We start from the raw sequence: 72089 nt of genomic DNA on the forward strand, positions 1-72089 counted from the left end.
CGTTTCAGGGGATGCCTGTAATACTTTCGGGCGCTATCTTAACGAAACGTGTAGGCACATTTGATTAGCCAGATTAAATAAACGTAACGTTAATTTTCTGTTTGGTATTGCGGTGTTGCATTAGTCCCAATCGATTGCGTATTCCTTGAACCTCGTGTATTCGTCCCGTAGCGTAGCTCCGATTGTTTATGATTTGTTCTTTTACGGTCGACTGTATCCGTTGTGTCGTCGAACGAAGTTTTCGCACGAAAATCATTCGGTACATTTAGTCTTAGTTTTTCCATTGCGTCGTTCATTTTTCACCCAGACGTTTTTCGGAGTAGATTACATTTGATTCGAACGACATCAGTTAAAACACGGGTCACTTACTCTCGGACTAAAATCGCCGTGCCCTGTTTACAGCGTTTCGGGAGGTACTCGGGCGCACCCGGCAACCCCTCGCGCGCACGCCTATGGCGTGGCTACACACACATGCGCGCGCGCGCGATCGGGTAGAAATGGCGGTTACCCCGGTTAAGCGCGACGACAACAATATTAATAATAGTAATACCAGTATTTGTGGCCGCGTATATACATCTAATATGACATTCACCAGTCGTGTTTGTCGTAAATACGCGCGTACGAACGCTACCGGTCTCCCCGCGACGTGCGTGCAGCTCCCTCGAGGGTATCGTTAAGTACTCTAATTCGGTTACCGCTCGCGCGCGGGGACGAACAATACGCGGTACGCGCACGTTACCGGGGGTCGCCCGCGGTACGCGGTACCCGCTGTGTGAAATGTGCGAAAAGGCCGTGTGTTACGTGGGTACACCGCGCGCGGGATTTATCCGCGAGGGGTACGTGTCGGAGGGATCATTACACATGAATAAGTCAACACACTGCGCGGTTTCTCCGTAAGCGGATCATCGCGCGAATGAATATACCGGCTGCAAAAAAAAAAAAAAGAAAAAGAAAAATAAAACCGGGGACATTCTCCCCCTCCGCCCGGTCCGTGCGTATATTTTATAATGACGATTAATGTAAATAAAATGGCGGCTAAGTTCAGCAAAAAAAAAAAAAAAAAAATAATAATAATAATAATAATAATGATAAATAATAATACACGCGCACACGTATATCGTATATTGTTAGCAGTCGCGATTACATATATTGTTCCCGGGCCCCCGGACGCACACCCCATCAACGGATCCACCCGATTCTCCGCGTATTGTGCGGTGCGCTCGGTTTTTTCCTTCCCCCCCCCCCCCATCAGCCCTTTCTCTCGGCCCCGTCCATTGACTAGTCGTATTAGCCGAACGGATTTAATAGTCCGTTGCAAATGTTTCGAGATTTATACGTTTCGCTATTGTGCGTCCGCCGACGTATAAGACACTTTACGTTTCGCGGTGTTGCGGTTATCGGATTGACGCGTTCCAATAAATAACTTATCGCCGCCGCGGCGTTAAACGCATTACGGTACACGTCCGCGCGCGCTTTTACGAGTGACACGACCGACCCGGGCAGAGTTGCTGGTCGGCCGCGCGGACCGTGACTGGGGTACACGTCCGCAGGACGTGTAAACACTCGGGGTTAGGGCTCGACGAAGCGAACGCGTGTCGAGAGACGATATAAAAATTAGAAACGGCAAGTGTTAACAGCACAATATATTATACGCGTACGCGGCGTATTCCCGCAGACGGATGTTAATAGCCGTTGCGTACGCTCGTGTACGCGTCCTGATTTCGGACGGGCTTATTACGTCGTAAGAAATCTTTCCTTTTTTTTTTTTTTCGTTCCGCGTACGTTTATATTTATAGGTACCTCTGCGCTGTAAATCACTGTGGGAAGTTACGTATAAATACGTCTTGTCCGTCGTGTTCCACGTCAATTATTTCGGTTGGCTATCGTTAATGCTTGCTCGTATACGTTCTTTGTAGGCGTAAATTGTTACTTGCTCGCCCGTAATGTTATGACGTTATACGATATAGCTATTAACACACGCATATATATACGAGTATGTGTGCGTTTTTTTGTTTGCTCAACTTGTGATTATTTCGTCTTCCGTCGTTGAACATTTGAAAATGTTCACCACGCAATTATATTACATAGCATATTGCTATTATTATCGTGTACCAAGTGGTTGTGGCCGGATTTATAATAATATCTTCATTCCACATTGAGTTTTGATTTAATTTGTAATCGAGAAACACGTTAGTTCGAATCATATTTTCTGAAAACCGTTCGAAACAATAATCAATTAACGTATTTGTTTTTCACGTCTCGCAAATTAAATGGTGCGATGTAAATCCTAAATTTATATCTGCATTTATAATATGTTGCGTGGAAAAAAAATCATCCGTGATATTGTATAGTTGAATTGGTCGGGGTGTCAAATAAGGAGATTATTGGTGGATTAGGTTTCAAAAATTAGTTTTAAAGAATGAATTAGGATTTTTATTGCCGCGATAGATAAACATTCGATTTAATGGTATACCTATTAAAACTGTATAATTTCTCATAGTAAACGCATTCGAATACGTATAGAACTGTCTCGGGAAATGTTATGTAAATTATTCTTGTAATTTTACCTGTACATATATATATTTTATCCATGATAAATCTTAAAAAATATGCTCAATTAGATGCCATTCAAAACGATGACATAAATAAATATATATACGTATAAATTTTGTGTATGTGTACGATTATAACACAAGATCTAAGCGCTTGATTGGTTCCTGTGAAAAAATTCATTATGTAAAACATTTTACTAATTATTTCATCTCATAAAGTAGTTTATAGCGTCATCGGCGAGACAGACAGGTTTAACGAATTAACGAATAAAAAAAAATAAAAAAATATGTATACACTATACTGCATTACCTTTAATAGCCTAAAACACAATCTTCCGAATAACATCAATTAAATAATATATTACGTACAATTTCAATAGTGTATTTTATATATTGTATAAATTAATATTATGTCCACAATCAACACGTTGCTCGCAGAGTTTCGTTAAACCAGTCAGCACGATTACACCGATTTGGTTAGACAATTTTCGGGGATTTTACCGCAGTTGACGTTAATGCTAATTGATAGCCTCAACTCCGTAATGAAATATGATACGCCGCTACTTAACATAAGTCTGGGACTCTTCTCCAGTCCGCATGGGGGTAATAAAATATGTCGTCCGACCGAAAACTTCTTTTGAATTCAATTAACCGTATAACTCGGTGAAGTCTATCGGACGAATTTCGAGTTTTTTTTTTTTTCTCAACAAAACGCACGTAAACAAGTGTGAACTGTGTATATTTAATTTTTAAAATCATGTTGGAATTTACGATTTAAGGTGTGCTACAATGTTTATGTAAACCGCATTGACTGCAGACGAACGGTGATAAATTGTTTATTTTATAATTTTATAAAGAAGAATATTAAAAAAAAAAAATTTACTGTAATTAGATTGAATCCAAGGTTTATATTTTATGTTTAGCTACATTTTTTCAAAGAACTAGAATTGATTTTCGGATCGTTATTATTAAACCGTATTATACATTTTTAATACTTTAAATATATAATATGTTAATTAATCGTAAAGTTATTTTATACTTTTAATTTTAAACAAAACCTCGTAGTTAATGATTATTTCTTATTTTATTTTAGAACCTAAGTGAACCGAGGAATTTATTTTAATATATTACCAAATCTATACGGAACATATTTGTATATGTATATAAAAAATAAAACCAGTTGGAAGTAAATCGCACGTATAATGTAGATTTTATAGTTTTATTCCATTATAAAATGTACTTATAAGACGTTAAACAGTTGTTATTTTATTGCTGACACATATTTTTTTACTTTTTTTTATGTGTGTTTTTTATGCTATAGTGTATTAATTTGTAAAATAACGTCACTATATAGACTTTCTAGATTTTCATTAAATATAAAAAAAATTCTAGACTGAAATGCACTGCGGGAGTAAAATAGAAAATTCGATAATGTTAGACAAATTGTATGTGTATACTTATACATGTGTAATTTATTGAAAAAAAAATACATTATAATTTGATTACAATTTGTGGTAGTCATCAAAAGAGACGCTAAGAATATAACGGGCTGGCCGTTCGGACTGGTTGATGATTCAATGAGGCTGAACAAACAAACCCATAAAATCCTTTTTCTACTGATTTGCATAACACGTTTGTTTTTGTTGTTTTAGAATAACGTCAATTTGTAGTGGAAACCGATTATTTTGATTATTACCGAAGTTTATAGATTAAATTTACGTCGAATTTTCGGGGTCGGCATACTGGACGGACGAGGTTTAGAATGCGACTGGCCGATCGCTTATTAAAGTTTCCGGAGTGAAAAAAGTATCCGTGTAACCCGTACGGCGCAATTACTCGGTAAACGAACATTTTTCCTCCTGAAATTCGCTAACGATTAATAATAGTTTCTAATCGTATAACAACTTTGTACGCAGATTTATAATTATTATAACCGTGTAGCTGCGTATCGCGTACATTATGTTGAATAATTAATTTGTACACGTGCTGTTAGTGTATACGCACAATGTGTGAACGGTTGAACGATTTCCTATAAACATCGGAACGGGACGCAATTACAACAATTATAATAATAATAATAATAAAAAACGCGCTGTAAAACAATAGGGAAAAACTGCCGCGATAACCACAGGATTGGCCTCCGCGATAGGGTTGAACGGCAGTTGAAATAATAAGAAAACGGCCATTGATTTACGTTACGATTCAGAACGCACATATTTATTATGTACAGATATGTGTACGTGTTGATATATGTATAATACATTAATACCTCAACGAGCTGCCAAACAAAAATGAAAATAGTAATGATCAATTGAGCTGTCAATAATCCATCCTCACAATAGTAATATAATAATTTACGACAACGGCAATACAATATAAATGTATACGCGCCGAGATAAAGCCGGCGTGTACCTATTAATTTCTGCGAGTGCGTGCTTGCGCTGTTTTAATAATAATAATAATAATAATAATGCGCGCGGTACAGTATAATAATATTATATACATCCCTCGTGGAAACAAAAAAAAAAAAAAAATAAAAAAATAAAAATCCATTGAACCGTACGGTCTGCGGTATCTCAGCGTGATTTCATTATGTTGTTATTTATATTATTATTATTATTATATAATATTAGCGTGCGATCGACAGACTGCTAAACCTCGGCGGGGGCCTAAGTATTGTTTTGCCAGCGATTTCTTCGACAATTATATTCGATTGTCCCTTTTGTTTTTGCGTTCAACAAGTCGTCGGTACACATTCGATTAAAATTATTAAATATCTCACGCTCCGTTTGCTCCGCGCCAATAATCAATACACAAAATAATAGGTGCACACACGTACGGAGTGCAGGTTGGGTCGGGCGCGCGCGAGCGCGCAACGGAACGAAAAGGGTTACGGATTTCGCAACCCGTACGAACATAACGGTCATTAACACGCATCGCGCGCGCGTTGCAGCGGTCCGAACGCCGTCTCGTTTGCATATAAAAGATATCTCCTTTTAAAGGTCCTTTCAGCGAACGAACATCGTACTGCAGTCGTTTGTTTTTTTTTTTTCAGCCGCGCGGGCAGGAATGAATCGCCCTATACGGGCGACGAGTACGACGCGACACTGTAGTCCTACCGATATGGTTCTGTCTGGTGACTTTAGTCATTTTCTTAACATTTGACGTTCGTAATATAAATCGTTTTTAACGAAGTCGACTGGTATACATTTGCCACGTTGGTGTCACGTCGCAAAAAACAATTACTAGGATAACTTTGTTTACGAGATATTGACGAAGAACAAGCACTTATACACGATTTTTTTTTTTCAATACGATTATCAGCGATTGTCGACGCGAATTGTAAATTTATTTGTACAATTTGTACAATTCATGTTTTTTTTCTTTTTTTTATTAAATTAAAAATGTACAACCTGCACATTATATACAATGAGCAAGTATGATAAGGTATAAGAAAATAATAATAGTATAAAAACGGCTTTGAGTAACGTGTAGGAAGTCTCGCAGTCGAGTCACCTTTTACAATGGATTCAATTTTTTATATGTGATTTATAGATGTTACATTATATGTGAATTTTATAGGTTAAGAAGACCTATGCACCAGTTGCGTTCGAGACGTCTTGTGACAATTCATGTTGTGCATTAAATAAAGATGGACGTTTGCTCATAAGTTCAGCAAGCTTTACACCGTTCTCTGGCGAAAAACAAATTTGCGAATCTCGGCTGTAGACGCACGCTACGGTCGCGCGGCTCAGTTGCGGTGTTAGGAATTACCTTTATTCTTCTTTTTCTTCTCTCTTCCCGGGCTATTGCCGCCCCACAAGGACCATCCCGCCGAACAACCAATCCTCCAGGTCTCTCTGTCTGCCGCTTTTATTTTCCAATCCGGGCCGCCGTTCAACGATTCCGCGTATATCTTTACTACACGTTCCCATTAATAATTTAGAAACTGCTTGCATTCAAAAATAGGAAAAGGAGTACTCGCGCGAGTCGCACCGCATGCGGGACTACGGACGCGCGCACAGGACGCACACGCCTCTCGACCGGTCTCGCCGCGCCGCTAAAATCCAACGTGCGCGTCCGCGTCGGCCGGCGACCGAACGTTACCCGCGCGACTGGGCTGTGCCGCGTCGTTGTCCGCGCGATAATCGGTTCGTCGCGACTACGTGCACTACCCAAAACACGCGTGCCCGTATCCGTCCCTTCGTACGAGGCTCACGAGCGTTCGGTTGCCGCTCTGTGTACACGGTCGTTTTGAACACCGACGCTAAAGGGTTTATGTTGGTCGCCGGCGGGACGAACCGACGGTGCAACATAATACGCGAACTCATCACAGCACACATGCGAGCGTGCGTGCGTGCGTGCGTGCGCGCGCGTCTCTAACAAGATTTGGTAAATGTGCGGTTGAAAATTTTACTGGCCCCGTTTCACGTGTCATTTTATTTACACTCGACCGATGCCGCTCGCATGTTGTCGTTCCCCACGGTAATAATGGCAATAATATAGTCGTACGAGGGGAGGGGGCGGGCAGGGGTAAAGGAGCGTAGAGAAAGAAGAAGAAGAAAAAAAAAAAAAGTACCTACACTCGTGTGCATACACCCGACCCTGACCAGTGTAGTATACTTTATAACAATGCGACGGCGTGTATGTGCACGAAGAGGTATTCGGCGATCGATAATCTCCGAGATGACATGTGTTAAAAATGGAATTTCTTACGGCCTTTGTTGCTCGGACCGTATAAATATGTATGCTCATGAACCTGTAGCATGCATGTACGGTATTATGAGTATTCATGTGTGTGTGTGTGTGTGTGCCGAACCGATCGAAATCCCGACACAGACGAATGCCGCGCGTGGACAATGAGCGCGTAAACGGATAAACCACTGAAATCATTCGATTCAATACATATACATATATATATATATATGTACCTGTGTACATAAATATAATAGACAAATAATAATAATACCCGAGAACCGGGAGCGATAGTTATTTCAGCAACCACGTATGTATGGCCCCGCGTGTAATGCTGCGTTTGAAACGCCCGACGTAAATCGTTGTACACTACGATTGTGATACGATATGAAATCATAAATACTCTGACATCTGACTTATAAACGGAAAAAATTATGCAGAATTACAAAACAACTAAACCTAAGAAGAACAGTATACATTTACAACTCACTTTTATCCAGTAGTATAACTTGAAACCGAACGAGTTACATTTTCATCGGATTATTTTACAATGTTTACCAACAATTTCACTATTGATCGCCCACTTCATAATTCTTAACGTTTTCTCGGTTGGTAATTTTTAATCCGTGCACTGCACCGTTTCACAATCAAACATAATGGGCAATAAAACCTAACTATAAATGATGTGCATAGTACGAAGAGTAATCGATCCGTTAAGTCGTTCGATTGGAATATGAGAGATACTTAAATATAATGGTTATTAGTTCTTACATTTCTGATACCCATTAGTCGCTCGTGTAGTCGTATCGTAAAAATCATAATGATTGTAATCATATCCACATGCAATATATCCACACTCAGTGAAAAAACCGGGATCTTGGGACCCCAGGTAAGTTTGGGGCCCTACAACTATTCACAGTACATTTTTCTTGTTAATCATGTCCACTTCCGCGACTTCCGCGACGGAACGCAACTTGGTTCGCGAACGTTTAGTTGCAGTTTACGCGTATTCGGCCGTCTGCACGCTAACTACTATTTACATTGCAGGAATACGTACACACCAGCAATCGCATTAAGTGAAAATAATAAATTAAAGTCGAACGGCGTTTTTCGTCCCGCAGGTTTCGTGTACTATATTATAATATATGACTTAAGTGTATGTGATACGTACCTACCGTATTGAAACGTCAGAAAACCCAATCGCGTGCGGCGGCGATACTCGTTTACAAACACCCCCTGCGTGGCGGTACACATAACCCATTACAAACAACAATTACACACACACAGTGGCAATACTTACGACGTATATTGAGTAGGTATATAATATGTAGTGTAACGTGTGTGTTATTATTATTATCGTATGTACGTGTACACTGCGTATGAAATATGTCAATCCGAGCGGAAATTTCGGCCGAACGGATAAATAATGGGGATGACGTGATTAGTGTTTTGATACTAATCGCCGTGTGTCTAGCGATCTGTAGGCAGTGAAAACATCGTATCCACACACACACACACATACACACACACACAACACTCGCACACATACCGTATAACCAAATGTGTATACACCGAACGTGTATAGCGGAGAAGATTTGTCTGGATTGAGTTATTTAACGTGTACGAGCGGTTCTGGGGAGAGAACACTGCCTATGGGACGGGTAACCGGTGATTAGAGACCGGTACCCGAGAGCCCTGTAATTATACCCGCAACCTAAACCCGCTGTCCGACCTACATATGTACATATTATAACGCTCGTACAATGTAATTATTTTTATACCTTGTAAATTGGAGTGTCAGCCGCTTACGAGAAGCGCGCAAACCTCGCCGCGTCCGTGTATCGTATATACACATGGATACCTGTGTGTAATATATATATTATAATATAATTGTATGCACAAATCATCTGTTTAAGCACACACACACTCAATCAATAACGTGTGCTGCCGCCGCCACCTAACCCTCTCGATATCTCGTTCTCTCGATCCTTACTTCTCTCTCTCTCTCTCTCTCTCTCTCTCTCTCTCTCTCACTCTCAATCTTCGTTAAAAATACTTCTGAATGTTTTCAACGAATTCCACCACGAAATAAAATATTATCGTTTAGTAGTTAATTTCACCGTGTCGAGAAAAAACCAGTTATTCTCCGGTGTCGGTGGTGGTTGAAACTGTTCCTCGCGCTAAAGCCGGAACGGTTTATGTTGAATATGGTGAATGCAAATACTGTTATTTTCTCAATCAACATATGATTATTTATGATTATTAAATTTAGTTATACACACGTGGGATTTATATAGGGATTATAACAACAATCTATTATGTTATACGGTGCGCCCTAAGTAAGTAAACATTTTTGCGACATTTTCTGAGGGATGACGTTCAACCATTTTTTCTGACAGTATTCCATTGGATAGCATGTGTACGGAGTAAAATTTATAAAAATATAAACCTCAAAATTATTATTATACAGAAACTTACTTAGTAAAACAAACTTAATTTTTCTTTAAACGTCTTCCTACTCGTAAATAGGTACATCATTGCTTAGTTATTTATTTGCGACTCTCTTCATAAATATTAAATGCGTATAAACGCACATTTTCGTCTGTCGACCTTACGACGTAGTCATTTTATACGATGTTAGTATGATTAGTCTCGGACACATATTGTATCCTCACCTTACACACTTTTATAGCCGGTATAATTACGGATTGTCTAATTGCACGTGAAGACAAGATATTGGGCGTCTACACGTGCGCAGTTTATTATCCATTCGAGTACTTAAAATTTTATGCGTATTAAGTGTATATTAACACTTGTAACTTATAGCAAAGAATTATAATGAATTATAGAGGAAAAAATACGCCATCAAACGTTTGTTTTGCTTTAAATTAAATTCAACCGAAGTTTCCAAAACCTTATTACACTTTTATCTGTTATAGAATTTGTACTGGACATAAAATAGTAGAATGGCATCGTCTTTTCACTATAATACATTTATTTTTTATATTATATAAATATATAGAATGGTATGTTTGTGTAAAATGTATTTAATCCATTACATATGGAAGTTTATCATTTTTGTGGAAACGTATTACTGCCTTGACACTCTGCAATTTCATATCGAAAGTAATGGGATCTTTGAAATTAAGATGTATAATACTTGTATAGTAGACCGGAAGTATTTGTGGAGAATAGTTTGTTAAAAAACTGATGATTTTAAATTTTCCAATACTAATTGTTCGAATATTTAGCTGCTAAATATTCGAATTATGCTAACTTTTAGCACGTCTATAATGATTATGACCATTTAACTCGTATATTTTTAAAAAAAACAAGTTCGTTTCAAACGCACTACAGGAAATAATATATCTAAAATAAAGTACATAGTAAACCTTTTTTAGATTTTATTTATTTTGAAAACTCTCAGGTAAAGCGATAAAATGATGGTACGATAAATATTGCTGGAAGGAATTGTGATTATTATAGTGTTTTTTTTTTTTGTATGAGTTATTTTTACTTTACCTGTATACTGTTCATTTATAAACATTTGATCCGAGTACAATAGGTACTCCAGTGTGTAACATCAGGTAGCTGGAAAAAGTGTCAATATGGTTACGGTTAAATAACTCAATTAGTTTCAGTCATGCCTATACTGTACCAGTATTGAAGATGAGATACTTTTGCCGTCATTCAAGAACAGTGAATATCAAATAATTCACTTTTAATGATATTATCGGTGAAGAATACATTTATCATTTCGCTCGAAACCCTCTCTCGTGTATATCAAAATATAAATTTTATTCATCGTATTGTTTTTCAACCCCCGGCCAACACAACTAAACACACGTGTAAGTGTGTTATGTTATTAATTATAAGTTATAACAGATTAATTTAAAGTAATCTGTGTTAATATTACACACCGTCAGTATGGACGTATGGGGCAGAGCACAGTTTAAGGATAATATGTGTGTATATTATGTCGTAGCCACTTAGTGAGATCCAGGTATTAAAGATTATGTAACACGAGTACAGATATATAATATTATATTATAATGCGATTATCCAAATAAAATCGGTTTCGTTAAATTGTGTGTAAAATAAACGTTTATATATAAGCGTATATAGTATACTAAGCAATCAATTTGTATGACGTGAAGTGAGCGAATATTTTATTAGAATCATTGATTTGCGTCCCATTAAGTTTAGTATTATACCGTAGTTTCGATGCAAATATGAAATGGCCATGGAGTTTTTATACAAAAAAAAAATAATAATAAATAGGGTATAGAAGATAAGATTACTACAGATCTTGTTTTATTTTTTATTAAATAATAAATTATACATTTATACGTAGGTACTATACGTCACGAAATCAAGCATTAACAACTTATACATTTCTTAAATCAAGGAAAAATATTCTACGGTCACTATCAAATTGGATACATTATAAACGTGGAGATTTCAACGTACATATTTTTAGTAAATACTAAGGTGATTATCGGGAGGACTCATTAATTAACTAAAAACATTATGAATTACATAAAATAATAATAGATTGGAGTCCATGTCTTTACAAGGGTCTACCCATTTAGTTAAAATTATGATGCTGAGCAGAGTTTTTTTTTTAGATTTTTGTTAAAATAATTTAATCAAGTTGTATACTCAAAATATTGTTCTATTCAACTTTATTCTAACGTGAAAACACACATTTCAGATACAATTTGTATTTAATACAGAACAACTGATACTTAACAATGCATGGATATGAGGCGATGATATCAGCATTTCGTAGTTGTATAGTAATCGTATAGTAAGTATTTATAATTAAAGTTAGTAAGTTGACAAAGGAGTTATAGGGGTCAATCAAGATATATTTTGTCCACCTTTTATGCACGCGTTTCTTAAAACCAACGACTTCATCCGGAAATCATATATTAAATAGTTAGTTATACTTGTATAATTTTAAACGTATGACGAAAAATGTTTTACTTCCACAATAACATTTAAATGTACGTAGATTTTCAGCAATAAATATTTATAACGCACACGATTCGCCTCTCTAATAGAATAATATATAAATTATGGACTTTAAAAGACTTCCTAACACAAATAAATTAATCAAATAAGCAGTGCACACACAGAAACAAGACACGATAAATATTTAAGATTTATGAAATATATTATAAACAATCTATCGATTGCTTTGGACCAGAACATAACGCATTTGTCATTTTATTTGAACTACAGGTCCAAACGGTAAGAGTTCTTATACTAATGAGCTACTGTCAAACTTATATTACACTGCACATAGCATTACGGATCATGCGTAAATATATTTGTAAAACCATCTTTGAAAATAAGTAATAATCTGCATTGAGCAATAATCAATTTGCAGACTTCACTATTATCGTGTTGATATTTTAATTATCAATCTACATGTTTTTATGTTTAGTTTCTGAGCAGGTACTATTGCATCGTTAACCAATTCACATATTTTGTACGCCGTACGTTATTCGTTGTACTAGATAAAATCCGAACTCCCAAATTAATATAGATTATTTGATTATGATTTGACAGAACACGGAATAGTGCGTTTCATATAAACATCATACTGCTGTTTAATATAAATATCGATTTAAAATAAAGAACTTTTTTGACTGGTCGAAGTAACACAATATCTCTTCATACAACAGCACAAACGTAATACGATAAATCAAAAATAATAAAACACTATAATCAGTATGGCTGTTTGTAATACGTTGAATGCTACTTTGGTACATATATGAATAATGTACATCATTGATAAATACATAACAATATAATAATGTGGTTATTTATTATTATGGTTTCTGATGCGGGTATGTTAATGATAAGAGTATAGCTTTTGAAGCACTAAAATCTTATGGAAAAAAAAATAATTTAAAATAATGCAATAAAGCTCAACAATGCGCTTAAGAAACCTTAATAAAGCAACAAAGATGGGTTTTTTATGAATTTTTATTTAATCTCCATCTCATTTATATATAATCGAACATCCCAGGACAGAATATGAACTAACTTCTCTCAACCTCACAATACATAAACCGAAGTCCTCCAAGGCTCAGTCCTAGGCTCAAACTTTTTCAACATCTACTAATGCGACATTTCAATTCCTTAAAACTCTCAATTGGCGATGTCTGTGGACGATACAACAAACTGAATCCCTGGAATTTTCAATTTTCAACCATTTTCAAAATACCTCTCCTTCAAGACTGGTTAAAAACAAAAACAACCTACGTTTAAAACCACGAACACCTCTAGGCATATCAGATATCAGATTTTAGCGTAAACGAAGATCAAATTTAAAATTCTTACAATCAATAAAAATGATTATAAATCGAAAAAAATATACATAAAAAAAATTGATTTATTTACATTCATTTACCGTAGATCACACTTTGGTATATTTTAAAATATAATCAGAGTTACGTTTACAAGTCGTATTTGTATTATACACCCTCTGCCGTAGTGCCATATCTGTATTTCTTCCCCTAACCTATCCATAACTATTACAACATTATTATTAAAAATACCTATTGATTAATAATCATTAATCAGATTAAGTATGTATAGTGTTTACAGCTCCGTCGCGTCGTATCGGTAATACGATTTAATAATTCTATAAAAACCGATTATAATAACGTTATTATTATACGCGTTATGTTTAATGATGAAAAAATAAAACTCATAAATCACGAGGCTGATGAGTTCAGTCGTATCATATGTTTGTATTTATACGCGTTATATATTTTTTTCGCTTGTTGAACGTTGATGGTATTTTTTTTAATTATATTCTCAACTCGCGATCTTAACACCGATAGCAACACGTTTACGGTCCACTCGAGTCGCCGGTATTCCTGTGACTAACTAGTTTGATATCTGTGCGTCTTACACATTTACGTACACGTAAATCGAACGTAAAAAAATAATAGCAAAAAGTCGGTGCACCTCTTCTCATTTATTATTATTATTATTATTATTTTTTAACGTTTTATAGTTAACAAACGCTCCCCCGGTGTATTCGTTATTTTTACTTCTCTTTTCGTGTACATAAATATACGATATACACGCTCCTTAACCAATTAATATTATGTACGTCGATATACTGGTTTTCTCGTCAAGAATTTGTTATGTGTGTAATATTATTTTTGTATACTCACATTTATACATATATATATATATATATTTATTTTTTTCTTAAAAACAGTGATAGGTCGTAAAAAGTGATAAATTATTACAAGTTATTTACGCCCAACGCCGCCGCCGCCGCGGAGTGTATATTTGTGTTCGGTCATAATAGGTAAACGGCCGGCTCTTCTCTTGTCACGTACATATAACTATATAAGACCTATGCGCGTACGCATATTGTTGTATGTGTATTATACTACGTGCCCGTACACGTCCGTTCGGCGCGCAGGAATCTCGGATTCCATTTCACGTCCACAGAAGTCGAGATAACGACGTGTATGGTTTTTTTTTTTTACGGAAGACTCTCCGGGGACTAATTTAATACATAATATAATATATTCTTTTATTTTTCTCTCTCTATCTCTCTCTCGATGACGGTAAAAAGATAATAATAATATTATAATCGTATATATAATCCCGGGCCCGCAGCAGTCCGGTCGCCACCGCGTGTAAATGTGTGAAACCGTCCGACGAAATAGCGCAACAAACACGGTCATAAAGTCGTGTGTTTAACGATCCCTGATCAAATTCTATATTTCTCCTCTTTAATTTAATCCGCCCAAAACCAGTCCTCTTAACGTTACTTCTTCTTTGTACATTATGAAGATGTCACGGCTCGACGACGAGAACTACCTTAGTAAAAAAAAAAAAAAAAAGAGCGTAATAACTTGTGCGTTGATTACACTCGATAAACCGGATTCTTAGAAGCTGACGGTGAATAATATAATATATATGCGCACGTTACGTTCATATATACATACGTGTTTATAATACGTAAAATAGTGTATACACATAATTAAAAAGGATTTAAAATTGACCGTAAAATTAATTATTTGTCACCCCGTTTAATTGGTTAACCAAACACGAAATTTAATACATAGCATATATTATAATATACACTTCGGTCTCCGTAATATACGCTCACTTATTGTGTGTGTATGTGTGTGTGTGTGTGTGTGTGTGTGTGTGTGTGTAGGTGTACCCAGAATAACAGTACAATGGTCAACGTTCAATATTTTCTTTAAATTAACTCGTGAGAGAGTGTTGGACGTCGACGCATGAACGCGCATCGTAAACGTTGGTAACAATTTACAACAGCGTTCGCGCGGTCGTCTTCTGATCCTTCGGCTTCCGGGAGCGCGTAAGGATACCGAACACCGTGTTCGGGAAACGCGGTATACGGGTTAGACGCGGGTGGGTCGAGAATAACGAAAACAGAATATGGTTCGCCGCAGGGACGACACTGTTCTCGTTGTCTTAGCACACGTATCGCACCGGTATCATAACGGGCCTAAACGAACCGAACGCACCGTACGTTTTCGTAAATCGAATATTATACTGTCCCGGTGCTACATAACGATATCGTACGGTCGTGTGCACGTATCGGTGGTACTCGTGCGCGTCAGCACGCACGCACATCATCTACACCCCGAGGTCCTGTCCGAGAACTCTTTCCCGGTACCGTAACGATTGGGAGTGACTGTGACGCGCGACTATTATGTTATTATTGTACGTGTACGGCGAGTGAGATATTAAAACGTAAGGAAAAAAATAAAATACATCGTGTGGGGGTGGGGGTCGGATGGCGTGGGCGTGAAAAAAACACGAAAAACTGAAGGATGAAGCTGTGGCAGCCATAGAGCATATAATGTACCACCGACGTTTTTGTTCCTCACACACACACTTATATAGTATACGCGTAATATCTATATCGTTTATGAATAAATATATACATATATATATATATATATATGTAGTCCGAACGGATAGAAGGGAATAAAACCGTGAGAACGCTATTGACCCTCGAGGGACTTATATATATATATAAATGTACACATTACTCCGTGTGTCTTATGGTGTATTAAAATGGAAAAGAAAAAATTACGTTTTTATTATATCACGGTATAATCACGTCACGCTCATTACACCGCGCGAGTTTTGAACGCACGCGGTCGTTGAAAAATTATATATTTTTGTCGTTATTATTATTATTATTATTATTATTACTACTATGCAAACGCGAGACTTCCTCTGGAGTCCGTCACTAGTAGGTAACACGCGACCCGTTGTGGACAGAGAAAAAAAATAACCGAAACGATATAATACTACTTGTACACAGCGGCAACTGTGTAATACAGACATCACTATAATGCTGTAATTTCGTCAGATAATTCGTCGGTTACGTATTTCGATGCGGAGCGCTGATGTTGCTCACCGCTACTGAACAGTTTTCCAACGCGTTTTGACCGTCAGCATTAAAACGAACACACGTTGAAATCATGCTGTGCAAGTTTCTAGAAGATACAATCAAGTCAAAGTTTCTACACCATTGTTTAAATCGAATCGTAAAGAAAATCTGATGAAATAATGAATGTACGACGATTATATTTTCTCGATATTTGTAAAAAATAAACATGTGTTGCTATTTAAGAAAAATGTTAAACTTATAAAATCAACAAGATTTTTTCTAAAATACTATCTTAAAAGATTATACAAATTTAAAAAAAAAAATGACTCCGCAGAAATTGAAAGTATCCAATGGATCGATCTGTGAACATATTTTAACAACGTAAGTTGTTTTTTTTAAATTATGATTATTAACTACACGTGTAGATGAGTTTGTTAATAAAAAAAAAAAAAATCATAAAAAACAGTTATATCTAAAGAATTTACATGTACGGTAAGCATAAATATTATGAAATTTCTTAAACGTTAATTCACATAAGGTGTAATAGATATATCTGATAATTTGTATCGTTAAATTATTACAATTAATAATATCTAGATTTCAATCATTATTTTTTTTTCTAATGAAACACATTGATTGCAATAGTGGAATTGTTATATTTTAAAAAAGTATTGTACTTCAATGGTATCATAGTACTAATAATTAATCCCGTCCAAATGTTATATTAGACTATAATTGGGTAAAATAAAAATAAATATAAAAGATAACTGTTCGATATAAAATTATTGTACTGTAAAATGGAAACGGGTGACGACAAGCTATATGTATTTGTAATAAAAAGAGCATGTATGAGTATGTGGAATTTTCCATAATAACGAATATTCTTACGATGTCTATTCGAGCGGAGAAAATCTGAATAAAATTCAAAGGCACTTGACGTGTTTCGCACCACTTTTCCCCGACGAGAATTCAAGCTGTGTACGACGAAAAGGGTTTTTTAGGTGGTCGTTTCTGGGTTCTTAAAATCATCGATCATTACATTCTATGGAACCTAGTTGTGTTAATGCGATACATCGACGTGAAAAATCAACGTGTAAACTTTAAAATCCGCGAATAATGGCTGCGAAGGGAGGTCAAGTAGACCGAGGTAAGTGCATTGAACGAAGTGTACGCTGTTGCATTGCGTAGGTTATCAACATTACACAAGAATATTATGCTAATGGTCAGGTTCGTGGGCAGATTTTAATGTTTGGGAAGGATCTTAAAAAATGTCACTCTCCCGATCTAAAACCAGAACATCGCGCAGCGTGATAAATAATTTTTAATACGATTTCCTTACGCTCGAGAATAAAATAATAAAAAATAAACTAAAACTTTTCGTTTTCAGTCACCTTTCGAACGAGGAACCGTAGGAAATCCACAGACCGGAGCGAAAAAACGTAGGGGGCGGTCAGGACCCCATCTCCGAGCGCCCTGGATGCACGCCCGCGAGCGGTTCGCACCGAGCAGCCGAAACGTACATTACGGTTATCGCGAGACCGTTCGCAGCGCTGTCGAACGGGGCGCAGAAACGCGCGGCCCTTGCAGACGGGGGTGTCGCGCGTTTCACCCCAGAACTCGCCCCCCCCCCCCCGCCCGGCGGCACGAACAACACGTGACGCGTGCTTAATTAACCGCAGCGTTTTTTACGCGCGGGTACGAGCGGGGCGGATGGCGGGAGGTGGGGCGGGACCATGTCATCCGTGTAACGCGGCGATGTAAGACTATACCGAAATCACTTATTTTACGCGCCATAAAAACCGTTGGCAATCGTCGACGTCGTGCGGTTCGGGTCATTTGGTCTTCTGCTGGTTTCGGTTTCAAAGTCTCGCGTGCGCCCCCGAACACCCCGCGCGCACCTTCATTTCGTTTTTTATTTTTTTATTTTTTTCTAATCCTCGTCGTTACTGCTTTTCGATTTTTTTCCCGTTCCCACCCCCGTTCACCGCCATTTCGAAGTCCTCTTCTACCGCCACCCTTTCTCCTCCGTCTTCCCTGCCGACTCGTTTTGCGCCCCTTTACGGCCATTAACGCGCAGTGATTACCGCGGACTGATAAAAGAGAACCGCGCCGACAGTCGAAGCCGCCGCAGCGATATTATTTTTATTATGATTATTGTTATTATGATTATTGTATTATAACCGCGCCGCGCACAGTACGGGCGAGCGTTAATTCGATTGCTTCATAACAACGGTCATATTATACTCATGACTGTAGTATGTAACTCATAAGTAACAGTGTTAGACGTTTCGAAATTCAAATCGCCGTATCGGACGGTAAAGTATAACAACTCCGTGTTGACTGCTGAATTTTTATCGTCTTTACAAGTATATATATATATATATATATATATATGTATACAAACATACGATATGAATTTGTTTACGGCGAATATGGAACAATAAAAAATTACGTGCCAACCGTGTGAGTAATTGATTGACAAACGCATGTGTCCGTTGTGCGCCGAAGAATCGTTGAATATATTTTGTGTTCTTAATTTTAAACCGAAAACTGTAAGGCCGTCGAAACGAAAATATAATCCCTTCTTGTCCGCTGTCCAAAAGTCGTGACAATTAGTGTGATAATTGATGACGTTTTTGTTCGTGTCCCATCATAAAACACTCACGTCGTCCACACAATTATTTCACAGACAGGGACAACAAGGCGTTTAATATGTTTTACAATAAACATTGTTAAGTATGTATGATGTCATTATCTTCCGGCCGACGTTAAATTTTTGTTCGCACGAGCGTTTTTACAACATAAAACTTATTATACGGCCGGAGACCCGAGAGAGAAAAACGCTTAGCCGAAGAAACGCAATTACTCAGGGTCGTAAACCGAACACATTTAAATATGTATAGGTTCTTTTGGTACCAACTGTAATATTTCTCGGGGAACGAACAGTTTTGAAGCAAAATCAAGTTCTTGAAATGCGTATACGAAGCAATCGTAGTGAATTCAATTGAGAGAACATATACTTCTTTGCTTTTAATAATATATTCTCCAATATTATCACATACCAATTATATTAAAATCCCATCATATCACCTTGTAATTTTGATTTTTTAAATTCCAAAAAATTTCTGTTAAAAGTCTTCTTAAGTGGTTTATTAGAGGACAAAAAGTTTCCTTGCTAGCTTTGAATTTTCTGAACAATAGTTACTCCTTTATAGAAATTCTATAATCCCATCATGACACCATTTAAGCTTCAGTCAGTATCTGAAATGGTGGAAAGACGTTGCGCGAGAGAGTTGAGTATGATCTATAAGATTATCGTGAAAACTCTTGTCAAAACTATACCACTGCGTCCCGTATAGTTTTCATTGGTAGCGCACGATTTGAAACGTACGGCGAACAGCTCGAATAATTTTTCTGGTCGTAAAATGTATTGTTTTTAAATTTAATTAAGTTACATTACTGTTGTTATTATTATTATTATTATTTTTTTTTTATCGCCAAAGCCGTAGTCCGTACGTCCGAAAATATTTGAAAAAAATAAATGGACGTATTATTTGTTTTGCTTTGAGGTCAACGTGTCGGCGAGTTTATTGAGATGGAACACGTTATTACCTATTAATTTTTTTTTTTTTTTAAGGGTCGTCGAGGGCAGCTGACACCGATGACGTGCCCTTTTCGCGCACGCAGCTCCGCCTATTTGTATACATAATCGTATTCGTACGTAATAAACGCCAATAACGCTTCTCGCGACGTCATCATCATCCCCCACACGCATGCGGTTCTTACGGTCCCTTTCAACGCACGTTATACGGACATCAGTGCGTGCGTGTCCGCAGTGCACGTTGCGCAGTACACGTTGCGCGTCCGTGATTTACGTGCTCGCGAAAAACCTGGCGATGACGGACCGCTTGTAACATTTGAAACACGCGGTCTCAAGCCACGCACTCGTATCGCGGTGTACGTGTACACGTATCTGCAACGTAACGCATACGAGAGCTCTTTGTGATTGGGTTTTTTTTTTTTTTATTCTCATCCTCTTCTCTCCGAGCCACCGTCGCTACCGCCGGTTCTTCGCTAATGAACCCGTTAAAAAAAAAAAAAAAAATCACATTTCTCCGCCGACGGAAACGGTCTCGTTGCGCGCGCGCGGGTTTTTCTTTCCGACCGCGGCGGCGGCGGCTCAGACCCGTAGCAGGCACACTGTTATCATTACCGTCGTCGTTATTGTGCACACACCGCGCGCGCGCGCGCGCCGAGAGAAACGTGTCAGCGCGAAACGTGATTAATTGACTCTCGCCGTGCGTGTGCGCGACCGTATACGTACACGTACCGTAAGTGCAACGTATAATATTGTGCGCGTGCGTGCGTTGTACGATTATTTCTTTTCTTAGATTAACGAGCTTCACAGCCGCCGCCGCACGCCACTGTTCCCGTGTATCGTTGTACGTGTAATCTTACTCGCCGCGGTTTGCGCACATATCAATTATATCCCCGAGCGTTTGACGCGCACATCCGTAACAAACATTGTGTTACACGTGTATCGCTTTGTATCGTACGCGTTCGCAGCGGCGCGCGTACGTCGCGAGGGGTACACGACCGGGGTGAAAAGTCTGCGAGGGCTGCGCTGTACTCGGTGCGCCATGTACAACATGGAATATTTAAGGGGGGGGGGGCTGAGTTGCGCCTATGGGTGTGCGCGTCGCCGGCCGGTCGACAATGAAAACGTGCGTTTGTTGCGCGCTGAAATATTGAAGTATTGATCGGTGGCCACAGATCGAAATGTACGTCTCCGTGTGTGTTTGCACGCAACACGTTTGCGCGTGGTGCACGTTACGTCGTAGGTTGTGGTTACGCGTTTTCGGGGGGGGGGGGGGGGGCTCGGGGGCTCAGCCCCCCCCCCCCAGAAGAAAAAAATAATGTTTCAAAAGTCATAAACGATCTGTTTGCAAAGGTACAGAGAAACAGAACGTATTAATTCATATCACGTGATTGTAATGTTTGTATAAAAACATAATCATTGATTCGTTCCTTACATGTATTTCCTATAACATTATAAAGTCACTTATTTTTTAGAAAAATTTTGAACCTCCCCGAAAAAAAAATTTGATAATACACCAATGTATAGGTGTATGTGCGTGCGGGCGAACGCGAATCGGCGTTTGTCTTTTAAGAGGATGTCTACGCATTGCAAACATGTGACATGGAAGATTTGCGCGTTCACAGGAACCAATTTTGTGTCGTTACCTTTGACATTAGAGCAAGCGAGCATCATGTAACTCAACCGGACAATCATTATCTGTTTCTTTTTGCAGGTTTTTTTTCGGTATTTTAATTTTGATGCGCGTTATGATTTTAGTCGAAATATTACAAAAATAGTCTCAAGCTAAGTTTAGTTCTATTGACGGCGGATTCGCTGCATTCTATGTCTGTAAGAGGGCGACAATTCATGCGGGTGTGGCTTCCTCTAAAGAGATGCATCCGGACTTCTAATTCATTTGAACGACCCGTATTCTCCTACCCATTATTTTGTATTATTCTATGCGAATTTACGGACGATACGGAGCCTTGTAATATCGCCAATCATCATATTGCTGTATCAACGGTCGAAGGCCATAGAAATACTTAATAAACTAGTTTTGACATTATTAGTGTTTTTGAATACAGTTTTTGTTCCACTTTTTATTGTTTTACTGTTTACACGTGAAAAAATAAGATTTCAGTCTGATGATAGGATGATAGTCTAAAGATCACGGTGTAATGAATTTATCGAATTTAAAAACAAAACGAAGGAGAAAATTCGACCATCTTGATTCATAACATTGATAAACGAGAGAAAACCTCAGATAAATTCAAGTTATGGATATAAAATGTGTAATTCATACCTTATCATAATTATATTTATAAATCGATCGGTCATATGTTTATGAAACTACTCATAATTATAAATTCGATGAACCCCAGCCTCTGAGCTCATCTTTGAGTTATCATCTTAACCTAATCCATGATGACGTATTAAAATTTACGGAAACCAGTGTTGCATTGAATTAATTTTTGATGAAGAGCAAAAATGTACAAAAAAAGGCACCCTAACCTGGCTGCTTTATATGACCCGTCAAAACTTAAAATGTCCGATAAATGTCCAAAATATGACATTCGTATGTACTTAATTAGTTAATTTATTACATTCCGATGATGTAGTCTTACAAGTTACAGTAATGAATAATATTGTTATCAAGTCTGGTATGACAGTACCAATCGATCCACGATCAAATTTCGAAGGAGCAATTGATCCAAAATATTATCTTCGTCGTGCCATTGACTGAAACCCATCCAAAATTTGTGATGATGTGATCAGTGCCCTTATTTTATGTTATTATATGGCTATAACGTTTCAGAACACAATTCTGCAAATAGTATTATCTACACGCGTACACCCGCATCCACGTATAATATAAATATATAAATACCACGTTTTAAATTTTAAACCAATGCTGCATTATGAAAATAATCTCCTATCTGCCGAGAACGAAAAAACGTTCATTGATGTAATACAATATTTCCTGGACGTGACGATACAGCGATAATGTTCTTGCGATATAACAATTTATGTATATTATGTAAATGTATTCATAATGATTTTTCTCCACTAATACATATTCAGTACACCGCGTGCTTTTGTGTTGTGCATGTGTCATAATAATTAATGATAAAAATAAGAACATTTAATTGTTAGGAGCTTAGACCCGGGATGGTCAGCTCAAAGTTACTAGAGAGCAGAGAGTCCATTTTTTTTAATTATAATATCTAGCGGACCCGAGCGCTTATATATTGAAAAAAACGTTCAACAAATAATTACCTAACAGTTTATATTTGTTTTTTATAATTTTGAACAGTAATTTTTTGAAATGTTGTTGTTCGCGCTGAGACATAATATTTATCATCATTTATCATCACCTCCACGTCGGCTGCCTAAATTTCCCGTCAACGACCGATAAGCACACACACACAATCATTGCATGTTAATCAGTTTATATTTATTTTATTTAATTAATACTATCTGTTTATCGTTGTCCGTAATTGTGAATTATGTAACCGAAAAGTCCGTGTCGGGTGTGTATTATTGTTATTTTCGTATGCGATTTATTCATTATTCTCTCCAAAACCACCGTCCGAGAGAGACCTATTTTTTTTTATGTAATCATTGTGCGCGCGAATCGCCGAAATTTGTGATTTTTATTTTTTTGTTATTATTGATACGAATCGCAAGTAATTTTTACCTTTATACCATTTTTTAGTGTGTGCGCTAATCGCCACTATTTCTTTTATATTATTATTGTGTGTGCGTTAAATTACAGTTTTTAGGTAGTTGCAGCTGGCCAGTCTGCGCTCCACCAAATTGTGAGTTTTATATATTTATTCATAAATTATTTATTTTTGTGCCAAAAAGGCCACGTATTTATGTTTATTTTGTTATTTAGTTTGTTGTTGGGCCAAAAGGGCCATAATTATTTAATTATTATTGTCCCATAAGAGCCATTTATTATTATTATTTAATCGAATCGTCTGTGTTGCTGTGAATTATTTGTGTGTTATTTCCTAATTATTTTGTATCTTATTATTTATTGTTGGGCCAGAAGGGCCGATTCTTATAATTATTTCTATTTTATAATATACAGCGACATATTTACCATTTTCTTAAATTTATACATTATTTTTAGTTATCTTTTTTGTTCCTTTCATATTTATAAGTACTCACAAACAAAAATAGACCTTACACACTATTCACCACATAGTTCAACAGTTTTGCTAGGCGTTCTCGAACACTTCTGATTGAGCTATTGCCTATTATTACACACCGATAATCGGTCGTTGGAAAAGTGGGCACGGAAACCGGTAACCGGGGTGAACATAATAAATTTTTATGTCCCCGGCCCAAACAGTTGAGGTATTAAATTAGAAAACGCAGCACGGACCAGATAAAAATAGTACGCCGGCCGGATACGAGTTGACCATCCCTGCGGGTTAGAACGTTTAACTTGAAAAATAATGTAATGGCGTGGAATATGACCTTGTGACGTTACAGAATATTTTATAATACGATTCGAATTTCCACGCACGATTGATCGATAACGGTTAGAAATCGTCAAAAAAAAAAAAAAAAGGTGTTTTTCTTTTTTTTTAATTACCAACGGAATCGGCGTTTGAACATTTACACGATTATCTTCGTTCGATACCGCATTCCGAAAAATCGTAATGCTGTGCGATAACTTCAGGTTCGTATTCAGTACACATATTATACGAATATTGTATAGCTGTCTACATTATCGTCTGACACCGTCCACGCATAGTGTACTATGTACACAGTTGACTTGTACACAATGGCTTTTATGTGACATTTTTTTTTTTTTTTCTTTTTCAGTTACACCCGTCAGTTTCATCGTGATGTTAGACACAAAGAGCAACAAAAACGGAGAGGGAGAAAGGGTTGGTCGTTGACAAGAGCGCGATGAGTCGCTGCTTGACGCGCGAGCTCTAGTGCGGACAATAGAACCGTATTAGAACATACGTGTATACCTACACACGGGTATGCACGATTGTTTAATGTACAACCCGGTTTGGTCGTTCTCGAGATGCGACTGTTTCGGTTTTACAAAAACTTCGTGTCAACGGAATTGTACGCGAGGGGAAACGAAAACGCGCTCGGATCGGTGCGAGTCGGTTGCCGTCCGGCGGACGATCACTACCGTACGCGTTCTGGTCGTAGTCGGTAAAGGTGACGAAACGACAGGCCGATCACTCGACGGCTGGTAACACCTATATCGCACGCAGTGCCCCACGCCCCATTAGATTCCGCTCGACGGTTTTGCGCAGCGACCTGTACGATATAATTCAATGCACGCGCAGCACTGCCGCAACAATTATATACGTTTCCGCCGAGCCGAAAGTCATAAATTTCTCGCGCCGTACAACATATAACACTATCCATACGTCTCGTACTTGATCGCGACCAGGTATGTTGTGCACCGTTCCTGTTTCCAATTCACGTGATTCCCCGACCTTTTGCCCGGTTTTATTATTTCGTATACCCGTGCATTGTGCGCGCGGCTTTTTTGCCCGGGGCAGGACGCATGTACGTTTCGCCGCGGCGGTCATTGTTGCGGCCATCGTATTATACGTCCCTATTGGACGCCGAGTCGTTGTATGCCTACGGTTTTTCGTTTCATTGCTTTCGATTCACGCGCAATCCCTCTTCTCCTTCGCCAACGCACCTGCTTTGTACCGCGCGATATCGCCGCGGCACTACAGAATCTCAGCTCTGCACAATAATACGCAGTTGAATCATATATATATATATATATATATATATATATGATATATGATATATATATATGTGTGTGTTATACATCTACACACGTCTATAGCGCACCTGTAAATAATGTTGTGTATATGCGTGCGTGCGTGCGCAGTACAGGTATGGACGCGGCGGTCATCTCGCAGGATCACACGACCGCACGATGGGAGACTTGGGTGCCACGCAACTATGCTTCGCTACATAATGGCATAACGCAACAGACGTGCGCACACGCTGCACAATACATATATACTACATATTATTTATGTGCATACGCGTTCTACGGTATTTCAAACGAAATTTTGTTTTTTAAACGTTCTAAATCCCGTCTCGAATGGATTTACCGCGTTTTCGTCGCGCAAATATCGTACGCGCGCGTGTATAATTACATTGTTGTACATCTGTGACGTGCGTGCGTGCGTGTTTACAGACTTATTGTTGTGTCAATAATATGACGGTACGGCGTACACGTACGTGTGCTGCGACAACTCGTTCGAAGTTTAATGCGGAATTTCTCGATTTTGGCCGTCTAAGGGTTTGTTTACCATGTGTACCCTGTACGGCCGAAAAATACAGCGCAAGATTTTAGAAAACGCTCATTAGAATATAGATACTGCAAAAATCATTTGACATGCAGACGAGTGGCCGAGACCAAGAACATAGTGGTACAATAATTAAGTAGTCACGTGCGATGAATCGAAGAATAATTAAAATTAAATTAAGTTCGAAGTGAAAATGAATCTAAAACTTATTTTGAAAATTGATGAAAAAAAAAATTTCTCTTGCCACTGATTTAAGCTAAGTCCCAGCTTTCAAAAATTATCAAATCAGTGCCAAGGGCTGGTTAGTACCCGAAAATGACGGACAAAACGTGTGTCGTACTTGCTTTATTCTATTGTGAGTAGCCGTTTGGCACAAAGAAAAAGGATACCCGTTTACACTAATAATAGTAATATAGCGTGGACGGCTGTAGACATTTTTCTGAATTTAACCGGATTTGGTCTGAAAGGAAATACAATGAATTACAAATAAAATAATAATAACTAGTACAAAATATATCTAATACCTAATAGTTTGCAACCAGGTAGATAACCTAATGTGAAATTTGATCCGATAGGATCCGATATTTATAACCAAATACGGACATTTAAATCATATAAACATAAAAGGAAAACCTAAAATGTAAAGAATATTTATTTTTATTTTTTTGTTTAAATACTATTGTATTAAATTGTATGTGGTTCAGTAGTTTTAGGATACATCTCCAGACGGATACAAAAAGAATAATGTCGGAGACATCAAATAAATAGTTCAAAATCTTCGAACTGGAAAATATAAACTGACAAATTTAATTGTTGCTGGACTTCCGGCAAATATTTTTTGTAACTTTTTTCGGCTAATAATCACAGACCTCGACTGAAATTTACTATACAGAAAATTAACCGAATATAAAATGTAGTGCCCATATTATATCAAAACGCTTAATGATAATTCGCCTTATTATGTAACTCAAGTACATGTTTTAAATAGCAAGATAAAATTAATTTCAATATTAACACGTATATCTTTGTATAACTGTTGAGAATTAAAATCATATTGTAATGTGTTATAAAACACGTTACACTTATTACACACATATTGTTATAATTTTATTTTTGTACTAGGTCAAGCATTTAAGTATACAGACTAATAAATATGTGACTCATGATTAAAAAAAAAAAAAAACAGTGGTATAAAAATAAGTCAACGACTTAATGGAAGAAATAAAAATGAAATATATTACACACGAATGAAATTAACATAAATAAAAAAAAGTTAATGTCTTACTATAGTTCAAAACATTTTAATCTCGTTCTGGTTTATTTTGAAAACCAATAAAACATGATTTACGTAATTAAATTAATTTTGGTATTTAAAAATTTTAAGTTACTTACATTTATAATATTCAATTTTTTTTTTCACCTTATTGGATAATAAATTTATTGCATCAAAATGTTATCTTATTTTTTTGTTTTTAACGGTCGATTTTGAATATTTTCAAGTTTAACAATGATTATTTTTATTTATTACTAGTAGTATGTATATGATATGTTAATTCTCAAAAAAATACAATCAAATTTTAACAGAATATGTAAAATAGAAGTGCGTTTTTAAACGCAAAATGCGATTGACATTTGTAGAAAAAGAGATGAGTCCTGGGAACTATAGACATTATTTTTCTTCCACATCACTTTAACGGTAAAAAATAACCCCCTCGACCCCATAAGTCTTCTACAACACGACTTTGAGTTGGTGACTCAGATCCATTCTGTCAATACGGTTTTACCGATTTTTCAATTCTTAACTAGAAATAATTTGACGGTTAAATGTCCAAAGCCCCATTTATTCGCATCCTTGGCTTGGAACCCTTTAAGGTGAACTGGTAAATCTTGGAGCCATCGTGTTTCGACCTGTGTACAGTTAGAAATAACTACTCTGCTAAGTTACTCCATGTTATCGTTAGGTTATCGCACTCGCGCGAGTGTGATACAGAATAAATTATATACGTCGTATTTGAAAACGTTGAGTGCTGCAGACGTGATGGAACAGCGGAGTCGTCTGTTAGAGATCGTGCGCTACCTATACACAATGTTTCTATACAAAACGTTAATTTTCATTTTCTTTTGTAACGCGTCGATGCGTGATTAAATTCTTACACTCGCACGTCCATTTAAAAATAGTTTCACAGACGCTTGTGTCAGAGTGTAAGTCTCTATTATGTATAACATATTGTATAAATATATATGTTTATAAAAAGGTATGCGTGAGCCATCATGCGGTGCATTGATGTGGCAAGAAAACCAATAGAAGAGGGTAAATCCCTTTGACTAACGATGATGAGGCAACATTTTAACAATGTTAATAACAGCGCACGAAATGGAAAAAATTCGAAGCAGATTTATTAATAATTTATACGTATGTACCCGCGTACGTAGTATTGACATACTGCATTATTCGGTAATTGGTAAGCAACAGTTATAGTTTATTATCGAACGTTGACAATTCACCACTTGGAATTCGTGAGGGTGTGATAATACACAACGAACTCTCCACGTCATGAAGTCCCATCGATTAACTATTCCTTCGTCGTGATTTCAGCTTGAATCTTAAATACATATAATTGATTTTAGTTTCCATCTTTTATTTTTTGTTATACTCATCTTGTGTTAATATTTTAATTCCCTGTTACCTATGCATATTAATTTTATCGATTTACGTAGTTTTTTACAAATTTATTTCCTACTGTTTTTCGGGTAAATATTTGTAAAATTTACTCTACGTCACATCGATCTTCGATTTTATATCGATTTTATATCATTCTCTCGTCGCTAGCGGTCTTCTGACTATATATTCTTTTTGCGAACATCCGAAGTGCTTGTCACGAGTGTATATATTATAACTAGGGTACGAATTTTAAAGCAATAAAAAACTAAAGAAAAACTATAAATAAGCTTAAAAAAAAGCATTAATAATGGATTTTAAATAAATAAACTAAAATAATTTTCGGAATTTTTTTTAAATGAAGTTATGGTGTAACAACGAAAACTTAACTGCAATAATGAGTAGATCATTTCCAGAGTAAGAGTATATATTAGTGTTTATTGCCGTTTCAAGATAAATTAATCTATTATATTAATTTAATTAAATCTAATTAATAATTATATTAATTAAATTTAATCTGTTATTTACCATATGGTACGTGATAAACTGAACACAAAGGGAAAGGATGTCGAAAAATGATCGAACACGATTTGGAACATATAAAAACAAATATTACCTTTTCAAATACGTTTATTCAGAACACATTTTGAAAAAATGTTACTTGAAAGAAAAAATGTATCCAAAATATCCCGAAAAGCATTTATATACTATAAATGCAAAAAAAAAAAAGCAAAACAAAATGTCGTGCATTTTATTCTGAGTAGTATAAATCGAATTTGTAGCTGACATAGCTTGGTTTTAGAGCAATAGAAAAAAAAGCAAATGCCTTCAAAATCCTTACTCTAATTATAACATTACCGGGTGCATTAGATTCGCAAGTCTTCGCCGGAGTTTCACTGTGGTCGAATAATATCGTTTGAATCAAGATGTAAAAAAAAACGGACGGCCAACAGAGAAATCATTATAATCAACCAATATGATTAAGAATGTAAATACAAAAACATCACGCGGTAGATTCAAACTCCTTGTATTCGTAATTACTGCGATAATGTATATTATTTTCGACACGAAAGAAAAATATAAGACCATAACATCGTCATTTTCAAAACATACACAACATAATAATGTCGAGAAAAAAATAAATGAAAATAAAACAAGCGTAAAGAATAATACGAGGTTCGTTGAGTTGCCGAGCGACGTATGGTGGCGGCGGCGGTGGTATAATAAGGGAACCAATTTATATAAAACGACACGAAACCGCATAATTATCAAAAACGGACATCATCAGAACAGGACTCACTTTGTCTGAGCCACGTATGGAGTGGCCCCGTGCGCATACTACTACGTGTAGTAAATTAATGGGAATTAAAGGATCAGGTATGTCACATTTCTTCGTTTTGTTTATTTTTTTTTTAATTTATTATTATTATTATTATTATTATTATTTTTTCTTACCGCAGCGCGCAGGGCTCTTCTGACCGTGTATAAATCGTAAACACGTACACACACGTACGGTATGTATTCGCCGCTGCTGCCAACGCGTATTAACATGTCCACTAATACCTATGTATTATATACATACACGTATCCGTATGTGAAATAACCAGTTTTGGAAATATAGCGCCTTCTGGAGAGGGCTCTCCTCTTCGTCGCCGTTCGACCACTGTGTCTTATAGGCTGCTCCGCTGAGAGAGAGAGATACCGAAAAGAGATTATAATATTATTATTATTCGTATTGTGTACACGGACGCGAGGAGGAGGCGTTTGGTCGGTTGTCGGCTGGTTTTTATTATTTTCTCTTCTCTCCACCCTCGTCCCCCTTCCGTCATCTCCTTCCCGATCTGTTGTCGCTCGCCATCCCCCGTTTCTTCTGTCCGCGTTTTAAATTTAATGGTTCTATCTGTCGATTTATCTGGTGTGCTCCTTGTACGCGCCACACTACCACACGGATTGAGCGCGTTCGTGTGTGTGTGTGTGTGTGTGCGTCTCTGTGTCTCTGTATCTCCTGTCCTGCTGTTTCCCCGAGTCCTTCTAAACGTTCACGTACATAAATTTCTCAGACAAGGGCGAGGCTGCCGTCGTCTGGAGGCAATAAGTTTCCTATAAAACAGGAATCGCTGCGTGTTGCGTTGCGTACACCGACAAGAACCGCAGCAGCGTGTGACAGAGACAATCCACGCTCTTCATTACAATACGCATCTAAGTGCACGGAATACCATACACACGTGTGGGCGGGGTTTTTCGGTGTACCGATCGTGTTCTGAAATACGAATACGATCGTTCGAATCCGTGTCCACGTGGTAACCGATATTATAACGATGTGTACTACACTCGTACGCGGCCTGCGTGCAACACGTTTCCGATTGACATTGTCTTCGCCCACCGTAGCCGCGTTTTGACGGTTTCATTATAGCTTTCGAGCGACGCGCGTTTTGCTCGAACGCGATCCCACGCGATCCCGCCGTGCGTCGCGAATTACCCTGCATGTTCGACCGGAACGTATGACGCGATTAATAACTATAAAAGCATACCGAACCCAATCGGTTGGTTAGTGTTAAGCGCGCGCTGTATCAAAATGGATTACCACAACGATTCGTTCAAACGTGTAGAAAGTCTAGATCATTTGAACAATCGTTGATTGCAATGGTCATGAATCTGCTGGGGCCGAATGTATTCGTACAAAAGCTTCTGTAACTTCGGTACGTGTGATAATGACGTTTCGTATTTCGGTTCGACGCTGTATAAAATAGTGTTCATGGTGCACAAGTATTCCGCTTAAATTACTATATAAGCGTCTCGATTCATGTTATTAACACGAAATATACCGCATGATTAATTGAATACACATTGTACACAATAGGCGCTGTTTAGGTAGGCCCGTTATGATAATATTAATCATCTTAATTGAAATATCGCCACTGAATTTTATGTCTATACGGCGTATGTGCTCACGGCGTAAGAAAAAAATGCGAGAAAAAAAGGTCAAGCACCTATGAAATATAATAGTATCGTACTCTTGCAATGTGTACAATAAAGTAGGTACTGTTGACCGGAGTATCATTTCAAAAAAAACATCGCACTACAAGATCATGGAATGTATACAATAATAATTATATTTTAAGGAAAAAAAAGAATAAAAAAAACTATAAAATGACCCAGAACGTATGCTCATTATTTTTTTATTACTATAAATTTTATTTAAAATTTTACATAATTTCATCAAGAAAATGGAATTTTTGTTCAACGTATTATTATCTTCCTTCAATTAGAAGAACGAGAAACGTTTTTGGAGGTGCAAAAAGTCTGAAAATAATAAAAATGTTCCATTACTTAGCAGTACGTTACAACCTTAATTATTATTTACTTGTTTTATCTAAATTAATATAGACAACGATATAATATGTATTATTAAATGATAATGGAACGATTTATTATCGTTCGATAAGTGTGTGGAAATCTTATGTATGACGATGCACGTAAACGATAGGTACGTGCGTTTAATGAAGAACACATTTTCCGCATATGATTCTCCATCGTGCATATTCATTCAACATCCCGTGTATTTAATGTATCCCCAAAAACGTTTTCACTAACCTTAACATCCTTCTACAATGTTGAATTAAAGCACATTTTTAACTATCAAACCTGTCACTATTATAATAATAATCAAAATTATTTTTTTTGTTTTTCATTTATTTCATATTTTTTTTTTCACTCTAGTATGACATATACAATAAACGTTGTTGTATTTAAATTTTTTTTCAAGTTAAGTTTGTTCTGACAGTTCAGACAGACAACTGTTTGTTTAGTAATCATTACAAGAGTATTATTAAGGATTGTCTAGATGAAAAAAAAAAAAAATAAGAAAATCGAAAATCATTCACAATATAATAGACTTGAATACATGGTATCATTGGTAATAGTAACTAAAATTCCAAAAACACAAATAAGACAAGGTTTTTAACGAAACCTTCAATGCAGTACGGTGTTGTTATGAAAACGTTCTGCTTGATTCGTATGTATAATATATTTTAAGACACAGAAATTCTAAATACATAGGAAAATCTAAATAGTATAATGTTTCGATTAATGTTATAGCTGGGACCATATCAGGCATGGTTCTCGCATTACTTAATAATAAATTGAGATTGATTTTCGAGTTATATAAATTTACAAATAATATGTCTAAGATGAGATGTACACAAATAAAGAACAACACACACACACACACACGAGGATTAATCCTCTTTGTCCCATCATGAACATCATCATCGTCGTACCTATTGTTATAATAGGATCGAGTATATAGAGGAGCGCCTTCTGTACGACAACGACGTTATAATATACGAAATCCTTTTGTTTGTATTCCTGCTCGCGGTATCCGTGCCGCCGTGCCGCTGCGTTACATACCTCGTTGTTCTCACTCGTTCCCACTCCGTCGCGCGCACCGTATCCTTTTCCTTTTTTTCTCTACCCGCACGCGCGTCTATCCGTGTGGTTTTTATAATATACTCTTTCCGATACCGGTTTGGTTTCGTGTTGTTTCTTGTCGGTCGTCCTCTTCGCCCGCACCGCGCACCGTAACCCGGTCGTGTGCGTACTACGACGTACAGGTATATTGTATTTTTTTTTTCCCTTCCAAACCGTTGTCGCTCCAAAGACGTTTCTCTTTCGCTCCTCCGCCACCGTCGCCGCCGTGACGACCGGTGGAAGCCCCCGAGGCACGGGTACAGCCATTGGCCGAGAACGGAGACCGCCTCATTATAGAACGGGACGTCTTTATTCCGGTACACGATCCGAAGCGCGCCCGTGCGACGGAGAGAGAGAGAGAGAAGAGAGATAGAAAGAGAGAGAGAGAGAGAGAGAGCGCGTAAGAGAGAACGTCAGAGGGATACGGGAGATGAGATAGGTAAAAGAAGGAGGGAGTGAGACGTAGAGGACGGCTTCTTCTTCATTCCACCCAGAGTTTTTATACACACGTATTTATTTATTATTATTATTTTTTGCCTTCATTCTGAACCGTACACTGTTACAACACGAGGCTGCGTCGTCGTCGTGCACACTCTCGCACACACGCGCACACACACGTGCACATCGCGCGTACTTACGCATGCAACGCAGGTCCGCAATCGTTGTCCACGACTCTCCTACACTCGGCGAAGTAAAAAAAAAAAAAAAAAAAAAAAGCGGCACATACCAAAAAGTTTTTTTCTTCTCCTTCTTCGTCGCCCCGCACTATCGTGGACGTCCCACGCACACGCGCTCTCCGATGCTGACTAGCTCCCGTCGCGCGTTTCGTACAGACGGGGGTAAAGAAAAGAAAAAAAAAGATCTATAGTGCTACATCAGCGGCGGCGGCGGTGTCAGAGAGTGTCGGATGACTTGGCCGGTTTTCGACCTACTCCTCTTTTCGTTAGGTTTTTTTTTTTTTCGTTTTTCGTTCTCCTCTCTCTCTCTCTCTCTCTCTCTCTCTCTCTCTCTCTGTGTGTGTATGTGTATCGTGGCGCGGGATGTTTAAAGAAGGTGGTTCCCGAGTGTCACGAAAAGGTAGCTGTGCACAGTCATTATCGCTAATAACGAGCTGCGGTCCCGGCCGATTATGACAATACAGAGCACAATCTGATGCACACGTCGATCAGGTGGCGGCGGCGGATATCCCGTAGTTCACTAGCACGTATTAAGTGAGAAAATACGTAAACGCCCGCTAGTACAGTACCATGTAATGTACAACGCGATAATAATACATCACCATCGCACGTGCACTTTGCATAACATAACATTATCACGGACGTGATGTGTACAGTCTTGTCATGCCGCGTCCCGCGTGATTATTTGTCGCGTAAAATCCAATATATGTATGTATTATATATTTAAATATTTTCACGGCGGTCAATGTGTAACAACGCGTCGAGAATGAAATTATTAGTATTTACAAGTATACAACCGGTACGGTGTGTTATTGGTGTTATCAGCCGTAGAGAACGTTGTGCACGGCGGCGGTAAAATAATCAAATCAAGACATTCTAATCGTGAATTTATATTATTGATAATTAAGTGCGTACTACAATGGTCACATCGGTGTCTGCGACAGTTACGTGGCAGGTGCGCATCGCTAACAACGTTTATAAACATACCGTATACGTTTTTGTCAGTTCGCCGTCTCTAATAATGTCTGTTTACAGTTTTCGAGGATCAAGAGGATTTAAATATATCGTAGTGTTAAAATTGTTCGAGCGAAATGTTATAAGCCCTATGTGAACGCAATTAATGAACACTGTTTTTTATCATCACAGAATCTGCTTATACCGCAAAAACCGTTATTGGTTCAAACTTTTGTCTCTCCTTGGATATTAATTTCTTGGTAATTGAATTATTTATTTCAAAGATATTAATGCGCATGTAAATATAATTAATTAATTTAAAATATGGACTCTTGCCATCCGTCTTAAATCATATTAACTGCAGTAGACACTTAGCGAAGTTTAAACAAGTAGAATATTTTTTTATTTTATTTGTGAGTAAATTTACTCTTCTGGCGTAGGGAAAGTGGTGAATTTACTCTCGTGGACCACGATGTATTAATTAAAAATTTAAAAAAAGTTAGAAATGTATAGAGTAATAATAAATAATACTAGTATTTTATTTTTATGATTATTGTTCTTCTTTGTGTATATTTTTTAGTTGTATTGTTTATACTATATATAATAATAATAATAATAATATACGTTCTTTCTCCTTAATTGTTCACCATACAATAAAATAATAAAAATTTAAAAAAAATAGTTACAGTACATTAATTGAACCTTAATACTAAAAAAGCTATTATACAATATGGTATCTACTTATATATTACCATTGACATTAATATAGATTTTATAATATAGTTATATTGTTGTACATATATGAACACATAGATACCTTGTGAAAAACTGAAGAAGAATAATTATAAATATGACTCGGGTGATCAGCATTAAAAAATCATAAAAAATCAATGTCATTTGAGTAAAATTACAATTTACAATTACAATTATGGTCTATAATATTAAAAACATGAAAAATCAAATTTAATGTGTATAAACAAAAACTAGAATCAATATCTGGAAAAAACACTATAAAAATAAAATTTTACACCGTGCAAATATGTGCATTATACAATTTTATATTTCAAATCCATAAAACAAAAAAAAAAAATATATATAGCTTACACAGATATTTTTATTGGTGTCCTTTAACAATATTATAAACTGCTATATAGGATCCAGGTTCTGTATTCATTAAGTACATTTGGAGTGGCGGTGATTTTTTTTATTACCGTTTAACACAAACCGATTGCCTGATTTGCTCTCATTCTCAGATGTTCGTCCCAGAGAGCTTCTGCCTTGGTGGACTAGGTCATGGAGCAAAAGTTGTCGGAGTATATCGACGCGCTCTCGACGTCCTGGTCGTCGAGCCAACTGATCCTGTACGGCAGAAATGGGCAATTGAGTGGCCCGTGAGTCTTTTTTGTCTGGCCCGTGCTATATTTTTAAATTACGTCATATAATTTTAAAGTTTATCGTCTATAGTATGGATTCTACACTCTATCTTGTCGATATAATAATTGTTATCTGGTATTAAACATTGTTAAATGTCTAAATGTCATATGCATGTATACGTATAGCTTTCAAACATAACTGTTTGTACCGAACTATTTAACTATATCAGTTTCTTCGTATCATTCGTGTCGTGCTGTTGTGTGCGTAGAATTTACTATTTCGGTGTGTATAAATGCTACTAAAAATTCATGTTTTGAATGACATTTTTTTTTTTTTACATATTTTAAAACGGTTAGGACGGTCCACTTGTTTGAATTATACGTAAAAATAAAGTTTGCGTTTGTAAACTGTATAGTTGTTTTGATTCCAATAAACAAACCCATGCCAAAAGAATTGGATTCATTTCAACATCAAAGTGCTTTATTTTCTCTGACCCTCGTATATATAGTTTTTATGCTATATCGAATGACTAGCTATAAATATTTTATGCTTACAAACAATGTACAAAGAAAATCATAGCGAACCAAAATCTGTACTCCTGTTTTAGTTAAACCGATGTTAATTAAATGCTTTGTATTTCAATTATTCGAAGATATATGTGTAGATACATGATTGTTTTTGGTAAACTATTTTTTACCCTAACTTAGTAAATAATTTGCTAATGGTTCTAAAATGTAAGGTATCTTATTTTCTTAAGCATTTTCTTCTACTTATATTGTGAAATGACGAGCAGTTTTAAGTTGGAGTATGATATTCTAGTATTTTGGATTGATAATCATGTACTTGCTGAGCAATAACAAAAAATATTTCTTCCTGCAGATGTTTTGCCGATTACGAGAATATTATACTTCGAGGAGATGATTCATTGCATTTATTGAATTGTAAAGAGTCTCCTGCGGAGAAGTCAAAAACAAGATTGCAGGAGAATTCTACGAATAGGTGCTGAAATTGACGCAAAAGAAGTGGATAAAGAGATAAAGTGCTACAATCGAAGAAACCTGTATACAGAGTGTTTCGCTGTAAGCGCAGATCACATTTTTTCTTCGTATAAATATGTGGAGTTTTATATTTATGGTGAATTTTCGGTTCTTACTATAAGATCGTGTTCGAATTATGCTGGGTATCATTTAGATCGAATCACGGACGGTTTATTTTTCCCTAGGCAGTGTACGTATCGCACACTCGCTCACGTACGTACGCAAATATTTTTAACACATCGATAGTTTTCTATTTTATCCAAACGGTTTCACGTATGAGCTGAAACGATGATGATTTTCGTCTCCTATTTTTGGCGAACACGAGCCAGGAGTTCGAAACTGTATCATTCTCTGTCTCTCGAGGATCGCGATGTATATAAACAAATATCGGTGCGCGTGTAGTTCACAGTGCTGGTGCGGTGTCGACGTCGGCGCCCCCCCCGGAGGGCGAATTCCATTTATCACTGGCCCGTTTTTCGACCGACGTTTATTGTTACACATGCGGTCCTCGTGTGGCCTCGGGGCCGAACGGAAGGGCACGGCCGCGAACGTTCTGGGGTCGAGGGGCGCGTCGGAGTGGGTCGGGTAGGGGGTGGTTGGAGGCGGAAGGATTTCTGTGCTGCTGGTGTACGAACATAATGTGCGCCGCGTCAAGAATCCCTCTTCAACACTTCCAAGAGCGGTTGTTAAAGATGTTATCTGTCTAATGCGATTTGACACAAACGGGCTACCGATATATACATACATACGCGTACGATGCATATGAGACGCACAAGGACCACTCGGATACAGCCGCTTCGGTCGGATAAATAATAGTGGTCCGGAATCGAAATCTTCGTGGCGATTGTTGTCCTTCGTGCGCCGTACGAACCCGTCCTGCGACCGCCAGGCAAGCGTTCTGTCCCTTTTATTCAACGTTGCGTCCGGTCGAAATGCGAACGCGATAAAACTTAGCGCACCGATACCGCGGTTCGGCGCTGACCGGCTTCGGGGTTTCACGGGTCGACACGAAACGGCAGCGGTTTCTGTTGGGCGAAATAAAATGTTTTTTTTTTTTTTTTTCAAACGACATCGCTAAGTTTTACCGGTAAAAGCACGAAACATATTAGTCGGATCGGAGACGAAATGGTGTACGTACTTGTACGCGCAACGCGAAACGAACCTCTGACGAGGCGCTTCCCGCGAACGCGTACGACTTCAGTGGTATCGCGAAGGGACTGCACTCGAATCACGTGATCCGTGAAAATATGGAGGCATGTGATCTTTGAAAAAAGAAAACCGAAAAAATAGTTATTGTGGCGAAATACTCGTATGAAATGTGAAATAGACGCAGTGAATTCGTGGCCGTTTAAAATTATCTAATGTAAATGATTTTGGCGGGTGATCCTATGAAATCGGTGATTCGAGTAGCAAAAAGCTTCCCGCCACCACTGCCCGACTGTAAGCGTTCGGGCTGTGATACGAAAACGTACACCATATTGTCTTAACTCGTAACGCGTAATATAGCAGTAGCGTATGCACACCACCGCGCTCTGTTCTAATATTTGTTTTTCGAACGGTGCCTGAACGTTACAAATGTTTGCTTTAGAACGATACACGATCATTAGCATAATATTACATATATATGTGCATATACTCTCGTCCTGCCCGTATTTAAATCGTAACCTTGTTTTGAATACGTATACGAGACTCGTGTAAATATCCACTCTCGCATTGTCAGATTAATACGTAACAAACGTATTAGTTTTTGAATATTATCTTAAGGGGTAAACAAGCGGACGCGTTGAACATCCGAATTAAAGCGTGGTACTAGACGAGATAATATGTAGTTTATATGTACACTAGAGATTTCGGTAAATTATTTCCAGCGGAGTATATTTCAGCGAAAAAGTTTTTTATTTTCCAAACGATTAATGTACAATAATACAGATGGAAAATCTTAATTGCTTTACTTAGATTTTTTTATCCCCGAATTACTGAAAATTCTGATGAAACAAGTAAAACTTGACGGAGAATACTGTTTACACACTCAATACTCCAAAACAATTGGACAGATGGACTATTGTTATTAACATTAATAATTATATTATATCATTCAGTTTATCTTAACTTTACACTACACAGATTTCTTCGAAAACGCGTGATTGGTCATTAATAGTGGTCTCGTGATCAAAGTAAATAGTTGATTGTTTATACTTTCTAATGAAATCGATACGAACATTATTTAAAAATGTATTTTTAATTAATTACCATATTGTGGGTACGATTTATTTGTAACGTTTTTTGCATTACGATCGCTTTGTGAACGAATAGCGTCGTCGTGGTTTAACGAGGGTACCGATGTCTGCGACGTAAATCTCATCGTAACAGCAACAACAGAAATAGTGCGGTGCAATCGTGGGATTATTTGCATTCGTCTATATATAATAATTATACGATGTGCATACAATAATATATACAAAACATTATTATCATTCACGAGATTTTTAATTGACTCATACTGAGCACGATTTGAACCCGCGACTGATTTTAGAGAGTCTACGTTTAACTGCAATACATTTGAATATAATTCAACTACGTTCTCGTCTAGTTTACGGTTAAAAATCGATAATTCTAAGGGAAAATATCTCACCGTCTCGATATATTTAATTTGTTCGACTATTGATCGTTATTAGTTTTCAATTTCAAAATAAAATTTGTTCATAAAAAATAAAAAATTATCAACTTGTTATTTATACATATGTACATGTATATAACGACACCGTTACGCTGAACTGGACTTTAAGTATTATTATTTATTTTATTTCTTGTGAGAACGGCACATTGTCCGGATCGAAATACACGTAGTTATACTTCGTAATCGTTTTTTTGCTCTCCAAGTTTGAATAATTTTACTTGACAGCTTGCAGATATTTAGATCATAAAACTTAGAAGACCTATAATAAAAATATTACATACACACACACACGCACGCGCACGTGAACTCGGATTTGAATTAAAGTGCATTAGTACTTATTACATATTGTTATCAAACGCACCTGCAAAAGGTTCGAACTGGTCGAAAAAGATGAACGTATAAGGTCATCGGAGAAGTGTAATATATTATTGTACAACGATTGTACTGCGTGCAGGAAACATATGAGAGAAAACTGCGAAATAAATTATCAACGCTGACGACGACGATATCGATGCATCAGCGTTGTCTTCATGGTAAATCGAAAATCGATTTTACACCCACGTGGTACGATATGGTAGTATATAATACATACATATTATGTCGAATAATATTGTGGGTCGATTCTTATCTCGTTCGTTTTGACTGTTCGAAGACAAATCATCAGGCACGTACGTATACGTTACACTGAATTAGTAAAATTGTCGATTTCGTGAAATCGACAATGCGATCGCTAAATTTACATATAAGATAGCAGTAAGAACACAAAACTGCGAATTGCATGAAAAGTCTCCCTTATTCATGAAATCTGCGATTACAATTTACCTAATTTATGAAGTTGATAGAAAATGTGTACTACGAGCACTATGTGCAATTGATTTGAAGTACCCAAGTGAAAGGGGCCCAATCAATTTTAAGCCGATACACATTTTTTATCATACTAAAATTAGTAGTTTTATAGACCTAAATTGTATGTACCCATTAATTTTATAACTTTATAAAGTAATTGACAATTTGTGAAATAGTTAAAAAAAAATGTATCGTTCTGCGAGCGTAGCAATCAGCTTTGTAAAACATGTTTTGTCAAAAGGGCCCACATAAAATTTCAGCCCCGGGGCCCAATAAGTGCTTGATCCGGCCTTGTCTGTGTGGTTCAGTGATGGGTTCTAAAATGGGCTTAAAAAAAAAAAACTAAAGAAAAAATATCTCTGTTACTTGTTAAGCGTCTATATTTATCTCAACTTGAAATGATAATAATATTACATTTTCTGTTGATTAGCTATCATACAAGCATTTTCATACGATTACCGCAATCAAAGTAGTAAAAAACGTTTATTTTCTACAAAAACTCCGATGCGTTGACAAGAAAGATTTTTTCAAAAACTATAATTCGAATGAACAAAGAACAACTTCAGCTTTGAAGCGGATTATGGTTGTGTTAAATCTCCGTAAATAATAACATTTAATCGTCAGTAACGATTTCAGTTTCATCTTGCTTTTGTCAACTGTTTTTTTTTTTTTTTTTTTTTTTTTTATCAATTTTCGACGTTTATCGAAAACGAACACCGTTCAATTTAGAAAAAAAAAACTTCCCATTCCATACGACCCCGTTCGATATTAATGTGCACGTTGACGTGTCGCGATCGTATACTTAGAAACGTACGCGTTTGCAACGTTGATCGTTGACTTACGCGTGCCATGTTGTTTATTACATTATCGGTTATCGCGTTGTTTTTAATAACCGACGACCAACAATACCTAACCGACGGGGATACAATACCGTAATATATTGCACTTGTTGCGCGGTATACGGTACACGTTACCTACGTCCGCAGCTGTCCTGGTCGGACATGATCGACTCGCCGGTCCGAGCGCACAATAACACGTACAACACACACACACGATAAGTATGTAGACCTCACCCGTACTTGTACGTATATATTTATTCGTGGGGATATTCGTGCGAGCGCGTAAAGTGTACGGACAAGGTACCTTCGGGCGTTTCGACTTATCTCGTTCGCTCGTATTTATATTAGATTATTACGCACGTGGACGTATCCCAACGTTAACCGTACGTGTATATCGAAACGTATATATTATACCGTTCGCCACACAGCGCACGTGTGTAGTAACGTGTCTCAATCCGATACCACGGCGGTTGGATACGGCGCACGTAACGTGTAACTTTTGAACGACCGGCAATGGTAATAATAACGATATTGTGGTGGGGGGGGGGGCACTCGTCAAGAATTTTTTAACCGTCACACTCCTCGCGCGTAAACAAATGCGGTTCGTCCGTTTTTCAATATCGGTTCGGGCGATCAAAGATGATTGGTCGAAAACGACAACTCTTGTGGTGACGAGGTTAAGATAAATCACATCGGTCAACGGGATACGGCGAATGGTTAGAATTCGATTTCGTAACAAGTACTCGGTAGACCGACACCATTGAGGGACGCGAAATCCATCGACCTATAGTTCCATGCTTGGACGGGGATCGCGACGGAAATGTTTTTCCCCTAGGTACTGATACCCGATGACCGCGGGGAGTCAAACGATTCGGCGGTAATATTTTCACGTGTTCACTAGCTCGTCCGACTATTTAGGCCTGAACGGGGAGTGTGTTTCCGGTGACATAAATATTTTGTGTTTCAATCGTAAAACGACGACCGACGGCGCACGACGCGGTCTGTGCTGGACGACGTCGGGAGGACGAACGTAAACGGTGTTGGATAAACGACACGGAACGCGCGGGTCGGTAACCCGCCTCGGCCGACACGAAACCGACGAGAAAATATCAGTGGCGATGATTCGCGTACCGGTTCGAAACGCGTTTGATGGGATCGGCAAAAGAGGTTTTCGGGACGTTCCTTAGGATTTCGTAGCGCAGGTGTGGCGGGTTGTTTTACCGACGGCGTCGCGTGGACGGCAGCGCCCGGAAGCGTGTTCGACGTGACGGCGTTGAGACGACGGAGCGAAATCGTTTGAACCTTCGACGTGCGCTACGGCTGCGGATCTGCAACCTACGGTCCCATCTCCGAAGTTATCGCGCGCGCATACGTCGCCGATCATTGACATCGGTACGGAAGTTACGTGGATGCGCGACGCAACAGTGGCCACGCACAATAACACTCGCGTGATGATGCATTGTGCCCGTACGTTTTCGCCGGGTACGGTTATCGTTGCCCGTGTCGTTACGACCGTTTGTGACGGCTGTGATTGTTTACATATGCTCGTCAATCGCGTTCGTACGGTTTTTATCGCGCAACGCTGCCTAACCCGTATACACACGCACGACATGCACAGCGTGAACATGTGTAAATTGCGTGTGGGTGTGTGTAGATGGACGCGTTTCGGCATTGTGTACGATTGCGATTGGTTTTTTTCTCGTGACGGTACACATTCGACATTTTGTGATCCCGTCGATCGGCTTCGACTTGCAGGCGATCAACGGTTCTCGCCGGTAAACAGTTTGTAGTTAAGTTACGGTCGGTTTATGGTAAGCCGTACGATCGGATAAGTCGTCGAGCGAGTGAGATTCTTAACTGTCGGTGAGCGGAGTGCACGGGAAAAACGTTTTCAAGTTAAACGCGACCAGAGTTCGGTTGCTGCTGCGATGTTCTGGTTTCGTTTCGCTACCGCACGTGACTGCTGTACGCGTGATTCTCGACGATTCCGATAAAATGTCGCAAGCTTGATATATTTAATTTTTTCTCAACGAACGGAATACAAAAACGTAGAAATACCACGCAATTATTTTTTACTCCGAGTAATGTTTTATTTCGACGGACTGTGTGAAGAACATTTAGACGTGTCCCAGACAATAACTCATTACCTAATAATTATTTTTTAAATACAATGTTTCAAACATTTTACGCGCCGCAGAAAGTCGCATTCACCATACGATTGATACATCAAAAGTTGCTTTTAAAAAAATAAACGTATGTTTAACATCTGTTACGTTAGGTAGATAGTAGAAAGATTTGAAAAATACATGCAAACGAACGAGGGAAATATTATTGACAGGGATAAATGCGGTTAAGCACTCTGTGTATAACTGTGCAATATATCGTTATACATCGTGAGCCGATCGATTGGCATTTTGGTGTCTCTCCGCGTCTCGTGCGTTTCCGACCGTCGCGTGGACAAGACGTAAATCATATCCAATAACATTATTACATCGTATACGGCGATATTAAAACGTATACCGGGCGCGATCAATCTATATATAAATACATAGGCATAATGAGCCGCAATGAAATTTATTTGTATGTTTGTGTGACCATTATTTATTTATATTTTCTGCCGTCATACTTGTGGACAGTACATAATATACTGCAGTCGCCATAAACGTAACGCACAAGATATACATCAATGGATAACCGAGGCGCGCGTATTGAAAAGTATCGATGCACGGCCGCAGTACCAAAAAGAGAACAACGTTTTTTCGATAAACCGACGAAAAATTGAAAAATTGATTTACAATAAGAATACATGATGGAGAGACTTGGTGGATAACATACAAAAGGCCTCAACGGCCTATATAGCATTAATAAAAAAAAAAAAGAATACATGTCCCTTTAAAATACGACAGTCAATGATAGTGTAAGGACAAACGATTGTTTTATTTTCTATGCATTTATTAACTCTAGAAAACTATTTATTTTTTATCGTTATCATTATCGTTATTCGTATTTCTATAATGTTCGTTTTATTTGTCCATCTATTTCTATTAAAATGTTTCAAAACTATTATTTACATTTTAAATATTGTTTTCGCTCATCATCAACTGTCGTACCATGCATTACATTTGAAATATGTTGTATACATATTTAACAACAGTTTCGTTAGATGTTTGTAATTTAAAATGTACATCGTTTATTTTCTAATACTCTTGTATGGAAAGGATAAACATCTAAATCCCGCAAGAGTGTAGAATACATTCGATTGGTGCATTTAATGAGGTCTATGGACTCGTCATCGCAGTGCGTATATTTTGTTTTATTGTAATAGCCGTGAAAACACATTTAAGCACGGTCGTAAAATATATTATTTCAAATCGCTTTTCGAGAATATAACCTCTTTCTAATTTATCATGTCGAGTACCACATCGTTAATTTATCGATGCTACATCATTTCGGGTTTTCTTGCACGCGAGTAACTAAATAAATAAACAACATTTAAATTCAAATAATCATGTACACAGCATTTATCATTGTACATCTTGAATCGAAAGGGACGAAAATAATCATTCAGAATGGAATAGACTTACACTAGTTCGTTAAAAAAAAAAAAAAAAAAAAAAAAAACGTAAAAACCGTTTTTGCAGTGGTCGTATACGACGTACAAGATTTTACGGTTTTTACGTTCGTCGTGTACTACGAAAACAATTGTTATTCGAAATGCATTATGAATTTGTTGAGTCTTTGAATTCAAACGGAAGTGTACCAATCCTTGTTGAGGACGGTATATTGTTGGTGTTTATAGTCAACCTTTCGGAAAATCATCGGTGACATTACCGTGGACGCGAAATGGTCGCAAGTGTACGGCCATACGCATCGATGTTGTGCGACGAAAGCTGTGCACGACTCTATCCCGTCCAAAACAACGACCGTCGTCTCCCAGAGAGTTCGGTGGAAGGGACATTGGCGGCGGTCGAAAAACGTCGTCCGACTCGAATCCGACGGGCGCGCGCGCCAGGCAGGTCCTCGGGCGTGATCGAGCCGGACTCGGGACACGCGGGATCGACGACGGCTAGATGATGATGATATTACCGTACAGGTTACCGTATAAAGCCATCGGCCCGAAGAATCCGATGTCGATCCCAGTTGAGTTGTATTCGCGACCGAGTTCTACGTGTGTGTGTGTGTGTGTGTCGAACGTATACAGTATGCGCGTGACCATATATCCTGCGACGCGGCCACGAGAGATTGACATGGATAGATTATAGACGGCGTGACCGGAATAAAGTCGATTGCACGACGACGACATTGACGGGACGGGCCGAAAAAAAAAAAAAGACGACCGCTAGAAGAACGAGGATATTATTGTCTGTCGAGGGAACGGAGTGGTAGGGAAAGAAAAGACGATATTTTATTCTCGGACCAACATTTCTGCTGCGCATAGCCAGCGTTGCGAGCAAACGAAGCGAGTGCGTGACGCGGTCGCGCGAATATCCGCGGGTTTCCGGATCCGTCAAAATTGTAATAACACCGAATTCTTTTCTCCTTTCCGTCGTTCACCGCTCGTGGAGATGGTGATGTGGCTCAAAGACGAAATTATATTTAGCGAGAAGAGAGACAGAGACAGTAAGTTATGGGTTATTAAAAAAGAAAAATAACAGTGCACGTTTAACACATTTCTCGTGTTACGCCCCGCATTATGCTGTGCACTAATTCCGTTCGTAATACATTGGTTTTAAACAAAACTTACATTACTTATTAAGGATACCAACTTGATATTTTTACCCCTATTTATTGAGATGAAATTTACACGTTATTATAATTTTAACTACTGTTAATTTCCTCTTAAATTTGTGTAAAAATTATAGCTTATAGCATAAAAACCGTCAATAAGTATATTTATTTCGGTACATTAAATTAATCTAACATAGGTTTAGACAACTATTTGAAAAATTTATAGTTTAAATAATTTATTAACTAAATAAACTTATAACTTAAATAATAAATAAATTTGCTATTAATCATTAATACATTCCATTCATTTCAATAGATCTAAAAGAATAAAATGTAGAAATATTTAGGATTAGAAAAAAATGGGATTACTGAAAATTATGTAAAAATATATAAAAATCAAAAAAATAAATGTTTATTTCGTAGAAAATCGCATTAAACGAATTTATCACTTAGCTAAATCGATTTAGTTTAACTTTACCATATAAAACTTCCTCCTTGGATTCTTACAACCATTATTTATACACCAAACTATAATATTTAAAATAAATGTAATATCTGAGTAGGAATCGAACTGAAGATATATTTTACCTTATACAATTCTCCGTCTCAATACTCATAAACAATTGTTTTTTAATACACAATTGTGTTCATAAAAGTCATTTAAATAATTTTCGTTGAAACGTTTAATAAAAGCAATAAATATACAATTTATTTAAAGTATTCAATAAAAATGAAAAATGAAAACAATAAAAAAAACGGAATTTTCCAACCAGCAAATGAATAATTTTCTTAATATTTTTATAATATTTATTATACATTTTATTATTTTTACGTATACTCTTCAAAATATCAATATAACACAGTGTACATTTTATAAATCCCGTTGCCTTCAACAAATGGGTTTTAATATATCATTCTACGATTAGCATTCGTTGAGAAAGGACGATTATTATTTTGCACATATTTGCTGACACCTTTTTTGTAAAACACAAACATCATCGAATTTGTGAGTTTAAAAGAGATCTGGTTAAATATCGAGATGATCTGCAACTTGGGAAAGACGAATGTGATGGCCGCTGAAGATATCGAGTCAACTGGAAGAGGATTCGTGACCAAATATTTTGATGCACTGATGGGAAAACCAAATCCGTCGGCTTTGCGTCAGTTGTTAAACGAACAATCTGTCTACGTATTCGCGCAGTACGGACATCCTGATCATGAGATGTACGGCATGTGTCTGATCGGATGGTTTATAAAGCGAATGGAATACGGTAAATGCACGGTGATCGTTCGCTCGGTGGACACCTCAGCCAGACCGCACCCGGAGGAGTTCGCGGTTTCCTCGCTCTGCGAATTAATGCGTCCCGGGAAAGATGTGCCGCTCATGTTTACCCAATCGTTTATCATTAAACGTGTCCCGTGAACCAGGACGGAGTTCCAGATTGTTGAAACACGCTCTAAGTTCAACGATGAGATCGAAGATGACTATCTTCCGAAAGTCATATCCGTATCCATAAATTGCAAGAATATGACAGTGAAAACAGCAGAAGTCTCCGATAAAGTCACAGGGAGTAGTCAAAAAGCTCGAAGATTCGAGTCCTGGGCGAACGGACGAAATCCACAGCACGAAGAAAGTTTTCAGTAAGAAAATCCGTGAAAAACCTCAAAGTACGTCAACGAATCGGGATGGAGAGTTGAATGCTGGTAAAATGTTGACGGCGTCGAGAACGCTAACAAGCTTAAAGAACGTGCGGAAACACACCGACGAAAAAACGAATACAACCCTTAGAATCAATGGCAACACAAGTTGTGTTAAATCCAACCGTGGTAATGAAATAGTTTCAAGGAAGAAGATAGCGGAAAATCCAATGATGGAAATACAATCCGTGAAAAATGTACCAAAAGGTAAAATGTATTAAAAATTGTACAGATGTATGGAATAATGAAAATTGTGTATCTACATAGAATAACTGTTTTTTATTGCAGTCGTTTTGAATCTAGACGAAATAAAGACCAAATCAGCAGTGAAGCGAAATTACATTAATGTTCAATCGATCAAATTTCAAATGCCTGTGGTTATAGATAAAAAAAACTTATATCTCTGTTAACCGTTTCGAGTCTATTACGGTGGATGACGAGAATAATGACTCTGATTCGATTATTACAAACAGACCGGACAATGCTTCTAACAGTGAGTATATTAACGGATTTAATTTAATCACCAAATCATACGAGAACTATCCCCTAATCCTGTATCAATTCAAGATCAAATTTAACTACTGTTATCACTATTATTTTTAAGCTTCCAAAGACATGCCTGAAGGGAACAACGGCCAACAGAAAATATCCAAGTGCTTCACCAAGATGAAAAAATCACGAAAGAATCCGGTTGTAATTTTAAGCAAAAACGAGCAACGATTTGCCACGAAAATGTCGCAGAACAACAATGACTCGATAATGTCCACCCCGTCTACGATGAAATCGAGAAAGTCTGAAAGGAAGTCTGCAGCTGTTCAAGCGTCCGTTCAAACCGATTCGTTTGCAAAACGTGACGAATTGACCGAGCAAAAAGCCGGAATAAAAATGTTAAACAACGTGGACGAGTGCTGTAGGGGTTCGATCTTAAAAAAAATCAGTGCAATAGTACCGAAGGAGGACTCAGACGCCTTGACTCCTTACAGCATACCAACTGTTGATTGCAACGGCCAGTCAAAAGGATCCAGGAGGAACCGCAAGAGGCTCAACAAACGAGCAACGATGTCGCTTCTTCTTACATCCGTCGAGCTGAATTAATTATTCGGTCGATTTTCAGAGAAGTCTGTCAGTTTTTATTCAACATTATACTCAACTCACTAACGTGGTAACATCACGTCCGATATAGTGGCCATAAGGGGTGGATCGGGATAACGTCGTAGTACCGCTACAGTTCGAGAAACTACCCCAGCCCGTATCAATACTTTTCTGTTGTTGTTATCAAAGAAACTTCAATAAAATATTATTATTAATAATATTGATTAATATATAAATAAATGTCTCGTACTCTCATTATACTCTGAAGTATTTTCGTTATCTAAAGATCGATTAAAATCAAATTATATAGTTTATTAACAATTCAATCCATGGCCAGTAGACTTGAATCGCGATCAGTGAAACAGTGCCTTTTTATTATCCTGCTGCCCTCCAGTGAAATATAGTTACTGTATATGATACGTAATGTGTGCAGTGTTTATGATGAACCATTTTTTTTTTTTTTTTTATCTGTGCATATGCGACTAATCATAAGTAAGTAGAAGTGTTGAGAAAAAAAATTTACTACGAGTGTTTAAATATCTATAGAGTCCTAGACTTACCTTATCGTCGGAACCCCAAGATCCTAATAGGGGCAACGGTCGCAATAATTAACAACAAATAATGTCATCGGTAACCGTCTGTTGATTAACCTTGTCATATTATTTGTCGGTATCGACGACGAGTACGTATCAATTGCGTTCCGCATCCGCTACCGTTCTCATTTTGGCAGTAGACGTCAATGTTTACCGTCCCTCGATCCGCATGCGCACGCACCACCGGAACACCACTCACACAGTACACAATATGCATTCCACGCACAATAAAGGTAGGTACGAGCGGTGGTGGAACTAGAGGTTGAAGACGGGGATTCCTCCTTGGGTGTAAAATTTTAAAGGGTGTAATTTTCATAATTATTAACAAATGATTTGATATTTTTAACTTTGTTTCTGATACCGATATTTAGTTTATACTCAACAAGTATGGTAGTACAGTAATTATTAGGTAAAATAATGCTCGATATTTGATTATTGGTCTATGATAGGGCGTAATCATAAAATTTTCCCCGGGCTATCCTAGTTTCACCTCTGGTTACGAGACCGTCGAGTTAACCCCGTAACAAACGCCGCGGTCGCGTTATCAACGGTTTTGACAAGGGTGGCTCCAGATCCTTGGTTGAGGGGGGGAATTTATAATTTTACTAAATCTTATAACAAAAAAAAAAAAAAAAACAATACTTTTTATAACACAAATTCAAATCGTCTATATTTAAATTTGCCAAAAATATCAATAATGAGATCTATTTGATCTAGAATATCTATTTTATGATAAGCGTACATTAATTAGACATAATGCTGATAGTCTATTTTCAGTCATCCTTGAACGAAGCTAGGTTTTTAGTCTCCGAAATGTGGAGAAACTCCTTCCGACCGTCATACCTCTATGGCTCTATCTACATACTTGTGCGTGTCGTACGGATAGTCCATATAATATTATGAATTTTTTGTTAACAATATAAACATTTTTATAAATACGGTACGTTCTTGGGGGGAGGGGTGGCCCCTAGGGCCTTCTCCTGGAGCCGCCCCTGGGTTTTGACAAGTCCGTCGCCGATGCGATCTCACGATCGCCTGCACATTCCGGTCGTGTCTCGCACGTCGGCGGTAATGAACACGGGCTCTAAATCACGAAAGGATTCACGCTCGTACGTACACACCGGTTGACACGTCACGATAACGACGCGCATACACTATCGTTGGCGGAAAATCGCGTGTTTTATGTTAAACTGATTACGTTTTCCGTCTCCGTGTACACCAGTAAATCCCGTATTCCACACACTTTGCACACGACACGTATACACCTGTAATCGTACACACACACGCGTGCGCGCGCTCTGAGTAACAATATACTTAACGTATGTGTGCGGCGTCCCTCCAGACGTATTCGCTGTAAAAGTACGTATGTATATTATTTCGACCGCTACGCTTCGAAGACTCGTTTGCTGTGCGGGGGACGAAGGAGACGAATGAAAACGCCGACGTTTCTACATAGGATTATATGAAATACCGATTTACAAACGTATACGAATCGTTCGGTACCTTTTAAAGGATAATACGTTGAGACGTATACATTACCATCACCATTGACGCACCGATGCGGAGATTCTAGATTGCGCTGAAATTCTATTTATTTATTATTATTATTATTTTTTTTTTCCTTATAATTATTATTATATTGTAAATGTTTCGAATCGATTTTGCTTACATTTACATGTATTCAAAACGTGTTTTCGTTAATGGACTAGTACGGGCCGATTGCTCTATTTAAACGAAGAAAAAAAAAAATAATAATATAATTAATACAATTTGAAAACAGGTTTTCGAAAATGATTATTGTTTATTGTAGACTTTTTATCGTATATTATATTATTATGGCAGTCCAAATGAAAAATTGTTAGGATTGCTGCCGCCCGTCGACTAGTACAGCTGCACATGGATATATATGATATATAGATGGTATACCTACAAGTTTGACCCAAACTTTAAGATAATACACTCGTTATATATTTATTTTGTTTAATATTCTCGAAGCATGATGTGTATATATAATATTATATCGTTACACAACGCCTGTAAATTAAAATAGTAATGGAATAATATTTTTTAAAGTTTAAATCGTTCGATATATTTTCGTAATTGAATATTTGAATGATGTTTTTATACTTAGTGAAACCTCCTTGGCGGACACCTTTAAATAATGGATGTTTTTTCAGAAACGGAAACATTTTCACTACTCTCTTATAGGAAAAACCTATAAATACGGTACACTCTTAAAAAACGGACGCTTTTATGGCATTTCAATTTTTATAATTCATCATTTTTATCTTAAATTAAAAATAATTGTGGAATACTAAAATAAAGGACTGCATTGTTGAGTTATATTTTATTACATACATTAGAGTATATCTTATCTTATCCATACAATTGAAATATTAACGCATCGACGAAAAATATGTTGTGACTGCATTGTCGTATTAGTATTTAGTAGTGTTTGTGATGACAATACGAACGTATTTTTTTAATAAATGCAAATTTTTAAGATTTATGTATTTAATCAATGTAAAAATTGAATTAATTTATGATTTTAATTTAACAGAAATATAGCTTCTCTCTCTAAATAGCGGACACAATTTCAGCGACCGACACTGTCCGGTATTTAGAAGTTTCATTGTACATACATATATATATAAATTCATCTACACTGGTTATTACTTTTGGATTGAGATGTCTTAACGACATCGAATAAATAAATACATTCCAACTATTTTACAATAGGAACTGATAAATCCAATGCAATTGCAAGAATACGTCTCCTTTCAACTGTTTAATATTGTGTTACATAAAAATGAATTTTCAGTGAAACACTAATGGGACAAATTTACGATCAAACTGCGCACTATAAATATTTCTTTATCATACTTAATGTGTCATTGAGAGTACATAGTGTATTGGCATACATAAAGGAATAATATATAAGGGAATAAGCTATGTATTACAGTAAGAATATGACAGGTGAAAAGCCCGGATCATTGGAATGCAAACAAGGGTAATAACGATCGAAATCTAAGACAGATTGCAACAAGCACAACGATCGATTCACGGATTTATGTTACAGTTCAAAATATATGTCATGAAAATCTATAGGTTTAAAAATCGTTCGAAGTGATTTTGAGATCACTTGACTGCATTATAATAATCAGATATATTTTGTGTAATACGATTGAAAATACATATGTTGTTGATCAATCTATGAGATTTTTCTCAATCTTACAATTGTACTATGGTAAAGAATTTGTCGGCATTCGGTATAAGTTTTTAGGAGGAAGTCGAATAAAATGGTAAACAAATAGGGACGGATTTCGTATTTACAGGTATTATTGTAACTCTAAAAATTTTATGTCACGGAATATACATGATCTCTAGTCTCTCGTTGGAACAGAATAATGGTTATTTAAAAAAAAAAAAAAACGCGTAAGCATTTATATAATTTATATTTTATATAATATACATTTATATGTATACTCATATATATGAGTAGTAGATGTAGTAGATGGCACTTGCAAATGTATATAAACTAAGTGCAAGCATTTTCCCAATATTTTCGTTGGTGAAATAGATGTTTTAATAATAGCAACGAAAGTGGTGAATGTACTTCCCCCTTCCACCCGTCTAACGCTCCTCTAATTGCTTAATTAATAATTTTAAGGCGGAGATAAGAGTGAAGATACTCCTACAATCCTACCTAGATTATAATTCGACGGCTACTACAATACAAGTTCAAATCCGTTTTATTTATAAAAAATATTTATAATTTATATTATTTATAATACCTAATAAGACTACAGATTAAAGATGACGAATAACGTGTAATGTGGTATTTTTGTCGATTAAATTATCGATACATAATAAATAGGTTATCAAATCCCAAAAATCGATATACTACTTTTAATGAACATTTTAAAACATTCTTATTAATTATTTTCATTCATTCATGTTACAAATTATTTTTCGTCAGATATTAACGATATGAACATTTATTATAAAATAGGAAATGATTACGTTGCTTGAACTACCGAACGCCATAGTTAAATTTGGAATTTGAATGGGATGAAAAAGAAAACTATGAAATTAATTTATGATGGTATGTTAAATTCATCTTAGTATAATAGTACTGAACCACGTTTACGTTTTTAATTATTAAATATTGATACCCAATACGTAATATGCAGTACATATTAATAGGAAAGTGTATACATGGTTTAATTAAAATTTTGTCCGTAATTGCCTTTTACCAGTACGTTCACATCCAAACACTAAACTTGTCCAATTAGTCCCGTATCCGATATAAGTGATTTTTAAAATTAAAACTATTTTTTACCCTCGAATTCGATTATTTTCTATCATCACCTTTTTGTTTTATTTGTTTTTTTTTTCACGTAAACCTAATTCTCCAATTAAAAACCTTATCGACAATGTATTTGTCTCCTCAGCAATACCTATATATATACAGCTTGATCAGGTGCGCAACATAAATTTGGTTGTTTTATCCTTTTTCTTCAAAACATCGTTATCGGTGACGATCATCGCACGCTGTGTGCGACGGATAGTTTCTTTATATGTTACCTTCAGTTCGCTATCTTTCGTTAAAGAATCTACGCTTTTGGAGGCTACACATTGTACAAATATGTTTATAAATATGCAGTGATTTCTATTCCGTTACTGTTACAATTACGTAGGGACGAGAGTAAATGAAACGGATATGCAAGGTCGCGGTCGGGTGTTGTTTAAAAAAATTAACAATAACGCACTACACTCGACCGTAAGAACGAATTAGTTTCGGTTAATTTTGTGTCTTGATTGCGTATAAATTACAGAACGTAAAACGTCCGAGGAATTTATTTGTACATCAATTTACTGCTGTTATTATCCGTGCGGGTGTAAGTAATATTTATTATTTTAATAGCCAGTTGAGACCGTTCCGGTCGAGCTCCACATACACACCTATTACACGTATTGTAATGTAAGTAACGCGCAATGCAAATACGCACTTTTTTATTATTACTGTCTCCGACGGAAATATTACTATTCGTTTTTCGAAATAAAGTCGTGTGCACAACAAATAGCAATTATATAATATCAAATTATTATTATTATTATTTTTTTTTTTTGTTTGCTAAACGTAAGGACGCGAGTGCCACTTAAGATTGTTCAAAATTATTTGATAGTCAATGAATTAATTATATTTTCAAATGGTTTACTTCTACCACTACTTAACACACCGTTTCTTATTGGTTTTGAGTGGCATAAAAGTACGGTTTTTGTATTTGCAATTTAAATTAAATCTTAAAATTTTAAATAAAATTCTGAACCGCAATATTAAAGCATCGCCCATTATTGTTCGTTATCATTTTCGGTGACTATAATAGCTATTGTTTGCTTAAAATACTAACATGTATGCAAAAGTGTGAACATATCAGAGATGTAGCAAAAAATACACGTGTTTAGCAAAAGTATCTTCTAATTTTTGCTAACAAACAATTTAATGTACACGATCACGTATTTTAATAAATAACTGTGGGTGACCAGTAAGATTATATAACAGCAGTTATTGAAAATACAGATGCGATTTTAAATAAAAACGCTTATGACAAATGTTTAGAATCGACTTGTTATGCATTACTGATTATTATACAGACGTTTTTAAACGAAATTATTTTGTACGTAAATTATAAGATTAAAAATCAGCATGTGATAAGTCTAGTGTAATATAATGTGCGTGGTAACTTAAAGCTTACAATAATGATGTGCGATTATTTTTGAGCTCTTTTTGTTTTGTTTCTTCTCGAATATCAACGAATTGAATGGCTGATTGGAAAAACGATAGTAGTGGTAATAAAAAAAAAAAAAAAAATGATGATTATAACATCTTTTTATTCGTTTTTAAAATAAATTTTACACAAAAGTAATCGCAAAAATGCTGCACCTGTTTTTCTACTTCTCGTTTTAATCGGATCTGAAAAATCAACACCTCTTACATTGTGAATTGATATTTTCGTACTTTTTGACCACGTTCACACATTTCTCGTTTAACATCAACGACCTGCTGACAATTTATACGGTGAACCATACTTTTATTGTTTTTATTTGATTGGGATCCGATATATATATTTTTTTTAAACCAAGTATTCGATCTAAGACCTAAATCAATCTGACCTTTTTACGGACCAGACGTGGATGTCAGAAGCCCTATAACCTAAACGATTCCCTATGTTTATTTGCGTCAAGGTTATTGTACGCACCGTAGCAACCGTCCTACAGATATTCGTGTACGCTCACGAAACGTGTTTGGCTATGACATCGAGGTCAGGGCTTTTTAAACCAATAGGTTCGTTCGTTCCTGCGTACATGGTATAAATAATATGATCATATTGTACTGCATTCGAAGTACTATATCGGGCACACCAGGCAGCCATCACGTGTCGCTGAATTTAGTTTCCGTTGATATTATGTTTCAAATGACGCACGAGCGTCGAATGAATAATTAAGTCAACGCGCCGAAAACCCACGTCGACGAACAATACAATATAAGAGTCTATAATATATGTACACGGTGACACGTCAAAAGAATATACGATTGGCGACTTGAATGCCAACGACTCCGGTACTCTTAAGCTCGTGTATGATAATAATGATAGTACGGCCTCCGTAATTTGTTCATAGGTAGTTGAAACGGTTATTTTTTTTTCAATCGAAACAATAATTCATTGTCATTTTGATGAGATTGTTCGATTTAAATCGTACGACTTGTCGTAAAAGGTAACACCATCCACCGACATACTTAGGATGAGTTAAAAGAGATTAAATTGTAATGTTCAAAATTTTTGAACGAAAAAGAAAAATGCTTTATTAGGCTTGTAGAATTTTTTGATTGTATTACTGTTATCACTCGGCCAGTCATTGCTGTCATAAGTTTCTGCGAAGCCCTAGGTAAAATCCTAATGCAACTTCTTTACCCTTAATACATCCGACTATTCTAACTTGACAAACTGTGGACCACCGAATTTATTTTGAGTGTGAGGCCCTAGGCGATTATAAGTTGTCTGTCGCCTTAAGTTGTCTGTCCGCTAATGACGGCACTGCTGCCAGTCTTATATAATGACAAATCGAAAAAATCCAACATTTCTCAAATATAATCCTTATTTCAAAGTACATCCTTTAAATATCCTGCAAGGATACGTGTGCAATGATATGTCCAAATAATTAACATGATTCAAGTTTTTCGGTGACCGAGGTACCATTGATAAAATCTGTGAAATTAAGTAGGTAGTTGAACCGTCAACGTTTTTAAAAGGAAAACGCTATAAATTGTCAACCTTGAAGTAGGTACTACAAAAATAACAAAATACGAAAGAATTTAAAAGCATGTGTGTATATATTTTAACTAAACAAATGTAGTTTTTTGGTCACATGAAATATTAAAAGAAAAAAAAAACAGGATTTGATTATCTAACACAAAAAATATCGCAAATATTGAATCCTCTGGCCGAATATATCTGTGTGCCCTTTGACAATAACAACCATTCGTGCACACTTTCATCGCGCAACGTAACATGTCCCCATCGGTATTAATTACGTTCTTTCTCATCGTGGAAACAGATCGTAACCATCGTACAGTCCTCGAAACCAACCCCCAAGTGAGATGATTTTTATGACTGATACCGAAAAGATTAATCTTTGTACCATAAATACTCGGCAACAATATAAATCGACCGTTTTCCCGAGAAATCAGCTTATCTTTCATAATTTACGAACACTATTATAATGTGCACTGTGCTCGGTGTATACGTATGGAGTTTTACGTAACACGTTTGTTGAAACACGCACCGCATGAGGTGAACCAACGACGCGTTTTTGCTCGTACACACACACACATGTGTGTACATCTATATATATATATATATTTAAATGAACAAAAAAAAAAAGGTTAAAAACGAACACGTGGTACAGAGTAATGGTATGTATTTTAAATTCTGTATATATAAATATGTGTGTGTGTGTGTCTGTATATTTAATACATTATACATGTTTATTACGTGGAAAAATGGCAAACTTGTACCGTGGGAGGGAAAAATGTTTTCTTTGATGTACAAAAAAAAAACACGTGCAAACCCTCTGACTGAATAATTATTATGCATACACATTTTGAGAAATATTATACTTTACACATCACGTATGATACAAACGATTGAAACCGAAAAAGTTAGACCGTAAGAAAAAAAACATACCAAAATAAAATACAAAAAATTGTCGTTCCGAGTGGTAATATTTGATAGGGCAAAAACAACGCTCAACGAAACGATATATACATCATGATATCGTGGTTCTTAGTGTTCGAATACAGGGGAGACTATTATGCACTGAAATTATAATCGTTGTCGCCTATGTGTTTTTGGAATCTGTTGTCGATCAACTAGTCCACTGAACTCATTTCTTACAAAAAAAAAAAAAAAAACTTACAGCACGGTATATCGATCGATTCGGCTACAGATTATATCGGTAAAAGTACGGTTCGGTTAAAAAATATTTCAATCGTACTTAAAAATCACGAGAATCGATTTACATTGGACTTCGATAACGAGTGAACGGTCGGGTGTAATCGGGTGTAATCCGATTCGGTTACTGCTCGCGGGGTCACCGACGATACACCGGAGAGACGAGTGCGACACAATACAAAGGTAAGTGAACAAGGAGGCGGTAAGGATCGGGAAAAAGGATTACGTGTGCGCGGTGCACACCTGTACTTAGATATCCCTTGGGCGCGCGCGTCCGTGCGCGTGAACCGAGCGCCCGTAACCGCGACCGACGTGGTCGCGTAGCAGCAGCACACGCATACACCGGATCGCTGGTAAAGTGGTCAATGCAGAAAAACGTGTCCGACACGATAGAAATCTCGGCGAAAGAAACATCGTTTACCACTCAACGCGTGCGCGCGCGGCAAGGCGGCGTACAGGAGACGATTTTTTTTTAATTTTTTTTTTTTTTTTTTTTATTTTTATGTTCGCCGCACTCGACGCGCAACGGATACGTTGTGCACGCGCGCGCGCGGTTCGATTGCGCACGGGCACGGAGCGACGGCGGGGCAAGGATCATGCACGACGACGGCGGCGATGCGAACGGTATGAACGCTACGACCGAGTGGGGTCGGAGTCGACGGGTTTTACGTGCGCCATTGGGGGGGGGGGAACTGCGACGACACGTTAATTATTGTCGTCACGCGCCGCGTTGTAAAAACGAAAACGACGAGATACCGATCGGAGAACACCGTGCGATTCGGATGTATCTGCTGCGAGTTCGATGTCGAGATCATGTTCTCCATCGTTAACCCTTACCGCGGGTACGTTAACCCTTGATGGCCAACGGGCATTTCAAGTCAGGCGCGGCAGTTGTGAACAGCTTAAACACATCCGGATCCGTCGACGAAGATGTTTTCAAACCGCTCGAACTCGAATCGATTCCAAACGGACACTTAAGAATAGGCATTTATTTTTAATGCTTACCCAACGTGTTTGATACACGATTCGTCTACACTTTAGTCCTGAACCGATTCCAATCGTCTTTTCCAGCCGTTTGAATTTTAGTTCTGCGTTCCATGATGTGGAACTTTTGTACCGATCAACTTCGACAGTGGCGATCTCGGTGTAAATACATTTCTTGTAATCGTGTTACAGGTGACTTCACGTGCGATAATTGTTTACTACAAAAATGGAAAAAATGTGGTTTTATGGGACAAAAAAAAATGTATAACAAATCTAACCTTTTATTACTGCTAAACCAGCACGTGTAAAGGTGATCTAATGCGTCTCATCCGACCAGAAATCTGCAGAAAAAATTATTCTTACGTTACGACGCTTAAAAATCAGTAATTTTTTCTATGTAACAGTTGTCAAATAGGCAATGGTAAGTAAATCGAATGGTTCGTCGTTATGTGTTCATTGTAAATAATTTTTAAAATCGCAGCCCGAACAAACCTTAACATACCTATCGAAATATTTTTCAGTATATGCGCTACGAGAATACAATATCGATGAAATTTCACATATAAAGGGATGCACGAAAATTACATTATTCATAAATGTAACTAATGCACCGAAGAAAATGGTTTTGAAATTAATTTTTCAATTACATCCTGAAAGTTTTGTACATTTTATTTAAAACACGCTAAAAATTTATTAATATCTCATTTCATTAAATTTTGTACTCAAAAAATTGATTTACGATACGGTTCTTAAGTCACAAAAAAATACCATCGATACGGATTATAATTTCATTTCGTTAAATAGCGTCCGGTTGTTCGTGAATTTTACCAACGGAGTATTGAATAAAATATATATTTAACATGTACATAAAATTTAACAATATAAAGACATTATTAATGAACGGTTAAAGCATTTTCTGTAGAACACGTTGTTGTACCGGGTATCACGTACGATTTATATGATATCATTAATTCTCACGGAAAACTCACTCGACCAAGTTGAAACTAGAATTCACAAGTTTAACGTTTTGAACGTGTTCATATCACAATTATTGATCACTTTTGATTTGTTGAAAATGTATTTTAATAAGCCAATAAATATAATTACATGCAATTTTTTTCGACTCCTGGTACGCAAGAATATATTTCTTTATAAATAAATAAATAAAAGCTTAACCCTGAGTATTATTAATAATAATAATAATTAATTATATTTGTGAAGTACGATCGGTCTGGAATTAAAAATTTATCATCAGGTATTTACGAAGATAATAAAATTGCGACTGAATATGAAAAAATAAAATTATAATTATTTGTTTATTTATTTATTAATTTACAAAAATTAACCATTCTTAATTTTTATTTAATTTTTTTTATTATTTTATAATATATTTTTACTATGAAAGAGAAACATTATTTTTATAAGCTTTGAAAAATATTTTGTTGATATAAAATAGTTAATATTATATAATGACGTCTAATGTTTAACCACCTAAAATTTATGAAAATGAATATATTTTGAAGCCACAGAGTTATATACAAATGATTTATATGATAAACATAAAACGTAGCACTATATGGATCTATTTGCTATGTTGGGTAAATTTACTCTTAGTCAACACTACAGAAATACTGCAGTGCTTTATTTTTTTTATTTTTGTTCAGAGCGTTATAACAATACTGACACGAAAGCATGTGTGTGTTTGACCAATAACCCGGTAGCAATTTGTCCTCATACTTAACCTAACCTAACACACACACACACACACACACACACACACACATGAAAAAGTGAACAAACCTTATGCTGCAGCTATTTATTATTATTAGTATTGTTAATACGAAACGTTATATTATGACGTATAAATATATTGTCTACAATACTGTAGTAGCACGACGACATACGACCAAACGCTGTACTCATTTATCTTATCAAATCGAAGAGGGAAAGATATCCGTTGCCTGGAAGTCGTTTATATTGAAAAAAAAAAAGATTTCCTTTTTTAATTGATCGCAGCGCCGAAGAACTGTTTCACTACTGTACCTACGTGTGTAATATATACACACGTGACGCAAGAAAAATACGCGTTTGCTTTAAAGTTTATTTAAAATGCAAATTCGCCAGAGCCACTATAATATATACGTATATTCGTACGCTCACACTGTTTTTTTTTTCCCGTTCTCATCCGCGTCTATCCAATTATGGGGGTCTGCGCTGGTTTTCGCGTAACTTCTCTTCGCCCGTGTGCGAGTGCAAGCGAACGCATACATAACTGCAGACGCACACACACACACAACCGAGCGTGAGCGCATTATATGATAATAAAAAACGAACCAATAAATCGTGTGCGAGCCTGAGACACGTCTCGCGTTTCCCATTAGGGGTGAATTATAATAAATAAAATGACCCGCGCTCGCACGCATAATAATTACGATCGCGACGTAATTAAAAAAAAAAAAAAACTGCCACGACATTATAATAATATTCTATCGGCTCTCGGCTGACTCTCGCGCACGATGCATTTTTATAATTGTGTGTTCGCGCGTGTGTATAAATGTGTTAAATAATTTTTTTTGCGACGAAGGACGGCGACGGAATACTTATTTCCATTTACCACATACTCGTACGGTGTACGATCCGCTGACGACGAATAAATGTCATTTTTACACGCGCGTAATATTTTTTTTACTTATTATCGCGTGTAACGAAAAAAAAAAACGAAACCTTCGACTGATTACATTTTTTACGCGTTGCGGGGGCTACGCTATGCAGAACATAATGTGCAGAGAAAAGAGCCAAAAAAAAAAAAAAAAGAAATCGAGTGATTTATGCGGACTCGATATCGTCTTCTCCCTGAAATAAAATCTCGTTCTTAATGGAAATTAACGTTGTAAATCAATCCAAATACAGCACAGTACTGTATTACAATAACATCAATGGCGTTTTATTCAAACATACTATTATATACCAGATACGTGTGTATACAGCGCGAGCGAGATTAATGCGTGCCAAAGCGTCGCGCGACTCCTACTACGGAGTTTCGAAATTATTGTGCTTTATTATAGAAGTATATCTTACCGATAGCCGATCAACACCGAGGTTTACCGCTGAACCATTAAACGTTTAAATCTGTCGCGCGCATCAGACTTGATCGAGTCTGAAATCGCTTTTCGATCCCGTTCAGAGGTCAGTTAAAACGGTATTCACGTCGAGGAGCGATTTAGTGAGTACATCGTAAATGTTAGGGTTCGGCGGTGAACTTGTCTCTTGGTTTCGTTCTTATTTGTTTCGTAGAAAGCGAAATGTTCGAGTACACGAGGTCTGCTCGGGTCCAATTGATTCCGTCATTCTCCGGCTTACGTTGTTACATAACACTACAGATGTCAGCTATTATTGAATTGTTTACATTACTCGTAATACACACGCGCAAACGCCACGTATATAAACACTATAGTCACTTGTATCAATCGTGTTTGAATAGTGCTCATAGGTTTCATAATTTGTCCGAAACATGGGGGTAAGCCAAATTTTCCGACGTATTATATACTTTACACGGTACTAACAATCAGTGGTCATGATATATTATACAAATGATAAGTAGCATACGAATCGATTTATTATTCAAAATTTCCAAACGAACGCGGTAATACTCGCGTGCGTATTATAATATCAAGTGACCATGCGGCAGCGGTGGACGCGGGAAAACGTTTCAATTACGACGTCGTTTGTCATTTATTCTCTTGTACGCGATCCACGCACGCGCACACACACTCGTTTATTACCGTACATCGAGTACGCTCGTGCGTAAGACTTAACGTACATCAGTGATACGTGTGTGTGTGTGTGTGTGTGTGTTTATTATATTTGTATAATAATTTGTATTTGTAATAACTTATAATATATTTTCGATGATTATTCGTCGTGTGGTCTCGGTGCCGGATAACTTATCAATCCACGGCTGACGTACGCAAAAATATAAAACACCAAAACTGTATAGTGCTGTACCTTTTGTACGTTTACGATCGGGCAGTCTGTCAGATGAACATACGTTGTAAAACGCTAAATCAGAAGACGCAGACGTTGATTGCATTGATTCGCACACGTTGCATGCACAACGCGATACATTTCAGGGAGTTGGTCAATGCCGTGCACGAATCTGTATTAAAACCTTCTACGTTACACGTTGGTACAGTAGAATCGCGATAGTGGACATGGTAGTTCAAATGCATATTAAATAGTGCCTATTTTTTGTCGATTATTTAACAGTGGTGTGTTTAGAAAGAGCGAACGAAAGTTTAAAGTCTTATCTTTCCCACTAAAACAAAATGTTTATTGCAAATGTTAATTTACTGTTAATAAAACTAACCTCGGACAGATACTACGATCATAGGCTTTTTGTTCTTATGAAATGTATGGCAGTTAAAACGATTTTGCATCTAAGCTACAGACAAACATGTAATGATACACGTTATGCATTTCAGAACATAATCATAATAATAATAATAATAATAATAATATATATATATATGATTTTCTGTTTTGATTATACTCAAAATTCCGAATACCTCGTGAATAGCATAGTACCTACGTATAAATAATATACGGCCAATGCTGAACTCCATGTGGTTATTATAATGTTAGGGACGTAAGTGTAAAGTACAAGAAATACATCGAAATCTATCAATTATTACGATATTTTAATGACATTCGGAAATTCTTCGTGACAGAAATATGTTTCGAATATTATTATTTTTATGGTTTCTATTACTCTTGAATACCAATGACGAAAAACGTGTGTGTCGCATAAATGCGCAGGCTTAACGTAGCGTAGAATAAATAAACTGATTTTCAGTTATTGCAAGTGTTATTTTGATCATTTGCAATATGCGATAACGAGTTCGATCATTTGATTTTGTTATTATGATACGGTTGAATATTAGTTGCTACTTTAAAATTTACTATTATTATGTATTCTAACTGATATAAAATACTGAAATACAAATACATTTATTAGAGTCGATTATGATGTAATAGAATAAAATATTAAGTTTAATATTTTTATTTTTTTTTTTTTAATTTAAAAAGATGATTTTATATGCACGTGAATTCTACACTCGATAAACACTAGATACGTTATGGTAAATATAAACATTTATTTAAAAAAAATAATTTAAATATCCTTTACTTTTTCAGTGAACCGTAGTGTTTTTAACTACGAAAAAAATTAATATTTAATTTTTAATCCATAACTAACTTTATTTATTTATATAATTCGGCCACGGGCCAAGTAAGGCCTGCCAATTCTCTCAATGCGACTCGCTAACCAACCACTAAAAAATTTACTAATAAAATCTACTGAAAATAATTCGGGATGTGGAAATACGGTGTAGTTTAATCATCATCCATTCAACTCTGATCGATTGAACTATAATGAAATTCACATTAATGGTAACATTTAAAAAAATACGTTTAAATCAGAATTTATTTTAATCCCATCAATGGAATACAAGTCACTAAGCCAATTGTATAAATGTTCAGTTTGGTTTACATTTTTGTCCTGCAGATTGAAAAAACTGTTAGCTGCAGTTCAGAAATTAGAAATCCGATCTTAAATATTTCTCCCATCTTCGAGACAAGCGTTCCAAATCGAGATTTAAGAACAACGTGTAGACAAGTATGATGTTTGTGGCTTATAGTTACGATGATTGAACCATGAAAAAGCAGGACAACATTTAGTTGGAAAACAATAGTTTACAACAAAGCCGTGGGCTGCACAACAATAATGCAGAGCGGTTCGGAAGTAGACGATAAAAAAAAAATTGTGTTGAAAGTGGAAACGAAAAAGAGCTGTACAATTTTTCGGGTCACCTATCTATGCGTTCACGAGTAACGCAGTTAAAGGCCGAATGCACTGTAGCGAAGACTGATGAACAGGACGGGAGAATCGACATCATGGTTAGGTCGTGTTGAGTATTCTGGAATGAAAGGAACGGCGCTGGACGAAGGAGAAAGAAGATACAGGTTGTTGACAACGAAGCGTGGCTGTAGAACAACGACAATAACGAAAACAACAATATTTAAGTACGTATGCTTATTATTTCACCGAGTTCGTGGGGATTTTTTTTTTTTTTATGTTATTTCTGACGTTCTACAGAAATAACGTGTTCGTAAAACGCAGACGGTACGCGGTAGATTCAAACGTTGGCCGCACGTCCGTATTGATAGAAGGTCTGTTAAAACGATCGTATTTCAGTCGTCGGTGCAATAATTTCGGACATCGGATAAAGATTTATACGCGTTACGCTCACGCGTCCGTCTGCACGTACACCTATGGGCCCGCGACGACCGTACGTATTGTGTACGAACTCGGTGAAACTTCTCCTTTTGCTGGTGCGCGCGTGCGACGACGTTGTTTACGGCACATAAACGATGCGGTCGATGCGTTTCCACCCCCACCCCTATTTACGCTAAACGTATTTATGATCATCACTCGTTTCGCGTTACTCATATATTTATCTATTTGGTTTATTTTTTTAAATTTATTATTATATTCATTCCTTAACCGTTATTAATTGAATGACCGCAGGACTCGAAGTCGTGGGTTTTTTTTTCTCGTTTTCGATACGGACCGTTACGTGTGCATTCGATTATTCAGCTCGGAACGTGTGCGAAAATACATTGGGAAAATTGCGAATATTCTACGCAAGAATATAGACGTCAAATCTAGTTGTGTAAGCTCAAATCATTATCAAACACAGGTATGTTTAAATTCTTATAGATTTGGTGTACTACTAACATAAAATATGGTCCATGTTACTAACCACTTCGCTGAACACGATATTAACAATTTACAGAACCCGGGCGATTTTACTTGTTATTGTATAAAATGGTGCGTAAATTATGGAAGTTATAAATCAAAGTTATTTTTAAACGCGTCTGATTTTACTGTCACTGATAAACATTTCATTGAGTAACAAAAAAAAAAAAAAAAACCACACTCCTCCAAACTTCTTTTTCTCGTTAGTGGAAACCGTTATTTTTTAGAACCAGATTTTTTTATTAGTGTTTGAGATTTTAATCTAAAAAAAAAAAAAAAGAAACCAGATTGATGTCTCGGAGTTACAATGATATTTCATTTGGTATTTATACAACTATATTACACATTAAACAATTATTATAACTTTGTTCCTCGAGAATCGTTTGTTTCTGTGGCGCATCGTCCGAGACGACATTCTTAAAAATAATAAAAGCATCGTATTCCACGGACACACATAATATCACATAGTACACGTACACCGGGTACACGTCTAAAAAGTAATTTTGTTTTCCTAAACCGTTTACGGCATAAGTATATGAAAGTTAATATGCTTGACGGGGAAGGCCCATAATAATAAATGCGCTTTAACCGACGCAAAAATATCCAAATCACGAGTTCTTGGATTATTAAAACGGCATGTTTTAAAATGAAAAAAAAAAGATGTTTTCATTAATTTTCGTAAAACGTAAAATCGATAAACACGATGCTATGAACTTAAAAACCTACCAAATATTATCATACAATAATAGTATAGTCGACTATACTACATTACCGAAACAAGTATGTTGTTGTCAGTCGATTAATTTAAATAACTTTTATGTTTACAATTTAATGTTTGTAGTTATTATAGATATTACATATTTGTATTTATACATGTGAACAGTGGTCCAATGGTATTCAAATTATGAAAACGATCATAATTATAAGTGTTTTTATTTTTTTTTTTTCACTTTATTTTGTATAAAAAAAAGTATCAACGATGTCCAAAGAGATTAAATATAAGTACACGCGTGATAATTGGATTATAAATATACTAGTAAAAAAAAAAATATCTGTGGAATATTCAAATGTATGTAAATTGTAACCGAAATTATAATTTGCGTAACATTTTCAAGATTTTAATACGCATGTCACAGATATTTCAATAGAATACAATTTAAATGTTCATAAACGACATATTACAGTAATGTATTAGAACTTTTAATAATTTTAATTTGTAATAGTCTATATTATATTATTAACATACCACTGTCACCATAATTAATATATTAACAGTGATTATTTTCATAAACAGAATTCAATTTATAATGCAATCATTTAGAACATAATACTATTATATTCATGAGGGAATTTTCGCAAGACCTTTTCGATATCGATTTAACAAATAAAATAAAAATTCCGTTTTACGTGTTTGTTTTCGGTTATTATAATATATTTTTTTTTTTTTTTACGGTAAGATTTCTAAAACCATTTTCGTTTTAAAGATATTGACTAATGACTGATAAATCGGTATATTTTGTTCTTAAATTTCGTACCGAAAAAAGTAATGTTTTCCTTGGGAAGTCAACGATTTCGTAAAATTTTCCTATCACGTCGAGTGCGAGTGGTTTTTACGGCGACTTCGAACCGTGCCGTACAAACGACATCATGTTTATTTTCGCGTTTCCAAGAAAACGCGTTGTTTGACCGTGGTCGTGCGCTAGTATATTATAATATTGTATTACCTCAAGTTCAAATTTCCGAATGTCGTCTGCGCATTTCGAACCGTACGTCATCGAGGTTTAGCGAACAGCGTTAATGCGCGTGAATATAATGCACCGCCTGTACGCGCGTTATTTATTATTATAACGTCAGAGCATAAGAAACACGACGGCGATCGACAGTTGGGTTAGGTGACCACCATTCGCTCGGAAAAATTTGATTTATTTAAATTATATACGTTGTACAATGCGGCGTTGCTGTGGGAAAAACACGTGAACACTGGGAAACGTTATGTAAATAACGTGAAGGTGGTATCCGACCTAAATCCACCGGTATAAAACAATAATCGATCCGATACAATTATCCTACGCTAACAATACAAAACGCTTTACGTGTATAATTATTATTATTAAATAACGATACCATCGGACATCGTTGTTTGTGTGTGTGTGTGTTTTGTGTTCGCAACAATGATGGCGTACGCGTAAACGTTATTTTTCGTTTTTTGTGAAGTCGAACTAATAATATTTAATAACGTGTCATAAAAATCCCGAAAACCCAATGAACGATGAATTTGGTTTATTTTTTATCGAAGTCTGTAAATAAACGAATATCTTTCGTATTATAAATTATGTCGTGAACAAAATTGTATCGAAACGTTTTTAAACTCAACGTTCGATGTAATGAAGCATCGGATAAATTAAAAAAAAAAAAAAACTGTGACTCAACGCACTCCAATAGATAATAATATGTTCAGGTAAATGTATTGAGCGTTTGATTTCTATTTTAAAAACTATGTATGTTTAAAGATTTTCATTTCATCCAAACAAACTATTAGAGAGGATGTTGATTTAAGACACGGTAAGCTTCTGCAATACCTCTTCATTCTATACACGTTTGCATTTTTTAACGAATTACCTTTGTAAACATTAATATTGAAATACGTAACTGTTAAACGAAAAACTATTGTGTCGTGTACTTAAATCGAGCGGTTTTTTTTTTTTTATTTTCACGTTCAACGAAACAGTATTTCAATACTCCATACGAATGTTGGGATTAAGGGATCAATATTGTTGAGCATGAAATAAGTTTGACAGTCACAACAACCACTCGGTTATCGTAATAATTTAAACAACTATTTGACCGGTAATTCTTTAGTCTCCCGCTGAGGCGACTTTGAAGTCATCGCGCGTATCCCGCGTCCGTGATACTTCAATAGACATACGTGCTTACCTATTATTATTGCACGTATGTTCCTGCTGACTACAGCCCGACTACCCCGTGGTATTGTAATATTATCGACGCGCTTGGAGCATTTCGTTTCCTCGCAACTCCTTCTCTCTGACGGCATTAGGGGGGAACGTTTATCCTGGGGCGCGAGTGCTCCGATCCCGGAATCCGTATTATTATGTGTTTACACGTATATACGTGTGTACAAAACATACCTGCACACATGGCTGTTCGCGCGTAGTCGATTTCCCATCGGAATGCGTACAGCGAACGCCACGACGACGGCGCGTGGCCCAGCAGCACGTATCGCAGCGATCGCGTACGTATTACAAATGACTATTTCACTTTTCGCGCACACCATAATAATAGTAATAATTATTATTATTGTTGTTGTTGTTTTTAGAAAAAAATATTCAAAAACAATAAAAGGTAAATAATGATTTCGAGATCTCCACGAATAATATAATGGGCAATAATATACCGTGCTGCGGGAAAGTGCCTGGGTTTTCTGCATTGTTGTCGTTCGCATACAACTGTACCGTACATCGTTATTACAATATACCTGCACCACAATGAGTGACATGTGATTTTTAAGATTTTATTTGCGAAACATAACCGATTCACCGTCGTAAACTCGCACGCATTTGGTTCCCTTTCATGGTTTCATGTGCACCACCTCATAGTCCGTGTCCGTATGCAAAACGATTTGTTTCCGAAGGTTTGTATCGTCGCCCTGCGAATTTTCCTAACACTTCCGGCGGTAACGGTAGCGAGTGCCCAACGCTCGTTCAGCGTTCTTGCTCGAATAAAAAAAAAAATCACTATAGGGCCACCACGAGCCAGAATTTACTATACGGTCTACCTATTTCGGCTGTTTAAGTTAAGGTGGCGAGAAATTACGATGAAATAATAGAAAATTTTGCAAAAAAAAAAAAGTGCGAAAAGCGTATTTTTGAACTTTGATAATTAAAAAGTTAAATATTTGTTTCATGTTTTTTTTTTTTTTTTCATTAAGAACCAATATACTTAATAAACCTTAATAAACAGTGTTGTAATATAATGCAATACATGAACATTTTAAGAACAGTGGACTACAGAAAAATCTTGCTACGGGACTCGACGCTGTTCTTGTACTTAAATTATATAGTTTTGAAAAACTAAGAGTTAAATTATTTGCAACAACGAATATATAAACTGTGCGAATACTTCATTTTTTCTATCATGAATCACATCAATAAATTAATATAAACGTTTCACCAGTACCTATGAATTATTATTAGTAGATTTTTACGCGGGTCATCAGCAGCAACTTATTCCTAGGATAAAAACGATCTTACAAAATATCTATTAAACATTTCACTAGTTTTATTGCATTAATACTTTTACTCTCGCAATTTAGTTCTTAGAATGTTATATTTTTATACTTCACATCATTGCCAAAATTAAATCACTTAATCGTGTTACTAACATAAATGTTAATTCCATGTGATGATTGCGTGTTGTCTTAAAAAAAAAAAAAGTCTATAATAAATTTCCTCTTTTATTATTGTTATTACTATCAAAAGAATTCTTGCAATTTGTATTTATTAGCACAATAAGTATACATATGAAAATTATTATCTCCGAAAATAAAAATGTATAAAAACACGAAGTAAGGGATTATTCACCGATAGAATTCTTTTTCCTATTGTGACGTATGAATTATTCAATTATTACCAACTGTAAAACTGTATTATTCAATTTTCATTGTTTTTAGTTACACATTACTATATGATGCATGTGGTAATTTTTTTTTTTTTTTTTGCTATCATCTAGTATTTCAAACCCTCCGGATATAATAATAAATAATAAAAATATAAATCTTATCAACATAATAGTTGAATACGTTATTAAACGTATGAGTATATTTCACTTCGAAAATATTGCGTTGCCTAATGTTTCGTATGATTAACATAATATTGTTGTACCATAGTCGAAAAAACTGAAATATTGCAGTCTGCCAAAAATATTATTGGAATCACTGAAATATAATATAGTCATATTTTAGTAACTTGATTTGTTCCGCCATCAAATGCACGATACACCTACGCACGCACTCATATATATATATATATATATACATATAAAACATATTAACATGTGTTCAACACATCGCTGTGATATGGGTCGCGTATAAGAAAAAAAGAAGATTTAATCTTCAACATAAAAACACGATGTAATATAATTTAAAAGCCTTTTCATTTGTGTGACTAATAAATTGAATAGAACCTAGCCTATTGATTAGCATACAGTTATAAATATCGCGAAAACAAGAAAAAATAATGAATAAATTGTTTTCTGCGTGAAACGTAATTCATTTTGATTAAGACGAGGTACCGAAAATAATAATTGAATAATGATGAATTTGTTGTGTTTGAATTGTATTCGTCGTAAAAGCTTCTTAAATTATTTTACGCGTTGTTAAACAGCATTCGGTATACGAAAAAAAATTCATCCGTTGTTCAATGTTTTTATGATCTGTTTTATGTCAATATTTGAGCGAATAACGTGATGAAAATTCAACGACATCCTTTGTTCGATGAGCTATCTTATACAGGACAGCGCGTGTTGTTATCGCAACTAATTAGAGATCGTTTCTTTT

The 72089-nt window shown here is 36.5% G+C and overlaps 2 protein-coding genes across 2 annotated transcripts; both read left to right on the plus strand.

Moving 5' to 3' along the window:
- The first annotated feature begins 47687 nt into the window (after window positions 1–47687).
- LOC112688196 lies at window positions 47688–48889 on the plus strand. The gene is made up of 2 exons (XM_025561269.1): window positions 47688–48722; window positions 48804–48889. Exon 1 carries the CDS (start codon window positions 47857–47859, stop codon window positions 48238–48240), a length of 384 nt encoding a protein of 127 aa, XP_025417054.1. The 5' UTR covers window positions 47688–47856; the 3' UTR covers window positions 48241–48722; window positions 48804–48889.
- Window positions 48890–48924: 35 nt separating this feature from the next.
- Window positions 48925–49771, plus strand: LOC112688197. The gene is made up of 2 exons (XM_025561270.1): window positions 48925–49008; window positions 49120–49771. The coding sequence occupies exon 2, from the start codon at window positions 49131–49133 to the stop codon at window positions 49608–49610; it is 480 nt and encodes a 159-aa protein (XP_025417055.1). The 5' UTR covers window positions 48925–49008; window positions 49120–49130; the 3' UTR covers window positions 49611–49771.
- The last annotated feature ends 22318 nt before the right edge of the window (window positions 49772–72089 follow it).

Source organism: Sipha flava, unplaced genomic scaffold (genome assembly GCF_003268045.1).
Source record: "Sipha flava isolate LNK unplaced genomic scaffold, YSA_version1 37_pilon_pilon, whole genome shotgun sequence".
Classification (NCBI taxonomy): Eukaryota; Metazoa; Arthropoda; class Insecta; order Hemiptera; family Aphididae; genus Sipha; species Sipha flava.

Excerpts from the sequence above, each read along its gene's own strand:
- LOC112688197 (XM_025561270.1), top strand. The coding sequence starts at position 49,131 with ATGCCTGAAGGGAACAACGGCCAACAGAAAATATCCAAGTGCTTCACC.
- LOC112688196 (XM_025561269.1), top strand. The coding sequence starts at position 47,857 with ATGATCTGCAACTTGGGAAAGACGAATGTGATGGCCGCTGAAGATATC.